Genomic DNA, 72,089 nt, shown 5'->3' on the forward strand with positions numbered 1-72,089 from the left:
TATTGTACAAATTGATCAACTTATACCAATTTTTCCCCTTTCTTTACAATTGATTAATTGATTGATTCTTTTTTTTTGCTAAAGCAAGAGTCAGACCTTATATTTCATTAATTAGTAAATAAAATACATAAAATACAACATTCCTCGGTAAGCTGTGGACCAAGGAGAAAACCAAACACTAATTGTTAATGGGCTAGAGGCAAAAGCCCCGATCCCTGCAACCAAACCTCAAAACTTTCCGGAAACCAGCAAACAAGAATCTAGAGTCAGACCCGAAGCGAAAAAATGTGCTATTCTGTAAAGATTTCATGTCCGCATAACTCACAACCCGCGAATATGTGGAACAGATAAGAAAGACGCTTCCCGCCAAGAACAATTTGCTTCCTGCCAAGAGTACTAAACACTAACTCCTCTCGCCATTTTCCTGACTAGCATCTTTAATGTCAACCGTCGAGCTTTCTCACCCCATCCTATGGCTATGGCCAATATCGTTGTGCTTAGAAGCACAACGTTTACCCATATGGACCCACCAACATGCTCGATCAATCCCATCCGTAGATCTGCAATGCAATATCCAACGGTTGAGCATCATATTGCACCAGTCTACATCACCGAGCAATAGCGTGCGATGAGGGCGGTATTCCATCCAACCCCACTGCCACGTGGGGCTCGCTAAATGGAATCGCTCCCAAATAGGAAAAACCACTTCCCTCTTGCAAGGCTTGCAATCACCGAAAAATCGCCCTGAATGCGGTATTACGAACAAAGAAGAAAAACCCTAGTTTTTGAGGCCGCTGAGAGTTCCCGGTTTTCGGCTTTTCGCTGCATCTACTTTACCTGAACCACTGTGAGATGCACCTCCCGCCATCCTGCCTGTCATCCAAAAAACCAAATCACCCGGGCTGCTACCTCTAGGATCCTCTATGAAAGTATTGACCCAAGTTGCGAAGGTTGACCATTGCTTGCAACCCTCTAAAGACTCGACTGTGAACAAACCGCTAATCATAAAGCTGCTGAGTCATATGAACCCCACCTCCATGGCTATGTTCCGAAACACCATCCTATCTTCATTTGCTTGGTTGTGACAATTTGCCTTTAATCTGTTCTGAGGTAGCTCTTGCCAATTCATAGCAACCCTATTTTCTGTGCAGATCACTCCTTGATTGGCTAGAAGATCCGCCAATTTATTGGCCATTCTTCGTACATGTTTAAAACTAACTGTTCAAAGGCACTCGAGGTGACTGTGAATCCGTTGAAAGACCTGGATAAGGCTCCAGTTTCTTGAGGATTTTTTCGGTTTGGTGCCCCAACTGATTCTCTTGACCGAGTTAATGGTTAACTCATAATTAGCTTCAACAATCACATTATGGCGATTATCTTGAACCGGGAAATCTAAACATTGCTCCATAGCCATTAATTCTGCCATATTGTTGGTGGCTCTTCCTAAATGGCAATAGAAGGGTTGCCTTTTGAAGCACCATCAATGTTGAATTTCAAAAAACCATTAGGGGGAGGATGCCATAAATCTAGCTCAGAATCCAAAATTAAAACCTTCCTATCAAGGCCCTGAGGAATACGTCCCTGCAACCCTAGATGACTGAGAATCATCAATTCTGTTACAGAAGGTGGATTCTTAGTGGGATTTCAGACTATAGTGCCCACTGTCTCCTTAAGCTATTTTAAGATCTGTTCAAAAAGGAAAAGGGATGGCTTCTTTTCATTCTTGAAGATTATATTGTTCCTTTCTTTCCAGACATTCCAAATAATGAAGCTTGGCTTAAGAGCCCTAGCTAAGCCAAGAACTTCATAATCTGAAAAGTTTCTTCTCCAGTTGTTTAGGGTGTTGATAATACTTCCTTTGTCCCTATCAGACTATTGGAAAATGGTGGCAAAAGAATCCCACAACCAGGAGGTAAAAATGCAATTGTTGAGAAGGTGTTTTTTGGCCCTTCTACTCAACGCGTAGCACCAACCACAAACGTGCAATGCCACCTCCTGAACGTGCAACACCACTTCAATATGACTTTTGACTACCTTCCCGATTTCCAAATTGAGCATGGAATAACTCATTGGAAACCGTGTCGAGTCTACTTTCCAAAACATCTTGAAGTTTTCAATTTGGAGCTCATTTGCCCTATCAAAAGCTCAATCTCCCAAGATTGGTCAAAATGTGCAGAATGAGGCTGCCAAAATGGAGAGTGTTGTTTCAGTCAACGTTTGGAGGCCTTCCTCAACTCAATATTTACCTCATGATAGCTCATTGAAAAGTTATCTTTGTATAGTTATCATTTGACTCATCAATCAAGTCTTTTGGACATTCCATATAGAGGAAAAAATTATTTTACCAAGGTAACTCCAGAAGTGCATCAACTCTCCTGATCCAAATCATGGTTTGGACATTTCTCCAAAACTATGAGACCTCTGTAAAAACTGAAGGTTTTTTTTTCTTCTTGGGTCTATTATGGACAAAAACTTCTCTCACGTTTTTCAATTTCATCTTTTCTTGCTCAGAAACATCATTTTAATAAAACCTATCCCGATGTGTGGAACAGGGGATTTGCATAAATGAAGGGAAATGAAGGGGATGAGGGGATTCTAAATTTTGGAGAAACTTTTGGAAAGTAGGGATGGATGTTAGGAAGTAGGGGAAAGTGTAATTTCAAGGATTGAGAGAGGGGAAGGGGTCCAAAAGGGCAAAACACAGGCCTAACCTAGAAAAGTGTCAAATTGTAGGAATAGGCTAGGGTTTGTGGGAAAATGACGAATTTGAGGGATATCAGTGATGGTAAGTGTTTTAGAAGGTATATTAAGGATAGAGGAAGGTGTATGAGCATCAGGATACATGTTTTGTTGATGATTTGTGTTGGGACTCACAATTGACCTATTTTTGACCTTATCTTTTGCCGTATTATTATCCTTTTGCAGTCATAAGTTGAAAGCTTTTATTTTATAATGACATATTAACCCCAAGGTATGAAGTAACCTCCCGCATATCTATGTTTAATTGTTTATTTCATATTCGTGAATATCTTTATACTTATCCTTGGAAACGCTGACTAAACTGTCAAATAATTGCCTTAAGTTTGCAGGAATTATAATGTATAGTTGCTGTAACACCAAAAACAGCAACTACGCAGTTGCTGTAACACCAGAAACAACAACTACGCAGTTGCTGCAACACCAGAAGCAGCAACTCCGTAGTTGCTACAGTCAGCAACAACAATTACCTAAAGCAAGCTATTTTGTAACAGCCATGAACAACAGATGGCAACTATTTAAAGAACCTTGACGTGGCATAATCAAGCGGAGGTCTAAAGTAAGAAGAACACAGTCAGCATGGCCCAAATCAGGAACAGCATGGGGAAATGGCAAAGGAATATGAAGATCCCGAGAAGATGGTGGAAGTCAGTTACCCGTTGTGTAACAGCTAGAGCTCAAGAAAGAATGTATTATTATACTGTTGCAACAGCGTCCTAAATTGCTTATTTTTTTTGACAAGATGGGTTAACTGAATATGCTGTAATACTTTATTGTAATAGATGTCTCCTCTATAAAGAGGAGACATCTACATGAAGAGGGGATTAGGGAGTGTCTATGGTCAGTCTGTGAGAAGAAAATCTTGAAGAACATCAGCAAGTCTGAACTACATTGTATTTAAATCTTTTTGGCAGATGAATATAAAACTGTTTTGAGCACTTAATCCAGTCTTCATTTTCCTGGGGAATCTTGTGAGAGGGACTGGGCCCACCTTCCTCACAAGATTCACCCATTTACTTTCCTGTCAAGTGTGTGAGTGTGCAATAGTTTCTTTCTGGTACTCTGCTTGGATTTGATAGCATTACCTCTGGTATTCTTTGTTTTGCTAAGTACTCTGTTTCATTAATCACTTGAGTTTGTTTCTCACCGGTGAATGAGAGTGCAGTGTGCATTAGTAAATCTGATTACAGGGGCAGGTGCTGAACGTCCCCATCTGGAGGATAGGGTCCTGATCCTCTGCCAACAGAGCATCCATCATTTCGCTTTCCAGATTTGTAGTTTTAATTAATTGCTTTTGCTTTAACAAGTACTGTAATGACATAGCGTAAGAATTACGTATACTATAGCTTTTCAATGCTTTTAGATTTTGAGTACATACAGTACGCGGTAGCCTTTGGAATAAAAAGACTTTCCCTGGTTGACAATTAATGTGGTACTTGAATGTTTAATTCATAAACAATTCAACTAGCCAACATTTTGGCGCCGTTGCCGGGGAAGGCAGCTAAAGAATTCTAAAAGCATTAATGATTTCTTTGTGAAAATAACAGGTGTATGAGAGGACGCAAGAAACCTAATTTTACAGGCGGCAAAGGAGGGTGGAAGACTTACATCGACGAATCATCTCTAAGGCTGAAGCGTCATAGAGGACGAGTTCCCGGAGACCCCAGATCCAATACTCCTCACAAACAGACCAACAGACGGAGGAAGTGATAGGACCTGAGAGGAAGCTGGAAGCACCAGAGTACACTGAGGAACCGGTAGAGGAACCTGAAGAAACAGAAGACACAGAAGATAAAGCGAGTGATTCAGGGAAAATACCGATGGAGGATAACAGAACAAAAGGGAGAGGGGAAAACTCGCTCTCTACCCTGGAATTCCCTATTGGGGAACTTCCGAGAGGAACAACCCCCATGAAAAATATTCCACTCTCGGCATTACCCAATTTCCATGGGTTGTCCTCCGAAGATCCGGACGAATTCCTCTTTGAATTCGACATACTGTGTAGAAGCTATGATTACATAAGTCCTAATCAGAAGCTGAAATTGTTTCCAGCAACACTAAAAGGGAACGCACTGAGGTGGTTTATAAGCTTAGGAGCTCAGGCAATCACCACCTGGGACCAGATGAAAGAGGGATTTCTGGCTAAGTATCAAGACTACTGCCGGACAAGAGAAAGAAAGGAAGAATTGTTTAAAATGGTCCAGAAAGAGGACGAGAATTTGGAAGATTTCGTGGAAAGATTACAGTATAATCTACAGCGGTCTGATCATCCTAATATGAGCAAAGATATTTTGAAGACCATACTGCTGAAAGGGGTAAGAGATGATTGCCTGGACATGCTGAACATGCTTGGAAAAGGGGACATTTCTAAAGAACCCTTTGATGAGATTATTAGGCTCTGTATGCGGTGTTCAAGGGGAGCGGCAGGCAGATCAAAAAGCTGAGATAATGTGTATTCAAGGGTTCAGAAGTCAGCCAGTGGAGGAGCAATAAGAGCTGAGATAGGTAACTTATTAGAAGAATTTAAGACTGAAATGCTGAGTTCCTTTGCTTCACAAATTGATGCTCTGCAGGTCAAGAAGAAACAGGCAGAAGCAGAAGCTGCTCTGGCAATTTTCTGTTCAAAATGCAGAGAAAAACATCCACTTAGAGAATGTCCACTGGATAGGATGCCTATATGCACAATCTGCGAGAAGGATCATGAAACATAGCAATGCCCCTCTCTGCCTGGAATCAAAGCAGCACTGCAGACAACTGAAGAAGAAGCCGAAGCAGTGTATCTAATGACACAGAGGAGGCAATGGCCACAAAGACAAGGTACGAGCTCTAATACAACATTCAATCGTTGGAATAATAATTCTCCTTTTTACCCACCCATGAATCAAATGAAATACCCACCCTTCAACACAATGAACTTTCCACTTATGCAGCAACCAAATATCCCTTTTCCTGACCCTACTATGTGGAATCCTTGGGCCCCCCAGCAACCATACTTCAATCAATGGAACACAAACTGGGCAGCCCAACAGATACCCTTTCCTCAACAACAACAATCTCTTTCCTTACCATCTAACAATCGTCCGAATAATCAGGCAATGAGACCACAGCTGCCTGTACAACCTAACACCAATCCAAATAATAATAAGGCCCTGCAAGTTATTGACATTCAAAATCAGCCTATTTCTCCCCTGCAATGTAATGATATTCCCCTTCGCTCAGGGAGAATAGTCGAACCTATTATAGATGATATCACGGACTCCGACAAAGAAGAGACTAGAAAAGAGAAACCAGCTAACCATAGTGCTGAAATAGTAGAATCAGCACCTAACAATAATGACCAAATGGTAGATCCACCATTCCCTGAAAGGCTGACTCTCACTAAAACACCTGAACAACCTACCTTCAATCTTTTAGGGGAGTTACAAAACTTGTATGTCAAAATCCCGTTATTGCAAGCACTAAGGGATGTTCCTATATATGCTAGAACTATTAGAGACATTTGTGTAAAGAAGCCTGGAAGGAAGGTTAAAGACCCCCTCACAGTTCATGTGATGGGGGAATTAACCGCCTTAATGACCGAAAAAGATTATCCTGTCAAGTATGGTGACCCTGGTCACCCTACAGTAACAGTCCAGGTCGGAAAAACCTTTATCTCTAAGGTCTTAGTAGACTTAGGAGCTGCAATAAATATCATGACACTCGAAACAGCTCAATTGCTCCAGCTAAAAAACTTTATTAGGGAAACTCCTACTATCTTAGAATTAGCTGACCGTTCTACGATCAAACCTGAAGGGGTCATTGAAGACCTTATAATCTCTGTAGAATCCTGGAACTACCCGGTTGACTTTGTGGTCTTACAAACTAAAACAAAGTTGGGCGGTCATCCGTTGATTCTAGGGAGACCTTGGTTGGCTATAACGGATGCTTTCATCAGCTGTAGATCGGGATCAATGACCATCTCCAATGGACAAGAGACTAAACAGCTGACCCTCTATCCTCATGCCACTCCCATGATTAACAGTGACAATTCCATATGGGTAGACTATGAGGATGAGGAAACCCAACCTATACTAACTATTGGGCAAGCTTTGACTTTTAAAGACTCCACCGAAGATGAACTAATTAGCAGTTTTATCTCTGAACCCTCTTCGGTTAATCCAGAAACATTTAATCACTTCGCTGCAATCCTAGAACCTGAATCCCAGCAGAATATGAAAGATGAAAACTTATGCCAGACAGCATTAGGCAACTCTTCCAAGAGCACAACAGTTGAAATTGAACCTGGTAAAACGCTGAATATAAATCCTGATTTGACTGAAGATGAAAAACAGAAATTAATAAAGTTACTCCAAGCAAACAAAGAGGCATTTGCATGGGACTACACAGACATGAAAGGGATCTCACCCGAATTATGTACTCACCATATATACATTAAGGAGGGATCCCGGCCAGTCTGTCAACCCCAGCGAAGAATGAATCCTAACCTTAGAGAAATTGTGAAGGAGGAACTCCAAAAACTTTTAAATGCAGGATTTATATATCCAATATCTGACAGTGAGTGGGTTTCTCCACTCGTAATTGTACCAAAGAAGAATGGGAAATGGCGAGTATGCGTGGACTATAGATCATTAAATAAAGCAACCCAGAAAGATCATTTCCCTTTACCTTTTATTGATCAAGTATTGGATAATTTAGCAGGTAAGAAATTCTTCTCATTCTTGGATGGGTTTAGTGGATACAACCAAATCAGGATTGCACCCCAGGATCAGGACAAAACCAAATTTACCAGCCCATGGGGAACCTTTGCCTATAGAGTACTTCCATTTGGGTTGTGTAATGCACCAGCGACATTTCAGAGAGCGGTGATAGGAATCTTTTCCGATATGCTAAATGATTCATTAGAAATATTCATGGACGACTTTACTCCTTATGGAGTGACCTTTGATGATGCTCTGCAAAACCTTGAGAAAGTACTTAAGCGGTGCATAGAAGCACACCTCGCTTTAAGCACTGAAAAGTGCCATATGATGATGAATCAGGGCATTGTATTAGGTCATTTCATTTCATTTTTAGGAATCCAAGTCGACCCAGCTAAGATTCAGGTGATTCAGAACCTTCCTATCCCTAAAACATAAACAGAAGTGAGAAGTTTTTTAGGACATGCCGGATATTACAGAAGATTTATTAAGGACTTTTCTAAAATAGCTTCTCCTTTGTTTGTGTTATTAATGAAAAATGTTGAATTCAAGTGGACTGATGACTGTGAGACTGCATTCAATAAACTTAAGCATCAGTTGTCCACAGCTCCTATTTTGAGAGGACCTGATTGGGCATTACCCTTTCATATTTCCTTTGATTCCTCTGATACGGCAATTGGAGTTGTCCTGGGTCAGGAGGAAAACAATCTCCCCTATGCTATCTATTTCATCAGCAAAAACATGACACCAGCTGAGTTAAATTATACAGTAACTGAGAAAGAATTTTTAGCAGTTATTTATGCTATTAATAAATTTCGGCATTACATTACTGGCTATACTACCTTTGTGCATACTGACCACTCGGCCATCAAGTATTTAATGAATAAATCAATTACTAATGCTCGAGTCACCAGGTGGTTATTACTGTTACAGGAATTTGATATCACAATTGTAGATAGGCCAGGAAAAGAAAATGTAGTTGCTGATTTTCTTTCTCGTTTAAAAACTGATGAAAATGTTCCAGTAGATGATTCTTTTCCTGATGAGTATCTATTTGCAGTATCTTCTCACTCACCTTGGTATGCAGACATTGACAATTACCTAGTTGCAGGAAAATTACCATCACACCTATCACACAGGGAAAGAAGGAAGATCATCCAGCAAAGTGCTAGGTACAACTGGATAAGTGGGTGTCTGTTCCACATAGGAATAGATCAAGAAATCAGGAGATGCGTTGGGGAAGATGAGATTTACGACATATTGAAAGCTTGTCACGATGGTCCTTGTGGAGGACATTTTGCAGACAAAAGAACAACTCACAAGGTACTTATAATGGGTTATTACTTGCCATCACTTTTTAAACATGCTAGAAAATATGTGAAGGCTTATGACAGCTGTCAAAGAATGGGCCAGCCCAACCATAGGGATGAAATGCCACTCAACCCCCAGGTAACTCTCGCACCCTTTGAGAAATGGGCATTAGACTTTGTAGGTCCCATTAATCCTCCATCTAATCAAAGAGTTTATATTTTAGTATGCACAGATTATATGACTAAATGGGTAGAGGCCAAAGCACTCATTAAAGCTAATGAAGAAGCAGTATTAACATTCTTATTTGAGGAAATCTTTGTTAGATTTGGACTACCCAGAGAATTAGTCACTGATGGAGGACCTCCTTTCAATTCTCATGGTTTCAAAGATACGCTCCAAAAATATCATATCAAGCATAAGATGACCACACCTTACCACCCCCAAGCAAATGGGCAGGTGGAAAGCACAAATAAGGTCATAGAAGCTATCTTAACAAAAACAATAAAGGAGAATAGAAGGGACTGGTTCCAACGCTTGCCCGAGGCTCTTTGGGCCTATAGAACTACTTGGAGAAACACAACAGGATTTTCACCCTATGAATTGGTTTTTGGAAAGAATGTTATTTTTCCTGTAGAGTTTGAAATTAAAACCTTAAGAACTTCCTTAGCTGTTAACCTTGATTTAACTGATGCACAGACAGCCAGGTTGCAGCAGTTGCAGGAATTGGACGAGAAAAGACTGGATGTCGTCCACCAAACAACTATGATACAGCAACAAAGGAGCAGATGGCATGACAGAACCATTAAACAAAAGCAGTTCCAGAAAGGTAACTGGGCTCTACTTTACGATTCACGATTCGAGAACTTTCAAGGGAAGTTGAGAACAAGATGGCTAGGGCCGTATGAAGTGGATACTGTTTTCCCAAACGGAACGGTTAGACTATTAACAATTGATGGAAGCAGAACACCACTGTTAGTGAATGGCTACCGACTTCGGTTATATCAGCGGCCGGTTTCCAAAGAGGACTTTAAAGCCACTTGCATGGCAATAAAACAATATTCTTTTCTGGGGGAACTTGTTGTCCCTCAAAGCACCTGAATTTCTATTATTTATGTAATTTTTAGGATTAGACATTTTTTATAGAAACTAATAAATCCTGCCAAGGATTGCGATATTATTTGGTATTTTGCAGATGTAGCATGGGGAAGTAGCTGAGAACAAATTACTGGGTGGATTCCGAATTCCTGTTGCTGTAACACCGATTCCCGTTGCTGCAACACCATTCCTGTTGCTGCAACACCATTTCTGTTGCTGCAACACCATTTCCCTGTTGCTGCAACACCATCTCCCGTTGCTGCAACACTACTCCGTTGCTGCAACACCATTCCCATTGTTGCAACACCACTTCCTGTTGCTACAACACCATTTCTGTTGCTGCAACACCATTTCCCTGTTGCTGCAACACCATCCCCTGTTGCTGCAACACCATTTCCCGTTGTCACAATATTATTTATGTTGTTGTAACACCAGTTCTATTACTTCAACACATTCCCCGTTTTCACAGAAGTTTTTCCCCTAATCCTTGTTGCCCCAACGGTAATTTTCCGTTGCTGCAACACCAGCCCCGGTGTCACGATATTGCTTCCCGATCACGAAATATCCTTTCCGCATGAAATATACCACCTTTCGTGATGATTACAGCACCCCACTGTCACTTCCCGTCATGATCATTACAAATCACCCATATTCCCGTGCTTTCAGATCCGCGGTGATGATTATAATTTGACAGCAGACAAGAAAAGACTTTTTGACGCAGCGATCAAAAAAGGTAAAGGACGAAGGTACGCACGTTTATGAATAAGCATTAAATAATAGATAAGTAGAAAAAGGTTGATAGGTCCATCAAATGATTACATTCCCAATCATACCATTTACACGTAGGAAGGGGGGGATTACCAAAGCAATTCCCATAATGATAAACCACGCCAACTACCGCCACCCTTAATGCTCCCGGTTGTATGTAAAAACTGCGGCATGTTACCATTTGTCATGTATACTCTGAGTTGAAATTGGTAGCTCGGTTCTGAATTCTGAAGATTTACCAAGACAACAGCCATGGGAGGAACCCTCATTACTCATGAACCAGGCACGACAGCAGTTCTGGAACTCTTTCCGGAAATTTACCAAATTTTCTTGCAAGCAGGATGGATAGAGTATTTCAGGAGACTTCCGGACTTTGACGAGCAGCAAGTCTTGGAATTCACATGCAATTTGACAGAAGAATTCTCTGTCGTCCAAGGAATTCAAGTTCCGGTTACGGAAGAAATCATAGCTGAAGTCACCGGACTCCCAGCTACTGGTACACGGTGGTTCAGCAGAAAGCATCTGATTCTGAATGCACAACAAGACTTCCTCCGACCAGGCGAGGAAGTAGAAACCAAGGGCAGAGGTGTAGCATTGCGGTCGCTACCTCAACCATGGCGGAATTCGTCAAACAGTATTTGACATGCGAAGGTCGTTACCAGGTAATCTACCAGCACGACTTCGTCCTGTTAAATCATTTAAGGAATGGTCAATTATTGAATATGCCATATTATTTGCTGGGTTGTCTTAAAAATATGGCACGATATGCTATGAAAGCGAAGCATCCAGTCCTCTCCCTAAAACACCATCGCTTAATCCAATTGCTGATTAACAGAGCTCTTGCTCTAAACATCCCTGCACCCCCCATTAATCCCCATCAGGAGGAAAGAATTCCACAGCCTGTGCAGGAAAGTCCTCATCAAGAAAAGGAAACTTATCGTCAAGCTGAGGACACACCTCAGCGAGACCTGGAGCCTTCTCAACAAACAGACGACAACCCTGAACAAACTCCTTTGGAAAACCCCCAGCAAACACTTCTGCATGTTACAGAGAATGAACAAGCAGCAGCAGAATTAACCACGTCTCCCAAAAGAACCAATTCTCCCACCCCCATACTCAGTATTTCTACTGATGATTCCGACGATAATATCCCAATTACGCAACTTAAACGAAAAATACAGCAGGCAAAGAAACCCCCAGTAAAAGGAAGAAGAACGAGGGTTTCAACCAAAGCACCCACCACCCCGACTACTATTCCGACCTTAAGATCCAGCAGGAAGAGAAAAATACCTCAATTCCCTGCCTCTCTACCAAAACGAAAATCGGCAGTAGTTGGATCCCCTAATTCCTCCAGCTCACCACCCATCGCTTTAAAACCCCGCACTCCAGCCACTCCTCGAAACCCCTCTCCCCCACCCACAGAGGATGAGATGCAAAGCGTTCATAGCTTCGTGACATCATATCTTAAGACAGCTGATACACAAGAACCAGCTGCCGACACCCAGAATGATAGTGACCAAGTGGCTGCAACACAAGAAGTAGCCACTACCCCAGGTGACACACAAGAACCACCTGTGAGGAATACTGATCAAATTGACGAAGCAGAACCGCTGCCTCCACTAGAACCGACTGTCTCACAGGATCAGCCTACTATACCCGCCCTGCAACAGGAAATTGAGTTTCTGAAATCTCAGATTCAGGACTACCAGGAGGAGATAATAAGGGTCAAGGAAGCATATCAGAAAGAATTCAGCCTGTATGTTTTAGCAAGGGTAGCGTCTGCAGCAGAGATAAGCAAAGAAAACGAATATGTGTGCACAAATTGTGGTGAGATATATGCTCAGGCAGGATATAAGGTAGTACAAGAACCAATAAAAGAAGCCTCTGATGCTGAAAATGAAACAAAGGAGTCTGCTGATGCTGAAGTAGAAATCCCACAATTCCCTGCTGAGATAGAGAGACCTGTTGATACACAAGAACCAACAGGATCTGCAGAGGAGGTGCAGACAGTAGAACCTGTTGTTACACAAGAACCAACAGGAGCTTCAGAGGAAGTGCAGACAGAAGAACCTGTTGCTACACAAGAACCAACAGGAGCTTCAGAGGAGGTGCAGACAGAAGAACCTGTTGCTACACAAAAACCAACAGGAGCTTTAGAGGAAGTGAAGACAGAGAAACCTGTTTTTACACAAGAACCAATAGGATCTTTAGAAGAAATGCAGTCAGTGAGACCTATTTCTACACAAGAACCAACAGGTCATCCAGAGAACATGCAGGACCTAGGTCAAGAACTTACTGACACACAAGAACCAGTGAGTTCACCTGAAACTGCACAAGATCAAGGACTTACTGATACACAAGAACCAGTGAGTTCATCTGAAACTGCACAAGACCAGGAGCTTACTGACACACAAGAACCAGTAAGTTCCTCAGAGACTGCACAGGAACAAACAGAGGAGCTTCCCGACACTATGCAGGAAGAAAAGAAGGAAGAAAACAAGGACTCACCCCGGCCTACCCAATCTGATATGCAAGAAGAAGATATACAAGAACCAGGAAATGAGGAGAGAAACACTGAAAGTGTTATGGAACAAGAGGAAGATATAGAAGAAAATGAGGATAAAGGTAAAGATTCACCTCGGCCTGCTCAGACTATTATGGAGGAGGAAGAAAAAGATACATATTCATCACGGCCTGCCCAGACTATTATAGAAGAAGAAATAATCCCAGGAGAAAATGAAGAGAAACTGGACCCACCTAGCCCTATTCAAGTTGCTAACGAGCTAGAAGAAGAAGAAAAAGGTACAGATTCACCACGTCCTGCCCAGATTAGTATGGAAGAAGAGCAAATAGTTTCAGAAGGAAAAAAAGAGGAATTGAATTCGCCTAGCAAGAAGCAAGGAGCAGATGAAGAGAAAGAGACAGATTCACCCTGGTCCACCAAAATCAATATGGAGCACAATGGATTAGTCCAACAGGAGGAAGAAACCCTGGATAGAGATGAAGAGAGAGATGCTGGATCATCCCAACCCATTTCAACAAAACAGACGATTCTGATTGATGCCTGTATGCAAACAGAGCTTCCCACTGTTAGTGATGCATGTATAGAAACAGAGAGCTTTCAGGAATTGAAACGTAGATGGTGGAAAGAATATCAGCAGTCTCAAGGCAAAGCATTCGAACAACAAAAAGGGATCTGGTTTGATCATGCTTATAGGAACTGGGAAGCACTGGAACAGTGTAGGTTCCAGTATAAAGAAATTAAGGAACTGAAACACATAATGTCCCAGATGTTTGAGTTATGTCAAAGGATGCTTGCCACAAGGAAACCCTCTTTTAACTATGCTACATTTTTAAGGGAAAGACTTGCATTCATTCAGTTGAAGGCTATCAAAGAAGGGAGGCCTCATCAAGTGGTCACAGCAGATCAGTTTATGCAGACCTTTGCAGAGGCACCCAAAGGCGACCAAAACCTGCTATGTGAATTGTATCTCCATAATGAGGCCGTGTCTGAAGAAACGAACATGAATATGATACCTGTAGTTGGTGACATACAATTAAGAGCCTTCATCTCCTTTTTGGCTAACCAACTTACCTGGCAAAATGCCTATGTCTCAGGCCTCCAAAATGAACAGAATCGCCTTCTGTGGATTCGATCTGAACCACAGAGCGCTGCCACTTTCATTTTACAACACTTAAAAATGATAAGCAATGATAAAATGAAGGATCATGTTATGAGACTGCAAACAGAGGTCCTAACAGACTGTCAGCAGTATGTAAAGACCAAAGCATCCTTGGCTCTTAAAGCAAATAAACTATTTTGGGATAACTGCCCCGCAGAAAGGAAGGAATATCACCCGTATAACCCAGCAAATCTGCAAGTAGCACTTTCAAGGGTACCTCGGTATGTTGAATGCGTGCAGCGTTGTGCTGAAAATTGGATGGGTTATAAATTTAAGTTTCCACTTTTATGGTTGTCTGGTGATCAGTATAAGGGCCAGTTTGGACTTTCTAACAGAGAAGAGGCAGCAGCATGGAAGCATATACGAACTGTTTGTGGTTTCAGAGACAAGTTTGATGTTACTCCCTACAGCTATTGTCTTAGTAATCTACATTGTTCGTCCCAGTTCTCCGACTCAGACTCAGAGTAGCCATTGCATGGGGACATGCAATCTCTTCAGTTGGGGGGGATGTTGGGACTCACAATTGACCTATTTTTGACCTTATCTTTTGCCGTATTATTATCCTTTTGCAGTCATAAGTTGAAAGCTTTTATTTTATAATGACATATTAACCCCAAGGTATGAAGTAACCTCCCGCATATCTATGTTTAATTGTTTATTTCATATTCGTGAATATCTTTATAAATATCCTTGGAAACGCTGACTAAACTGTCAAATAATTGCCCTAAGTTTGCAGGAATTATAATGTATAGTTGCTGTAACACCAAAAATAGCAACTACGCAGTTGTTGTAACACCAGAAACAGCAACTACGCAGTTGCTGCAACACCAGAAGCAGCAACTCCATAGTTGCTACAGTCAGCAACAGCGATTACCTAAAGCAAGCTATTTTGTAACAGCCATGAACAACAGATGGCAACTATTTAAAGAACCTTGACGTGGCATAATCAAGCGGAGGTCTAAAGTAAGAAGAACACAGTCAGCATGGCCCAAATCAGGAACAACATGGGGAAATGGCAAAGGAATATGAAGATCCCGAGAAGACGGTCGAAGTCAGTTACCCGTTGTGTAACAGCCAGAGCTCAAGAAAGAATGTATTATTATACTGTTGCAACAGCGTCCTAAATTGCTTATTTTTGACAAGATGGGTTAACTGAATAGGCTGTAATACTTTATTGTAATAGATGTCTCCTCTATAAAGAGGAGACATCTACATGAGGAGGGGATTAGGGAGTGTCTATGGTCAGTCTGTGAGAAGAAAATCTTGAAGAACATCAGCAAGTCTGAACTACATTGTATTTAAATATTTTTGGCAGATGAATATAAAACTGTTTTGAGCACTTAATCCAGTCTTCATTTTCCTGGGGAATCTTGTGAGAGGGACTGGGCCCACCTTCCTCACAAGATTCACCCATTTACTTTCCTGTCAAGTGTGTGAGTGTGCAATAGTTTCTTTCCGGTACTCTGTTTGGATTTGATAGCATTACCTCTGGTATTCTTTGTTTTGCTAAGTACTCTATTTCATTAATCACTTGAGTTTGTTTCTCACCGGTGAATGAGAGTGCAGTGTGCATTAGTAAATCTGATTACAGGGGCAGGTGCTGAACGTCCCCATCTGGAGGATAGGGTCCTGATCCTCTGCCAACAGAGCATCCATCATTTCGCTTTCCATATTTGTAGTTTTAATTAATTGCTTTTGCTTTAACAAGTACTGTAATGACATAGCGTAAGAATTACGTATACTACAGCTTTTCAATGCTTTTAGATTTTGAGTACATACAGTACGCGGTAGCCTTTGGAATAAAAAGACTTTCCCTGGTTGACAATTAATGTGGTACTTGAATGTTTAATTCATAAACAATTCAAATAGCCAACAATTTGACCATCCAAGAAAAATTACCTTCAAAACCCTAGGAGAGGGAAATGAACCTTACCTAAGCACAACTAAAGCACGAACAAGGTGTAAAATGACCCATTGGAACCTGAAATAATGATGAAAAATTTTTGAATGATGGTACACTCAGTCAAATGGTGACATGGACCAATACTTGGAAAAATTTTGAAGGAGTGAAAACAATCCTAGACCTAATACCTCGTGACCAAATTTTACTTGAAGAATCACTGAAATGAAAAAATTTCACTTGGACACCCTAAGACCACTTTGTAAGAGCATGTTTGATCGCTGGTGGAAGGCTGCAAAGACTGACACTAACATTGGCTCCACTGGGGATGGTAGCTCCTTGGAGGTGCCAAGAACACCGTAGACCAAGTAGCCTTATCCATTTGCCATGGAGTAAAAAAAATAAAAATAAAATCTCAATCTGAAATACATGACTAAATACTGATGACTCAAAGACACAACTAACTTTTATTCAACTAAAAATTGACTCGATACTAAAACACAACTGACAAAATGGAAAAGATGCTCAAAATGGATCTTATTCAATAAAACATACTCTAATTGTTCCATTCATCACCTGATCAAGTGAAATGAAACAACCAATGCAACCAAGTAAGCATTCTAGGTGTTGTTTGAATTCTCCACAAGTGCTTGTGTATGAGCAAGAAAAGAGAACTACTGAAATGCAAATCCCATGAAAACTTGTAAACAGATCCAAATTTTCCCAAATTGAATATATGGATTCTCTATCTGACTCCAAAGATACTGCATAAGGATCTTGAAATTCATGTGCACTGGGACTTAGCTCATCCAATGGGTTACTTTTCTTCTCCTCATACCATGAATGCAAAAGTTCATCTGAGTTTTGTGACGAGACTCCTACTGAAAATGACAAAGAAACCAGTTGTCGGATCAAGTTTGTATCAATACGTTTTTCAAGCTCACAGTTAGCTAATGGAGAAGGACTTTGACTACAGATATCATCCAACACATCAGCTATTTGATCATGAAAAACTTGAAAACACTGTTGCAACCCATTTTCTATTGGTTCCAATGAAATTGCATGATTTTCTACAAGCTGCTCATCCTTTATTAAAGATATACTATGAAAAATCCCTTCCAAAACTGAAACGATTCAAAACATAATGGCACAGAATCATCTTGAATCATTTGATCATATATTCCAACTTCCAAGTCTTCATCTGCAACCCGAAATTCAATGGCATTTGGGGGCTACATATCTAAATATGGGAAGTCTTGAACAAGGATTTCATTGCCCTCTAGATGGTCAAGATGAAAACTTATCGACAGTTGATTTCTGATTGCACGAATTTGTCTCTGATGAAATGAAACGAAGTAAAACAAAGAGGCAAATATCCTTCACTTACTTCAAAATTTGCTGCACTTTCCTCCTCACTTCCATAGTTGATATGCAACGGTCGATCACTGTATTCGAGCTGCTGAAAGCGAACTTCCTCATTCCACAAACCAACTGCTAATTTGTCTGCAAGACTAGCTTCTGTTTGGAGAACATAATCATCATGATACTGATCAAACTTAGTCAAATCATCAGTATAAAACACATCATCAAGCATACATGTCATATCAAAAGATATCTCTTCTACAAACTGATCTATAAAAAAATCATTATCAGATCTATGACAACTAGGATAAGAAAGGAAATGTTTTGGATCAACCACTTATTTTTCTTCAATCATCGAGCCATGGTATTGAACATCATACTCATTACTTGTGGTGATTTTTTGCATCATCTCTTCCACTGCACTTACCGAAATGTTGAGCTTTACCTCTAAAGATGTCGATTCCTTTGGATCTATGTTCTTTATCTTTTCTTCCTTAACTTTGCCCTTCTAATCAGCAGATTAGTCTCTACATCTACTGCATTGTTTTGCATCTCTTCAAGTGTTGCAAGGTTACTTTCCCTCAGCTGAAACTCCATTTCTGGTAAGGCATTCGGGTAGTGTAAGAGAGTGGATCCACGAGGAGGCCTTATATTAGCAGGCATCGAAAAATAGACTTGGTTAAACCTGGCAAAAAATTGTTGTACTGTCTCCCCTAGCTATCTTTTCAACTCGTTATACTCTTCTAGAATCAAGAAAGGGTTTTTTCTGACCACCCACTTGCCGAGGAAAACTTTGAAGAACTGCTGGAAATTTGAGATGCTCGCATTAGGCAGGGTTTTGAACCGACTCTAGACTTTGCCTTGCAAAGAAAGAGCAGAAAGCCTAATCCTAACATCCTCTTCATCAACTTCAAAAAGGTCAAGAAAAGACTCAAAATTCAATACATGTCTCTCAGCAGTGATGTTGTCACACTCACCATCAAATCTTGGTAGATATAGGTAATGATTTTTAGGGAAAGCAAGGGATATAGGAGGTAAAATCAAAGGCTTGTATCTATCCAGAATTTTACAAGGTATAAGAGTATATGCAAAAGTTGTAGAATTATTCTTGAACTCTTATGGCTCATCAGTTTGAAGATGGTCATCATAAGATTTGGAAGAAGGGTCTTGATCAAGATCAAAGGCATGCAAATATTTTGTATTTGCAATCTTCAAAGGGAAGGAATCACATGCAGGTATAGGATATTTTCTCAAATACAGTATACTTTGTAAAGCCTTCTTGAAATTCTTGGGGAAAGAGAAGAAATAATTTATAACAAAGAACGTAATGTCTTGGATGAAATTCCAACTTGAATACCTGATATTTCCATATTTTCCTTTCATGTTTCTGTTGGTCAGTTTCATCCTCCATTAGAGTCCTTAGATCTGATCTCGAAACTGATTTAGAGCCATCAGGTGAATGAATTCAGCCTTTTGGTTTCTAATCGTTGTCCACCATCAACAATCAGATCTGAACTTGACACATTTTGCTGAGGAACATAAAACTATGTTCCCCAGTATGGTCGCCACAATGGTATCACCTAGATTGAACCTCAGGCTGAAGGAAGGAAATGTCAGGCTAACCACAAACCATGCTTAGCCAAGTAGCTATCCCTACTAGGTGGGGAGAGGGCTCTCTCCATAAGGATCTCTGCCAAGATGACTGGATCAGGTAAAGGATATTACGCTAGGTATAGTAGCATGGAAGTTTTTATTGGATTTTGTAGGGGTTTTGCCGGATCAGGAGGAGCTGGACAATTTAGGTCTAGGAAACTAGATCAGAATTGCAGGGTATTCAATGGGGCAATGTAGGCATAGGATTTAGCACTCAAGAGATTGATGGGGTGAGATGTCTTAGACTGGTGAGAAGCTAAGAAGGGCATGTGAAAACCATGGATCCTTCTTAGACTGTAGAAAACATGAAATGGTGAATGGGTTCCCAAGGCAGAGCACTGATGCAATGAATTCCACCTATCAACTTTAAAACATTCAACTAGAAGCAACGAAATGTTTAATGAAGCATAAAAAACACATTAAAATATGATTACAAAAGAATAAAATATACTAAAACTCATACCACATGGATCCCATAAAAATAGCCGCAATTCTTATTAATCTCCTGCCAAACTGCTTACAAAAGGTGTACAATCAAGGTCTAAGCATCTAGCTAAGTCCAACCCTTTACAATGAGAAATAAGAAGGAGATATAGACATTTTTTCAACCTCCTCCCATCCTCAGGGGTCGAATCCCTAGGATGAGGAGCTAATCAAACTAATACTGAACAAGAAACATGAATATAGGCATCTCAACAACTTGCCTCTAAAAGTGAAAAACTGACTCATTTGAGCTCAAACTGACTTCCAAAGCAATGAATCTACCTTCTATTACTATTTAACTATCATAGTTACATGTCAATTCATCATTTAAAAAGTTGAAACAACCTCCATGAGAGAGAATCCAAGAACACAGTGAAAATTTTGAAAAATAGGCATCCTGAGCAAAATCTGCCCTACCCGCAGCGCCACTAGCCCAACACGCATCACCGCTTTTAGGTCCCTTTGGGAGGCCTTCCCAGCATCCAAATTGAGTTCATGATATCTCATTTGAAAGGTCTTCAAGTCTACGTTCTAAAACACCTAGAATATCTGCAGTTGAGGCTCATTTGACCCCTCAAAACTTGATTCTCCCAAGACTGCTTTTGTGTGTCCAGAAAGTGGCAGAAAGGTCATTTTTAGGGTGTTTTTTGACCTTTTGGTGGACTAGTTTTGCCCCAATAGCTTTGAAAATATCTAGGGTGCATGTCCTCATTGCTCTAAATCCAAAAATTCAAACCATTCTTCATTGGGTGCCCCTAGGAAAAGCGCAACGCTGGTGGCGCTACGTGTTTAGGCAGTTTTTCTGTGTGTAGAATTTCAAAAATTGGAAAATGACAAAAATTCCTCCAAACTTACCCATAATTAGTGAGAAGCACCATCATCAACTTTCCTGATGAGCCAAGGAAGCTTTAGGAAGAAACCTAAGCCTATCCTCCTCCTTTTTTCCTTTTAGAGCCTGACTTAGCCTAGCCTCCCCATAGTCTCTGTCTTCTTTATCCATGTTTGCAAGGCTTGAGGTTGTATGAAGGGAATGAGTGAGAGTGTTTTTAGGAGTGAGGAGATAGGAGATGACTGTCACATGGAATAAGTTGATCTTGCGGACAAGTTAGACCTTCCTAGAATCTAAAGAAGACCTAATGACAATCAAACCAATCACACACTATCTTTCTCTAAATATGCTTTTATAAACAAAGGCAAACAAGTGTTTTAGGCCTAGCTTGGGTCCAACGCAAGTTTGTGGAAGCCTCTCTATTTCGATCCAAATGAGCTCCCTTGTCGCGAATCTGCAAACAAAAACAAGCAAACAAATTAAATAGCACCTGAAAAGCCAATATCATAAAACATATTTAACATGAAAGTCAAGGAATTCATGAAACAAATGACATGAGACAATTTGTTGAGAAAAATGAGTTTGATTGTATTAATTCAAATCAAAGAAGAACTTTACAACCTGTGCCTTGACGCTGTACAAGCTCCTCCCAGGGTCCAGCAAGAAGTCTCCTCTACTTTGACAAGTTTCACTCTCTTCCCAATGAAGCCAAAAAGCTATGTGATCTCTCCTCTCAAGCTTAACTAGGAAGTATCGATTTCACGAGCATTTACCCTAAAAAATGTTCAGCTTCTAACCTCTCTAGAAACTAGCCCAATGCCTTAATTTATAGTGGAATGGAGGGAAGTTACTAGGTCCTCCTTCAAAGGGATAAAGCCCTCCTTCAAAGGGATAACTCCTCTCATCAAGGGATTAGCTCCTTCTCTTTTAGGATGCATGAACCACCTAAGAGCGGCCAATCCACGTCAAAATTCCTTCTAGAATCATCTAGAATTAACCCATAGTGAGTTTTTTAGAATAAACTTGCGCCTTTTTGACTTTCACAGGGGTCCGCACCCACACCTTTAGGGACAGAGCGGGCAGGTCCGCGGGTTTTGTAAATAAAAGGTGCGGGACCACAGGTAACAGTGAGAGAAAGTGTGGAACCAGAGATTCATTCATTTTTAATGTCTTTCTCTTATTTTCAAAGCTTCACTTGAGGAGCTGAGATCTAAGACTTGCTTAGGAGGACAGTACAAGTGATGATAGACCCATACTGACTGCAAATAATCATGGTGACGATATTTTTGTGTAACAGATTCCCCCTAAAGTGCAAAGTCTATAGTAGATGAGGATTTCATTTATCATTTAGGAAGAGTGAAGTACTTTATCATTTTGAGGATCATCTTGTGGAGAGCCCGGTTGGAACCTGTAAAAACATTCAATGCAAGATATATATATGAGATCATATCATCGCTGAGGTAGGCATTCCCATACACAGATCAAAACTGACTTAGAAAACTAACTACTGCTCTGATACAGGTATGATCTTGTAATATATCACAAGTATAGACTCATGTGGACACAGTATGGATGCAACCATCTGTTTATGAATAGTCCATTATATAATGAATACAAAATTCCTCGTAGCCTGGATTGTGGAAACTACATCCAGGGTCTTCATTTCTACTTCCCGAAACAGTACGATTTTATCCATGCGAATAAATGTGTTGATGTCAAACATGGTAGAAACCACTTGATTACCAGTCAATGATGTAAACTGTTAACAAGTGTGAGAGGAACCACCAGTGATGTCAATGGCTCTCAAAGTACCCAGTACAATCCATGAGATGTGAATAAATGTATTAATGTCGAACATGTCACGGAATCCTTTGATCGAAGGTCAATGATGCAACCTGTCGTCAAAGGCGAGAAACCTGCCATTGAGGCATGCAGATCCCAAGGTACTGACGATTTCTAGATCATCTTTCTAGATAATGAGCTGAAGTCGATAGAAAGCGATCCGTGGCAGGCAAGCCCACAACACGAAATCATAGATCAAGTTGAAGAAATTTAGTTGCAAGGAGTGACTCAGGGATGGTCAAGATGGATTACAGATATTTTGGAGATGAATGGCTTATTGGCAGTGACCTCTTGAACACATAACAACACAACAGATGGCTTGGTGACAATTGACCCAAAGTTAATACCTAGAAACCGGCTGAAGACTTTCAATGTGGTTTGATCAACTGTTAGGCAAAGGATTTCCCAACCCAGGTGAATAAAAGTGTTGTGTTCAAGAGTGGTTACAAAGTATGACAAACAGGCTCATTTTTCTCTCTTTTCCCCCACCATTTCTGGCAAGTACCTCTTTATTTTTGACAAGCTTGAGGAGGATAACATTTGCTTGATTATAAGTTCATCCTTCGGATGGGTCCAACTTAGTTTAAATTCGAACCCTAACAAGGAGTGGTTCATTCCTATTTGTAATTGAACAGGTCCTTTACTGTGAAATTTTAACGAGTCCAGTATATGAGAAACTCGGCGTTTTTCAATTTTAGAGAGTCTAAAAAACTTAAGAAGACTCCACGGTTGATCTTTTTCATAAATTTGTGTCTCCCAAACCCGAAAAAGTATAAAATAATACTTGAGAGAACCACTTGATCTTTACGACCAAGGAGTACTTTTCTAATTAGTGCCCCTAATACGAAAGAGTAAAAAGTGATCAACGACGCGTCGTTTTATAACCAATATCGAATTTGAAACGACAAAAATCCAGCAATCTTTTCATGTTTTTATGGTCAAAAAAGAGCTGTAAGTGGATTGTATTTTAGTTCCGTTTTAACGAGTTTAAAAGAAAAACTTGGCAATCTTTTCATGTTTCAGGAGTCAGAAAAAAGCTTAAAGGTGACTCTAAATGTTTTTTCGTCGAAAATGATAGATTTTGCCTGAATAATCCGTTATCCTGAACAAAAATGCAAACATTACTCATACCTGTTTGAAATGGATAAAAATGTTGCAAAAATACCTTTCCAAAGTGAAACATAAACAAATTTGCAATTTATTACCTCAAAAAACTTATAAAAATGGCTTTCGTCAATTCATTTTTACCGTTTGAATTTTGGGTGAGAAAATAGTGCTTTTGTTCAGAAAACTTCCCGTGAAGATTGCGGAAAATCCAACCGTCGGAATCGAACACCGTCTTCTCCAGGTAATCCACATCGTCCCACTCTTCATTTTTAACCGTTTCATTTTTTGTTTTAGGCTTTTATTTCATTTTTTGGAGGGTTTTTAGGCTTAAAAGCCGCGTGGGGGCTTGAAGGTGTAGCACTGCCAGCCTGCGGACCCTGACATTTTCTCAATGGGAAAAAAGTCAGGGGTCCGCACCTTCCATGTAGGCAAGGTGCAGACCCACGCATTGTGTCTAACCTAGAGGGTGCGGTCCCTGCCACAAGGGTTTTTAACCCAAAAATTCTCAAATTTGGCCCAAACAAATTAATTTCTAGCATTCTAATTTATCTTTTTAGTTGATGCAGAGAGTACATCATGCTAGATTGGCGTGAACGAGAGCATGAGGACGTGGATCTAGCCGCGTTGAATCACCAACCTTCGATCGATGCTTTGAAGGGGTGCGGCTTGTACAAATTCTGGGCCATACCTGGCATGAGGGCCCAGGTGGATTTCTTACAGTGGCTGGTTGACAGATGGAGCATACAGGACCAGTGCTTCTTCATTGGTGGCCACCAGCTCGAAATCGAGCCGGCAGATATATATTTCTTGACTGGTTTGCCTAAGAGAGGTGAAGACTTGACTCTATTTGGGGCTAGGCTAGGTGGCCAGTCTATCGATAGCCTCCGGCTAGAGTTCTGCAACAACGAGGCTAGAGACAAAGGGATAGACATAAAAACCATAACCCTTCTTGAACTCATGGTGATCGCGTTTACTGTCACCAGACTTTGCGGGAGTGCCGCATTACATGTTGCCACCGGATCCCAGATGTGGATGGCAGTTGACTGCTTTCGACGCACCATATTCAACTGGTGCGATGCCGTGTTGGCCAATGTGAAAGGCCAACTGACCAGAGCCAAGAACGGAGCTGGGCTTCCTCGAGAGCCAAAACTGATGCGATGGGTTGCAGTTATGGCCCCTCATTCGGATGAGGGGACAGAGGTTGTTCGATTCAAACCTGAGTATTTCTAGTGGTTGGAAAACTAGTTTTTTTCTATTCAGGACTTCCCTTACGCTGGGGTAGATTTTCATGGTGACCCAGACATGGCTCTTCCACCAGGAGAGAAATGGGATGACTCAGGTAAAATCATTTTCAACATTTTTCCTATTTTAATTTTTTATTATTTTTTTATCGCCCTAAAACTTATAATAAAAGTTTCAAATACAGATGTGGGTCCATAACGACCAACCACTCTCTGGCCTTACGAGAGGAAACAACCAGTTGCAGCCGTGCCGGCCCCACAGGACGAATCAGCAGAGGTTTTGGCCGAGTTGGAGAGTCATCTAGAGCACTTGACAGGAGATATTGTGGAGACCACCATAGATGACATTCCTCATCGACTTCAGTGCTATGTGATTGGGGTCCCGGGACCTTTTAGGAGGTTCCTTTGCAAGGTGGCCCATGTAGTGGTTTCTTATTGAGATCATCACCAGTGATAGGATGATCGCTTATTGTGGGCATATATGACATTTTTGTTTTTTGTACTTATCATTTTTGCTGATCATAAGGTGTTTTTCAACCTATGATCGAGGACTGACTTATCTTGTAAATCATGTTATGGAATGGTTATAAATTTACATGTATGATTATTGAAAATGTCTACTTAACATTCGAGAAGCAATTGCATCTGCTAATGTATTTAAAGATCTTGGAATATGCTGATATTCAATATAATCAAATTCACGTTCCAAGAGACGCACTCTCAAAAATAATCTCAATAACACTTGATTTCTAATGGCATACACTCTATTAAGCTGTAATACAACGAGTTCAGAATCTAACCTCACTATCAAACTCTGAATCCCAAATGAAATAGATTCAGATAATAACTCAATCACTGCACTATACTCGGCAATGTTGTTCATTTTTTGACCAAGGCTTACCCCTGATCCGGATTTAAGCAGGAACACAATAGATTACATAGATAACCATAAATACAGAGATGCGATAACCATAAAAACAGAGATGCAACAGAAATAATAATATGCGATAACCATAAAAACAAAGATGCCGCGGAAATAATACTTCATTTCATTAATGGAGAATCCTGAAATATGCTTACAAATAGAAATAACCCAGCTAGGGCGATGGTAGCTTATCTCTGAGAAGAGATGTGTTGGCTACATGCCTCTGAACTATTTTGAACTCTGTTACAATGAGGCTCGAGGGCCTATTTATTGTTGAGAAATAATGGAAAACCCTTCACATTCCAAAACCTAACCCTAGAAGATGAAACGCAAAATTGTGGGCCCCGTTTTCGGGTAAGTTGGTACATCAACTTCCCGGGGTCGCGAATTGGTCATACTATCTCCGTTTGACGTGTATGATAGCCCGTTGGAAAGATCTCTCCGAAAAACTGCTAAAAATAGTAAATTGTGCTATAATTAAGGAAACTGATAAAAACTGTAAGAAGCACTAGAGGGGATCCAAGTGGAATTAGCGGGTGGCCACCAATATCCACCTGGATCAACCCCATGCATAGATACCAACTCGTCAGAGGCCGAATAGATAACCCAAGCTGCAGAAGAAATGTTCCATGTATTACGACAAGCACCATCAGCGAAACCAATGTATGTTTGGAGAGGCATCGACATCTACAATATCAAGAGTAAAACCAAGATAAGCAGGAATAATGACGAAAAACACTCTCTAATATAAGCACACTGTTTAAACTAAAACACACCAGCTAGAAAGAAAAAACTATCCTAACTAAAAATCTCCATACCCATTCTTTAAGCATAATACCTCTTCAGGTAAAGACCATTTATGGGTTTACCTAAAGAGTCCCCGTCAAAGTCTACCAATTCATAGGCCCCTTTTGCTAGCTTTCGCTTGACAACATAGGGACCATGCCACATAGGAACGAATTTTCCAGTGCCTAATTTATCATTAGCTTCATCGTAAACTAAGACTAGATCTCCTTCTGAAAAATTTCGAGGGGTCACATTTCGATCATACTAAGATTTCATACGTTTTGTGTGAGTCTCGATCACCAATGCAGCATCACGTCGATTCTCATCTAATTGAGAAAAGTACAACAAACGCTTTTCCTCTTCGGAAGTGGCTGGAGGTAACTCGATGGCCATTTGCAATGATGGGATTTCGCATTCAATGGGTAACACAGCTTCCAGACCATAAACTAGTTGGAAAGGAGTGAACCCTGTTGATGTTTTTACTGAAGTTCGATACACCCAAAGCGCTGAAAATAGCATGTTATGCCAATTCGACCGATGAATCCTAATAATTCACTGGATCATGATGACTAAGACTTTGTTGATGGATTCAACTAGACCATTAGCTTGTAGATAATAGGGAGTTGAACTATCGTGACGCAAACCAAGCTGGCCTGTAAGTTCTGTTAGCATAACGTTTCGAAAATGACGCCCATGATCAGTGATAATCGCTTGTGGGACACCAAACCTAGCAATTATATAATTGAACATGAAAATTGCAGCTATCTTGCCATCTGCCTCAAATGTAGGCATCGCCTCGGCCCACTTGGTAAAATAATATACCGCAAGGATGATATACGCATGCCCCCCGGCCGAGTGAGGGTTACATGTAATAAAATCGATACCCCGTTTGGAAAAAGGACAAATGACAATTATAAGGTGGAGAGGAGCAGGTGAAGCACACATCTTTCGATCAAAAATTTGGAAGTTGTGGCATTTTCGGACCGCGGTAATACAATCTTTAAACAAGGATGGCCAGAAGTAGCCAGCGCGCAATATCTTTTGGGCTGTGGCATACCCAGAAATATGACCACCACACGCTCCAGAGTGACAATAATTTAGAACCCTTTCAGCTTCTTCGTGGGTTAAACAACGTCAAAAAACAGAGTCCGCCCCATGGCGATAAAGAGTATCCACAATAATCCTGAATTGTTGGGACTAGAATCATATTTTCCGACGTTTTGACCTTGAAATTTCTGGTCGAAAGGATTGGGTCTGGAGATAAATGATGATATCCCCATACCATGGATCTAAAGTGCTGATTAGAAACAAGGATTTGTCCGCAATGGGCTCCTCGGCCACAGTTTCCATATCAGTACGCGGGAAATCACACATTAACTCCGCAAAAACTAAAGATTTCTTAGACTTAGATTTCTCAAATTCCAAGTCGAACTCCTACGGGATAACAATCCAGTTAGAGTACTTGGCCCCTAGCAATTGCTTGGTAAAAATGTATATCATAGGGTTGCAATCCGAAATAACTGTAGTTTTACATAGTAAAATGTAGTGACGAAAACGTTGGACAGCTTGAACAGTTGCCAATGCCAATTTCTCCACATGTGAGTATTTTAGCTCAGTTTGATTTAAAGTTCGACTAAGGTAATATATCACATGTTCAATTCCGAATTCATCTTCCTAAACTAAGACCATTCCAATGGTGGAATGAGAGGCGGCGAGATACAAGAAGTAATCTTGGTTGTAGTTGGGAGGATGCAATAACGGTGCATGGGTCAACGCGTGTTTGAGTGCATCAAAATATTTCTGAGCTATCTCATCCCAATAGAATGGAGTATTCTGTTTCAACAACCAGGTAAAACCCTTTGTAACTTCGGCGTAGTTAGGAATGAATCGTCGTAAAAAGTTTGCTTTTCCTTGCAAACTTTGGAGTTAGTGAAGACTCGAAGGAGGGGGCAATTTGACAATGGCTTCAACTTTCGGGGGATCGACGCGAATGCTGGCTTTCAAAACAATAAGCCATAGCAATCGACCCATTTCTATACAGAAGACACACTTTTGTGGATTCAACCGAATCCGATAATGCCTACACCTCATAAAGATTTCTTGTAAATGGGCGAGGTGATCTGGTCGACGTAATGAATGAGCAGGCAAGTCATCGAGATAGGGTTGCACAATGTGCTTGATGTCATGAAACACATAAGACATGGCCCTTTGAAAAGTTGCTCTGGCATTCTTGAGCCCAAAAGGTAATTTGCAATAAGCAAATGTCCCCCATGGACAAATGAAAGCCGTTTTTGGTTGATCGGCAGGTAGAATACTGATTTGATTGTATCCAGAAAAACCATCCATGAAGGAGAATATTTCGCTGTCGGCACAATCATCAATGATTTGATCGATATAGGGAGTTGGGTAATTGTCCTTTGGACTGGCTCGATTAATGTCCCTATAATCGATACATATTCTTATTGTCCCTTATTTTAGTTAACCGAAAAAATATTCGATACCCAATCCGTTAACGAAATCGGATAAATAAAACCTGCTTTGAGTAATTTTTCAACTTCTGCTTTAATTGCAGCAGCTTTTCTTGGGTGAATCTGACGCAAACGTTGCCGGACGGGTTTAGCGTCTGGGTAAGTCTTTATTTCATGAACAAAAATCGCAGGATCAATTCCTGGCATTTCCTCATAGGACCAGGCAAACACGTCGCAGAATTCCTGAAATAGGGCCTTATATATTTGAAATTCGTCATCTGTGCATGAGGCACCTATATGAATGTTTTCAACAATTCGAGGTTTAACCGAAATGTCAATAGGAATAGTTCGAGAGATGTTTCCCAAATTTAACTCTGAATCAGGATGTTTCATTGGATTCTAATGTTCATTGACATATTTAGTCGTAAAAATTAATGAAAAATCATTTTCAAAACAATCATTCTCGGGTAAAAATGAAGATCTATGATGGAGATCTTCCCATGGTAAATCATCTACACATAGGATTTGACGAATTTTCTCATCAGAGTGAACAAGTTCAGAAAACGTGATTGAATCCAAGATTGATGTGAAAAGTGATTCTTCACGGACCACATTCATTAAGTCAATTTCGATTGAAGATGGATCGGTAAACGATTGCATGGTCTCATACGCAATTTCATATGGAATCAAAGGCATGACATCACCAAATGAGTCTATCTCAAATTCAGAAGGAACGATCCAAGGATCATCATAAACAATGGTGTCTAACGTAATCATATGAATGGTTGCAAATGAAGACGATGCGTTGATCGAAGGAAAAGGAAAAGTTCCCAGTAAACCGGCATCTTTAACTAGTCCTACTCCAACATCTTTATATGGGATAGTCGTTTTACCGACATGCTGAATACTTTCAGAAGAGGCTGGGTCGGATGAAAAGTAAGCCAACTGGTCTATTGTTACAATCTTTCCATTATGAGGAAACTTTATAAGCCGAAAGACCGATGAAACGACAACTGTCATTGTGTAAGACCAACTTCGACCCAAGAGAAGGTTGTAATCTAGAGGGGCATCAACCACCTCCACATCTAGATTAACGGTTTTTCCTTCAACCCCTATAGGCAAATCCTATAGAATGCCAAAAGGATGAAACCCACGGCCATCAAGGGCCTTAAGAATCGTCGGGGATTGATTTAGCGAAGGAGAACCAAGCGATCTCCAAAACTGTATCGACATAATACACGTTGAGGCTCCCTCATCAATTATTGTCCGATGAATAGGTCAATTTTTGACTATCACTGGAATCTAGAAATCCATTTGATGAGGTAAGCATGTTGTACTATTTTCTAGATCGAAAATTATTAGGTTCGAGTCCTGAACGTCAACAGCTCCTATAGCCGACAAAAGTAATTCACGCTGTGCTGGACATGATTGCAGCACTTCCAAAGCTAATATTGCTGAGGGTGAAACAGCTAAATCCTCAAAAATGTTATAGTTCTGAGCCGCTCTCGCATGTGGATTGAAAGCTGACTTTCGAAGTATACCCTTGGCGAGCGGTTTGATTACCAAGTCTAGATTAGGTTTCTTGGTCTGTAGTGGATTGGAACCGGGAGCTGAGGTTGATGGATTAGAATGAGAAGATTCTGCTTCTTTACCATCAACAGGACTTTTACTACTATAATCATGCGATCGACTCGCAATCCTAAAATGGGACAACATCAGTATGGGTTCTTCATTGGCACTCGAGGAAGAACCTATCATCTTACTGTCTTGACTTGGAAAAGGATCCTTCAAAACAGTAGGCATTTGGTAACCTTTGACAATCTTCGCAACCTCTACACGATGAGGGCAGTCTCTTGTAAAATGTTCATCGTCACAAATGAGACAAGGATAACGAGGTTTGCATTTTTCATCATTGGATTCTGATTTTTCAGGTTTCTCCTTTGAATTTTTGTCTGTTTTATTCTTCTTCTTCCCTTTCTTCTTCCCACCGGATTTTGATTTTGCTGTAGATGACTCTACAACGTGAATATCGGCGGAAATCTCCACTGAAGAATCTCCTATCTTGGAATCAGGCATGGTTATGATAGGAGAAGAATTCTTGGAAGACTTCTTCTTACTCTTAGTGTTAACCGTACCAATCATACCATCGGCGACATGAGATCCCAAAGGAGCTGCAGCGATTTGATTTTGCTTGGGAAGATCGGGGATTTTCTCGTGTAACATACATAACTGAGTGTAGACCAAGTGAAGGTACTATGCTTGAGAAATTACTTGCTCCTCAGTAACAACTCCGGCTTTAGCTACATCTTCAGTGATCTTTGGCAACAAAGACTTTACAAACCACTCAGCCAAAATCTGATCCAGAATAAAAACCTTCACTAAGCGCTGCCGACGTCTCCATTCATGAATATGATCTGAAATGTAAGTGGATGTCGATTGCTTTAATGAAGTTAACAATTCCGTGCCATTGTCATATCTGACCGGCAACTGAAAATGAGTTAAAAACGAGGTAGCTAACTGACTAAAATTATAAAAAGTTCCTCGCGGTAACTCAATGTACCACTTGGCCGCAAGACCAATTAGAGTGCGCTAGAAAAGTCTTAGACAGATTGAATCATCTGAAATGGAGTTAGACACACACCAGAGGTGATAAGTCATCACATGGTTCGATGGGTCCTCTCCTGATTTTCCTTCAAACTTAGGAATATCACTAGGCAAATTATTCGGCATTGGCGGCCAAAACGGAAGATAATTAATGGGATCGTTCATTAGGCACGACAAGTCAGGCAAGTCCAAAGCTGCGATAAATGGTAATTGACGATTACGGTCCCTAAAACTCTGGGTCATGAGACCAGTCCCAGGAGGAGGATATCCAGGATAACTAGGAATAGGAATTGCATTTCGGATATTGTATCCTCCCGGAAAACCAGGATTAACCAGACCGTACTGGGGTTGCTGAGGTTGTTGATATCTGTACCCAGGGTATGGTTGATACTGATAGACTGGCTGCTGTACAGCAGGACCGAATTGGTACTATCCCTAGTACGGTTGATAAGTAAATTTTGGTTGACTTGTGACAACCGTACTTGAACCAGGTTGTCCTACAGGCATCTGAACCGAAGTTTGAATCGTGGGTCCAGACGGTGGTAAATATGTCTGAGGAGTAGATACAGGAACAATAGAAACTGGAGTTGTCGATACTCTGGAAGTAGGTGGGGTAGATTGAATAGATGTTACGGCAGTTCCAGTAGTTGTTTGAGGCGGAGTACGAGGCGTACTAGGCCCAGGCTGAGAAACTACCGAAGGTATAGAAGTTTGAATATTAGACTAGATAGATTTCTGGGGTGTACCAGAAACTAAGGGTTGTCCAGTTTGGGATGACAACTGTACATTTGGTTGTAACATCCGTTGAGTTTGTAATGGATTCCACACTAAATTCATTCCAGGGTACGGACCCATAACATGTTGAGAATATTGAGGACCATAACCAGGTTGAGGGTAGGATTGATAATTCAAAGGTACACTTCCCGTTCCTTGAACATATGATTGACCGGAGGGTGGTTGGAAACCTTGGTTTGAGTACTAATCTTGGGGTTGACACCCTAGAGGCACGTACTGATACTGGGGTTGACCTTGAGGTATAAATTGATACTGGGGTTGACTTTGAGGTATAAATTATTATTGGGGTTGACCTTGGGGTACATATTGAGTCTGGGGTTGACCCTGAGGAATGTACTATCCCATAGGTATGTACTGTCCTTGAGGTTGCCCCCCAGATGCAAATTGGGTACCTTGAGGCTGCCCCCCAGGCGGTAACTGGCCACCTTGAGGTTGAGGATTGGGAATAGAACCTGACATCATGATAATATCTTCTACGCTCAACGGCTTAGTACCATTGCTTCCAGTTAATAACCCTTGTTCAATGGGTTGAGGAGATGCTCCCGAAAAAGTAGTAGAAAGCGATTGATACCCAGAGGGAACTGAAGGACCGTTGTACAAAAAGGATTCGCGTGATTGAGTAAACATGGACGACTGTATTGACATATTTAACGGAGGATAATAACCTCTAGGTGTTGGGTGATAAGAAACACGAGGTGGTGAAAAACTTAACCCTGGGTTTTCTAAGAAATTAGTCAAAGAAAGATACCAAGAACTGCTCCTAGGTGGCCTGTAAAAAATTGATTCACACTCCCTTAGCTCAATAACAGGTTGATTTTCAGGGATAGGGATGCCTACTTCTTCTTCTGGAGTAGCAAGTTCTTCGATAGCTATAAGTCCAGAAGGAAGATCTTGGGTGATTACTCTTTCTACCCTAGGTGAACCAGGACCACTAGAAGCTGGAGAAGCAAACCCCGATGTCGGAGTAGCAGCAAATTCACTTTCAGGTTCAGATATTTCAGGTTCCTCACCTATATCACTAGTAGATGAAAAGCTACCAGAAACTTCGGAAACAGACACTGATTGTGGATTATAATCTGCTACTAAAGCTTGAAAATCAGGATGTACCACCAAAGAAGACTCTCCTTCTTCAGGTGACCCAACTCTACTGTCTCTAGGAGTTACGAGGACTTTCATCCCTTCAGTATGGTTTGGTGAAAAGTCAGGAGGTTGGCCCCGAATTCTACGAGACTTCCTCGGTAATTCAGCCACGGTTAAAAAATTTTAACTACTTCACACGCAAACAAAGTAAAATCTCAATGAAAACCACCTAAAGCCTCTAAAGAACCAAACAAATTTGAATCACACACCTAAAGAATCTAAGAGATCAAACACACACGAACAGTAACTTTCCGTACTGAAAACACTAGTTGGTGATGAAATCCAACGTCGCAGAGTCCAATACAGAAATGGTGGTTGGAACAGTTACCCCGGCAGCCTGCTTAATGAATAGACTGGCACAAGTTCCTTCACTTAACCGTCTCGAGTGAAGAGAACCCCCTAGAAAATCCAAGTCAGTCTAGCCAACGTCTACTCCAGGTACAGTGGGATCTTCCCACCACTGTCACCTTAGGAAGAATACTAAAGAATATGGCCACTAAGGTTACCAACTGAAACAAATATACCTGGAGGAATAGTCTACGGTCCGATACGCACGCAAGGGCATAGTAGGAAGCTCAATCCCTTTGAAGGCTCCTTGACATAATCCAAGGTTTACCAGCAAGTGACCCCAGGCTCCTCGACAATGGTTAATCCGAGGTTTACCGTTTTTAATACGTGAATATCTGGCGTCATTCCCAATGAGGAAGGATTGATTCCCACACTGGTTCAGACACAATCTCGTGCTTATCCTTTAAGAGGAGCTTTCCCAGAGCATAAAAGTGACAATTGGATTTCTTCCCTACCACAAGATACAACTACTTGTTTTTTTTTACTGTCTTGGAGAGATAATTACTCTCCTACTCCAAGACACTAGCCTAAGCTAAGTTGGTGTATCAGAGCCCTAGAAATAAAAATGTTACTAGATGAATTTTACTTTAAGCGTTATTTTTATTGATTTTTGTTTAAGTCAAAAGGTGCGGAGATGAAACTCGTGGTATGAAGACTCGACTCAAAATCACTAAAAATGCACCTAAGATGATTTAAACAATCTTTCCCCTTCGATGAATTTCTAGCTAAGGAAGAGTTTGAGAATGCAAATACTTTGTAAACACAAATCTTTCTTAACAAACAAATTAAAAGAAGAGCTTTTGTCCTTTCCAATGCACTCAAAATGAGACAACTATTTATTTTCACAAAAAATTTCCCTTTTCGTTTCAAAGCACTCAATCACTACAAAAAACAAACTTTTTCCAAAAGAGATTTTTTTTATTTTTATAAAACACTCAAAACTATGGAAATGATTAACTTTGAGATCTATAAATTATAAAAACCTATTTGAAGTCAATACAAGATGTATTTTTTAAGGATGTTTTACTTAGCTAGATGTAAACTAAGGACCAATTCATGCAGAATCACAAATCAGTCAAAAACAACCAATGTTGTTTTCGTTTTTAAAAATGAAAATCCAAACATTTAAACATAAGCTTTTCGAAGTTTTGTAAAGAGAAAACACAAAGCGAATTCCTCAACAAGGGTAGATTTCATTAATGGTCAGACTCATAAGAAGACTGGTAGAAACCAGGGTGATCTGAGGTCCCTACAACTTCTAAGCTCAGAGCTACTACAAGACCAAGATGAAAAACAAACCCAACAAGAAAAACTCCTACGAAGTTCACCTAAAACCCTAACACCAATGAAATAAACCTAAGGAAAGCTTCTGATAGGTTATATGCGGGTCTGGCCAGTGGATAATAACTCCTAAACAAAAACTAAGTTGACTAACAGAGGAAATCTTAGGTTTTTCAAAATTTTGACACGGTCCACAGGCCTACAGTTAACACAGGTGTGGTACCGCTCTGTGCTAAAAGAAAAAGTGCGGATAAGTACGCACTGTGTCAAAAGGCTAGGGTGCAGTCCTCTCCCAAAGCTATGAAAAACGAAAAATAACCCTGGATCTACAATTTCTACCCATTTCCACACACAACAAGCCAAAAACAGAAACAAAAACATAGTTTCTCAGGTCAAAGTAAAAGCAAGGAAAAATCAAGTCCCTAGTATGGTCGCCATTTTGTGACATGGAATAAGTCGATCTTGCAGACAAGATAGACCTTCCTAGAATCTAAAGAAGACCTAATGACAAGCAAACCAATCACACACTATCTTTCTCTAAATATGCTTTTATAAACAAAGGCAAACAAGTGTTTTAGGCCTACCTTGGGTCCAACGCAAGTTTGTCGAAGCTTCGCTCTGTCGATCCAAATGAGCTCCCTTGTCGCGAATCTGCAAACACAAACAAGAAAACAAATTAAATAGCACCTGAAAAGCCAATATCATAAAACATATTTAACATGAAAGTCAAGGAATTCATGAAACAAATGACATGAGACAATTTGTTGAGAAAAATGAGTTTGATTGTATTAATTCAAATCAAAGAAGAACTTTACAACCTGTGCTTTGACGCTATACAAGCTCCTCCTAGGGTCTAGTAAGAAGTCTCCTCTACTTTGAAAAGTTTCACTCTCTTCCCAATGAAGCCAATAAGGTATGTGATCTCTCCTCTCAATCTTAACTAGGAAGTCTTGATTTCACCAGCATTTACCCTAAAAAATGTTCAGCTTCTAACCTCTCCAGTAACTAGCCCAATGCTTGAATTTATATTGCAATGGAGGGCAGTTACTAGGTCCTCCTTCAAAGGGATAAAGCCCTCCTTCAAAGGGATAGCTCCTCTCATCAAGAGATTAGCTCCTTCTCTTTTGGGATGCATGAAACACCTAAGAGCGGCCAATCCACATCAAAATTCCTTCTAGAATAATCTAGAATTAACGCAAAGTGAGTTTTTTAGAATAAACTTGTGCCTTTTTGACTTTCACAGTGGTTCGCACCCAGACCTTTAGGGACAGAAGGTGCGAGACCGCAGGTAACAGTGAGAGAAAGTGCGGAACCAGAGTTTTATTGATTTTCAATGTCTTTTTCTCAATTTCAAAGCTTGACTTGAAGAGTTGAGGTTTGAGACTTGCTTAGGAGGACATTACAAGTGATGATAGACCCATACTGACTGCAAATAATCATGGTGATGATATTTTTGTGTAACAATGACCTTATGGGCTAGAAAATGAATGAGGGAGTAGGAATGATAAAAATGAGAGGGAGGGCTTGTTTTGTTTGAGAAATAACCCTTGGGGGAAGAGGGATAAAGGGATAGGGATGTTATGGAATAAGGATAAAGGGGTAAAGGCATAAACGGATAGGGAAATAGGGATAAAGTGGTGGGAAACAGTTTAGAGTTGTAGTGATTGGTGATAGGAGGAACAATGGGGGTTTAGGGTTTTAGGCATGAGTAGGGGAAAATTTAGGGTTTAGGCATAACTAAGGGAAATGATGCTTAAAAGTTTGAAATGCAAACCAAAACTGTAGCGAGGGAGGTTAAATCACTTGCAATGAAGGTAATAGAGAGAAATTTTGAAGTTTCTGTAAGTTTTGAGGCCTTTCTGGCCCTTCTGCTCAACACACAGCACCAACCACAGACGCACAGCGCCACCTTCTGAACGCGCAACACCACCTCTTGAATGCGTAGCACCACTTCAAGATGATTTTTGACTTCCTTCTCTATGTCCCAATTGAGAATGGGATAGTTTGTTAGAAAGCGTGTCGCGTCTACTTTCCCAAACATCTTGAATTTTTCAATTTGGAGCTCATTTTCCCTGTCCAAAGATCAATCTCCCAAGACTGGTCAAAATGTGCAGAATGAGGCTACCAAAATGCATAGTGTTGTTTCAGTCAACTTTTGGAGGTCTAACTCAACTCAAAACTGAGCTCATGATACCTCATTGGAAAGGTCTCCGTGTCTAGTTATCATTTGACTCATCAGGCAAGTCTTTTGGACATTCCATCTAGGATAAAAATTGATTTTACTAAGTTCACTCTAGAAGTGCATCAACTCTCCTAAGGCAAATGATGTTTTGGACATTTCTCCAAAACTATAAGACCTCTGTAAAATCTGAAGGAGTTTTTTCGTCTTGGGTCTATAATGGGAAAACACCTCACTCACGTTTTTCAAATTCATCTTTTCTTGCTTAGAAACATCATTTGAATAAAACTTATCTCGATGTGTGGAACAGGGGATTTGCAGAAATGAAGAGAAATGAAGGGGATGAGGGGCATCTAAATTCTTGAGAAACTTTTGGGAAGTAGGGAGGGATGTTAGGAATAAGAGGAAAGTGTAATTTCAAGGATTGAGTGAGGAGAAGGGGTCCAAAAGGGAAAAACATAGGCCTAACCTCGAAAAGTGTCAAACTGTAGCAATAGGCTAGGGTTTGTGGGAAAATGATGAATTTGAGGGATATCAATGATGGGAAGTGTTTAAGAAGGTATATTAAGGATAAGGGAAGATGTATGAGCATCAGGATACAAGTTTTGTTGATGATTTGACCATCCAAGAAAAATTACCTTGAAAACCCTAGGAGAGGGAAATGAACGTTACCTAAGCACAACAGAAGCATGAATAAGGTGTAAAATGACCCATTGGAACCTGAAATAATGATGACAGCTCTTTGAATGATCGTACACTCAGTCAAATGGTTACATGGACCAATACTTGGAAAACTTTGGAAGGAGTGAAAACAATCCTAGACCTAATACCTAGTGACCAAATTTTACTTGAAGACTCACTGAAATGAAAAAAATTGACTTTGACACCCTAAGACCACTTTGTAGGAGAATGCTTGATCGTTGGTGGAAGGCTGAAAAGATTGACACTAACAAGAACTACAGCTGATATCTTGTAGAGTTGATACCCCAAAGTAACAATGAAACTACAGGGTTGAGACTCATAAACAACATAATATTTCTACATATAAGGTTTTCCTATAATAACATCACAAACATAGGTAGGGAAACATCACACGGTACCTCATCTTTGAAGGGGTTGATGTTGTAGGATAAGAGGCATTGCTATCTAACATAGATTTCTTATCTATGGCTGAAACCAATGGTGTATGGTTGGGGATGTGGAACTATCAGAAACTTCAATCTCTTGATGATATTTGTAGAGATAAGGTATTTTTGGATCCCACCATCAACAATGAAATGTAGTGGGCTACCCTTAAGCCACATCTGTGAATGGAGGAGGCACTCCCCCTCCTTAGTCTCCCCAGAATTTTTTGGTTGGATAATTGTGATCATGATGGTAGCACTATGTTCTACATCAATGATCAAATTTCCTTTATTCTATTTTGAATCAAAATATGAGCCAAATTCTTTTTTTTCTCTTTAAACTTAACCAACAATGGTTGTATCAAACATAATTCATCAATGTTGTGTTAGGTTATTTTATGGAACTCATATCACTTTCTAGTGTCCTCTTCGAATTCCCATTACACTTATTTTCCTATGACTTTTTATGGTTATAATTAGTTTTGATATCCTCACTTTGTCACTTGTTCTATGAGTTAGGACCTCATTTTCCAATATTTTTTTGCAATAGATTTGCAAGCCCAAACTCCTGCTTATTCCTTTTCCTCAATTTTTGCTCTAGTTTGAATGTTAGGTCCCTATAACACTAGTTATTCCCCCATTAATATTGTCATTGTAGCTCTTATTGTTATTATTGTGCCCCAATTGTCCCCATATTCTTATTATTGTGCCTCATAGAAGCTGACTATTGTTATTTTCGTGCCCTTATATTATTATTGTTATGTCGGCTTTTATTGTATTATAACCCCTTAGACTCCTATATATAGAAAGGAGGTTTTTTCATTTGTATCATTGAAGAATTGTTCAATTGTGTAATGTAAAGGAGGTTTCCCCCTCAAAGAGGTTGCTTTTGAAGTCATTGATCTATCTTTTCTTCTATTTTCTGAGCTGTTTACATAACATTTGGAACAAGAGCTTTGGATTCTAGGGTTTCGCTACTCCAAACACGCCATCGTGGAATTTTCGCTATAACTTGTTTTCTACGAAGTTTCAAAAGATAAAATTAAAACCCATTTGATATGAAATCCCGATGAACCTTGGGTCTGAATTTCCAATATTTAAACCCTAGAGAAAGAAGAAATGAATCTGATCATATCTTGTAATGCATTGGCTAGAATTACACTCCTCAAACTATCAAGATAGAAGGACATATCAAGAAGAAAAAGGTAATAGTGTTGATTGATTTGGGCAGTACCCATAATTTTATTCATTGTAAGATAGCTAAGGAATTGAATTTCTTCCTATATCCAACACCAGAGTATCAAGTGATGTTTACAAGTGGAGGAGCCATAAATTGCTCTAGAATGTGCCATAATATCAAGCTATCCATGGGATAATATGTAATGAATAGCCCAATGCTTTCCATTCCAATGGGTGGTGTTGATGTTGTACTAGGAGTCTAATGGCTACAATCCTTGGGTACAGATTAGTTAACATTCCCCCCTTAATCTGAAGGGACACCTAACATGCCAAGTAACATTCAGAAGGTTTCAAACTTTTCACATCCTAGTTCCTTAGTAAATATGTCTGCAATTTGCTCTAAAGTAGGAGAATTTGTCAGATAAATAAGTTTGGCCTCTACATAATGTCGAATCAAGTGGTATTTGGTATTAATATGCTTGCTTTGATCATGGAACTACTTAATTTCAGAAGAGTTGTCAATAAGTAGTGGAGTTTTTGCTGCGAAACGTACATTTTAGTTATAAAAATAAAAGAGGTTACATTCATCAGAGTTCAAAAATATCTGAAACATCTATGCACTGAGAAGGACTAAAGCATCAAGATAACAATTTTGGATGGAAGGCTTCCATCCTTTGCATGTGTAGCCACCATAACATGTCCAAAATTGATAAGTCAAAAAAGATTGCAGACTAAGGATAGGCTAGGAGAAGCCTCTAAGATAAATCCATTAGGAGATATATCATGTGCAGCAACAAAACAAGGATCAGAAAATGACACAAAGGATCCTTCATGAGATGGAAAAGGAGCCAAATCAGATTGCCCTACCCTGCAAGAAGCTTTTAAAAAATATCTGTCCAAACGTGGGAGAGACTCCACATTTGGAAAATAGGTTAATGTGGTTGTTCTATTGCCTGAAAATGTGATCAAAGGTGATTGAAGTAAAATAGTCCTTCACGAAAGAGATTAGAATAAGGAGGGCACTAAAAGGGAAATATGCCCCAAGGTCCAATCAATAACCACCTTTGAGTCACCAGCAATGTGAATCTCATCTAAGGTGAGCCAAGAGGCACAACCTAAAATGCCCCAAAGGGCCAAGAACTCGGCTCTAATGTTAGTGCCTCTGCCCCCAAACCAATAGAAATGAAAAGCTGGAGAGGGGTTGAGGAGAATCATGGCACCCCCTCTGCCCATTGATGGAAACATTCCTATGTTATATATCAGGGATTAGTTCTTACACACTCTAAACTTTCTAAAATTTTGATGGCTAGTTCCAATAATTGAATGTCAGAGTAATGGTTATTAAATTTCAATGGCTGTAATTGTTGAAGTGTAAATTAGTGTGTAAAATATTATTGGAAATTATGACGAATAGCTTTAGAAATTTAGTAATTGAATGTCAAATCGAAGGTTATTGAAGTTGAATGGTCGTCATTGTTGAAGTTTAAATTTTATTATTGGAAACTTTAAGAAGAAAACTGTGTAAGAAGTTTGGCTTGTCTAACTTTTCAGGTGACACCTTACTCATCATGAGATAGTAGAAAGTTTGATGATTATCACACAAGTTTTGAGATCCTTAAATAGATGAGAAAACAATGTAAGAAACACAATTAATAAGTCAATGGTTAAATTAGGAAGAAATTGTAAATAAAATTAGAATAGTTCATAAATTTTCTGAAAAGTCAAAAATCAAGTTACAATTTTTAATAAAAAAAGAGTATGGGACAATTAATAGGTAATACTAAAGAGAAATTGTAAATAAAGTTAAAATATATTAAAAATTAGCAGTTAGAGGTCATATATTTCCTCGATATAATCCACAAGCTTAATTGGGAGGAATGCAGAAAGAAGAGAATTTTGGGTGGGTGGAAAGCATTATATGCTCTTCAAAACAGATGTAAGTCTACTGTACAATTAATAGGTCAACGGTAACACTAAGGAGAAATTGTAAATAAAATTAAAATATATTAAAAATTAGTAGTTAGAGGTCATATATTTCCTCGATATAATCCACAAGCTTTATTGGGAGGACTTCAGAAAGAAGAGAATTTTGGAAGGGTGGAAAGCATTATATGCTCTTCAAAACAGATGTAGAGAGGGAGAGTTATGGGATTGGAAAATGATCAAAGTGTTTTTTGGGGTCCTAGTTTGTCAAGTGATATTATATGAGTGTGAAGTGTGGGCTAGCAACATCCTTGTCTTAAAATGGAAGCAAATTGAGAAAATCCAAAAACGCTTGATGATGAGCAAGTTCAAAATAAAAAGTTCAGTTCCTTATGAGATAATGTTGAGTGAAACAGGAGTAGATCCAATTGAAGTAATTGCCCTGGTGCATCTCATAAGGTATTTAAAAAGAATTGAGAAAATGGAAGTAGGTAGATGTCCTAAAGTTATTTACCGTTAATATCTCGAAAAACATTCATAAATTTATATATATATTTATATATTTATATATATATATATATATATATATTTCCAGTCCTACCCACTCCATTCATGTCACAAACTTTTTGTAAGATCTGGCATGGTCCATAAAATATAATTCTCATAGTGACAGTTAAGCGGTTATTACTCTGTAAACTTAGGCGACAGATCTACTCACCAAATGAAGCTTCGAGCCATAGGAGCAGCATTTAGGTGTTATATAATATACATGGGAGTGTCGGTTTGCTATTTGGTGCTCATGAAAACCTTATGTTCAGCCACGCCAACCCATCAAATCACGCGTTTCGCATGGAACAACAACTTCCGTTTTGTTCACGAAAATGGTATGCTCTCTGGCCACAGTTGCAGGTTTCACAAGGAGTCACGACTGTGTGGACAGACAGCGGTTTTTGAAACAGTTTGTGTTGGTCCATAGGTTGCCACTGTTAGTAAAATTTAATGGGGGGTCGATAGCTACGAGAATCTTAAATCTCTTCCAAGCCATCTCTTTAATTCTAATTTTTTATGAGATAGATTGGTAAATTATTTCTTATAAATAGCGGTAGCTCATTTTTTAAAGCATAGTATTAATTTATTTGTTATAAAATAGTAGTGCTTTATCTCTCGTGTTTGATAGGTTTATTCACAAAAGGTTTACTAAGAAGTTGAAACTACTTTTTAAAATAAATATGATAGCTTAAAATGTGATGTATTCAAACTTTGAATGGGGAACTTATTTTTGGATTTAAAAAAAACTTATTTTGAGATTTATCAATTTGGTTAAGTTAATTAATCTTGAGCTTTATGAGTTTGGTTAAAGTGACTAATCTTGTCTAATAGAATGAATATATCTAAGAAAATTTTATTTTAAACATTCTTACTGCAATATATGGTTTTTGAGTTTTTGAGTTGTTGATTTGCATCACACATGATCATTTAAAGATATTTAAGTAATCATATTTAAGAAAAATTTATTTTAAACATCTTTACTACACTATATGGCTTTTGAGTTGTTGATTTGCATCACACATATTAGTTTAAAGATATTTAAGTAATCATATCTAAAAAAATCCTATTTTAAACATCCTTACTACAATATATGGCTTTTGAGTTGTTGATTTGCATCACACATGTTTGTTTAAAGATGTTTAGGCATGCATCATCTCCTTGCATCACATTTTCTATCATATTGCATTTCTAAATATAATGGGCAAGAGGGGATTGGAACAAGTCACATAATTTTTGCATTGTATTTGGTGTTGTATTTTACCCAAGTTGTGCTAATAGATAAGTTTGTATTAACATTGTTGTTAATTAGGTCATTGTTGGAAGCTCTAATATTAAATGTTGGGAGTTTGACAATATTGACAAGGGAGGGGAGGTGAATCAATATTGTACAGATGGATAAAATTATATCAAATTTGGTCATTTTTCTTTACAATTAACTAATTGGTTCACTCATTAGCAACACCATACATAAATAGTAGATCTAAACACAAATATGATCAATGCATATAAGCAACAATACACATGAACAAATAACCATGAGCACAACACATCAAAACATTATCACAGATGAGAACATAGCATATAAGGTCAAACCTTTTCTGGGAGAAAAACCGCCATTTGATACTACTTTGTTCTTCTCTTTATGATTGAAAGTATTTCTTTTACATATGCACTAGCCACCAACAGTGTGCAAGCTCCAATTTTCTATTCATGCAAGCAAACACTTGCTCCAGGCCACTACTCGACGAAATACACCACTTCTTGTACTTTGTAGGGCACCACTTGTTAGAAGCGACTAGTCCCTCAACTATGCAAGCCACTACCCACTAGATGCCCCAACACCCTATAATTTTTCCAGCCAACACTCCCAAATTATCAAGCTACAACCTAAAGGAAGCCACCACTCGAATGAAAATCCACTACTTGCCAACAAGCCACAACTCACCCACTGAAGGCCCCAACCTTTAAGCTCAACTGGACTAATTTTCATACATTTTCAAACTAGGATCCACTACTCAACTCAATAAATAGTAGGCCACTTTTCATCCCATTTTCATATTGGGCCCACTAATGACTCTAACCTCATCAACTAAATACAAGCACCTCTGTAATATAACTCTCTACTTTTACATTCAATCCACCATCACTTACACTTTGTCCCAAACCTTAACAACATCAACTCTTACTCATACACAATCTAAGCTGAGACATGCTCAACTCCCACGAAAAATACATCAGCCATGTCATACATGGTTGTACATACAATACAAGAAAACAAACTAAAGCACAATCACCAACAATATAACTTTCTCACTCACAAACTAAGTCCTCATGACATGACAATATAGAAACTACAAAAACAACATCATCATGCTCAAGCTCTAACCATGCACATCACTGATCTAAATACAAGGAAACAACATCTATATAACAATAATCCTTACAATAACAATGTTATCCATAAAAAATAGTAGCTATGCCAATGTGAGAGCCACATTCTACTACATGTATATCTGATCACTGTGAGCCCACCAACACCAACACTTTTTCTCATTGATATGCATTGCCACTAACATTCACAATCAAACACTCACCAAATCCATGCACATTCTTCTCACCAAATCACTCTTCTACAGGTGTGCAAATCACAACTATAGGTATGTTAATCTCTGTCATTTTACCTCTACTAGAACATTAGCACACACCATGTAAATGATAATCTAAACTCTACACTATGCTTCAATCATCACACTAGTCTCACTATCTGCATTAGATCATCGTTCAACACTCAGTCCATAAAAACCCTCTCTACAAAATCTCTTTGTCATACACACTGGTAAGAAGAAAAATGCACTATGTCTAATCTTCCAACACACACCAACTATGAAAACTTAACACTTTGTGTAGCACTTTCATATTTTATTATGAGCCTAGCATCCTCCAGATCAACCAAATCAAGATGACCAATGAATTCCATAACCACTAGGACCATATCAACGATGCATTAACCTCACAGACTAGATAAAACCACTGCACCTTCAAAAGTGGTTCAAGGTATGACTTTGATTTCGGTTTTATATGTTGACAATCTATTCTTGAAAAGTAATGAGCCTCTTATGATCAAAGTGAGAGGAAGCTGGCCTATAAAACTCAAAATAATGAATCATGTCCTAAAGTTGGGAAAAGAAAATCTATATCATGAAGCTATTGAAGAATTTTTTGGAAAGTGGAAATGAAAATCGTTGGACACTCCGATTGAATTTCAATCCACCATCACATACACTTTGTCCCAAACCTTAACAACATCAACTCTTACTCATACACAATCTAAGCTAAGACATGCTCAACTCCCACGAAAAATACATCAGCCATGTCATACATGGTTGTACATACAATACAAGAAAACAAACTAAAGCACAATCACCAACAATATAACTTTCTCACTCACAAACTAAGTCCTCATGACATGACAATATAGAAACTACAACAACAACATCATCATGCTCAAGCTCAAACCATGCACATCAGTGATCTAAATACAAGGCAACAACATCTATATAACAATAATCCTTACAATAACAATGTTATCCATAAAAAATAGTAGTTATGCCAATGTCAGAGCCACATTCTACTACATGTATAGATGACTATGAGCCCACCAACACCAACTCTTTTTCTCATTGATATGCATTGCCCCTAACATTCACAATCAAACACTCACCAAATCCATGCACATTCTTCTCACCAAATCACTCTTCTACAGGTGTGCAAATCACAACTATAGGTATGTTAATCTCTGTCATTTTACCTCTACTAGAACATTAGCACACACCATGTAAATGATAATCTAAACTATGCACTATGCTTCAATCATCACACTAGTCTCACTATCTGCATTAGATCATTGTTCAACACTCAGTCCATAAAAACCCTCTCTACAAAATCTCTTTCTCATACACACTGGTAAGAGGAAAAATGCACTATGTCTAATCTTCCAACACACACCAACTATGAAAACTTAACACTTTGTGTAGCACTTTCATATTTTATTATGAGCCTAGCATCCTCCAGATCAACCAAATCAAGATGACCAATGAATTCCATAACCACTAGGACCATATCAACGATGCATTAACCTCACAGACTAGATAAAACCACTGCACCTTCAAAAGTGGTTCAAGGTATGACTTTGATTTTGGTTTTATATGTTGACAATCTATTCTTGAAAAGTAATGAGCCTCTTATGATCAAAGTGAGAGGAAGCTGGCCTATAAAACTCAAAATAATGAATCATGTCCTAAAGTTGGGAAAAGAAAATCTATATCATGAAGCTATTGAAGAATTTTTTGGAAAGTGGAAATGAAAATCGTTGGACACTCCGATTGAATTTCAAGAAGTTCTGAATAGATATTGTTGAACTTGACTTGGCAACTAATAATTGATTGAAGCATTAATGCTCCATTCGAACGCTCGTCTGTATACATATATGCTATGCATAGAACCTAAGTGAATTCATGATTGAGCTACTTCATACACATTGTGTTGCCATCGAGTACCCTTCAAGATATTTTTGTTCTGATAAAGTCTTCCTCTGATATACGACTGCATGGATGTAATAATGATGTTTGGGATTATTATTGATGAGTGCATCTAGGTGTGTCTTAGTATGATATCTGCCATGATATCTTGGATGAGAGGTCTATATCATGACTGTGGTTGCGTACGATGTTGCTAGCATGGCTAGCTATGAGGTAGGATGAAGAAGATCTATGAAGAGTTGTTTGAGCAAGTTATAGATATGACATGGATACATTGTGATTACAAAGAGTGGGAATCGATTGGAATCTAATCCCACATATAGCTAGCACTAGGACACCTTCATTAAGATAATGTTGTTGTACGACGCAAGCTTAGGATTGTGGTTGGAACCTCCTTGAGAGGGAGGATGACTATGGTATCCTTTTTGTGATATATATATCTATATATATATATATATATATATATATATATATATATATATATATATATATATATATATATATATATATATATATATATATTTGTTGTAATATGAAATTTGATTTTGATGACTTGTATGAACGAGAGACAAATTCTATTGTGACATGATGATTACTAGATATGAGCATGATGATATGCTGCTAATCTATAGAGAGCATCATTGATTGAGGACATTGAGCCAACTCTTCCCCTTTGTTTGATCTCTCAGGGTGTAGAATTGAGATGGAGAAATCCTAGGGTTGAGGGATATTTGGAAAATAGGGTATCACCCCTATTTGTTACACATGGGGTTGGAGATGTTGCTCCGCTATCTTGGTCTTTACAGAGTATAACCCAGTTGGCATCATACTCACAAGCTGGGATTTTTGAGATTGTCCTTCCCCATCTGGCCAATAGGTTGAGGAGGCTTAGGGGATGCTATCCTTACCTTTTGGTAAGTCGATTATCTAACCCAAGCTTGGATTATGATGCAAGTGTTCAACCACACGACCCTTGAGGGTCATTGATGGGAAGATCGGTAGGCAATAAGATGGGCTGAGATGTGCTCACCTATATCACCTATTGCTCAATATCGTAGATGTTTAGCTCCCCCGTTAGATTCTAGGTTGAGATATGCTCCTCGATGTGATTTTGAGATGTGCTTTTTGATGTAGATGCAAACCGTAGATTTGGCTCCTCATTAATGTTTCTTGGGTGGTAGCATTGAGCTCCATGCTGACAGTGATTTTAGGTGGTAGCAATGGATCCGAAATGGATAGAGGGTGATAGCTTAGACTCCTCTTCAATGTCAAACTATTCTTATGTTAGATTCGAGAATGTTCAAAATATGAGCAAAGAAAATAAAGAGGAAAGTAAAAATAAGAAAGAGATTAACCAAGATGAACAATGACGATACGTGACGATGATATACTTGAGATTGGATATGATTTGATGACAAGATACATATGACATGATACAAATGGAATTCTCACTAGTTGAGACAGAGTGTTAAAATATGCAACTACGGTCAAATTCCACTTTGGATAGCTCATTTTGTGGAGATGACAATTGTATTAAATTCCTCTTTTCTAGAGGACCAAAATCGATATAACAGTCATCTAATTTGGATTTAAGAGAAATTTTATTTTTGAATTATAAGCCCACATGTGCATATTTGATCACGTTAGCCCTAAAGCAAAGTGGAAACCCTTGGAAGGCTATAAATACAAGTGACCTCTACCTCATTTGGACATTATCGTGAGACACTCTTCTATTTCTCTTTCTTGATTTTGGCTCACACAAGTCCGAGGCACGTCCACAGAGGAATGGGTTCGCTTGAAGATGAAATTGTAGGGTCTGAAGCTCGCATCTCTATTTGAGGGTTTTGGGCCTCACTCGCAGGACTGACATAGGAATAACTTCACCATAGTCACTCGTTGAATAGCTCATCCATGCGACCAAAGCGTCTCAGTCGCATGCACAAATCACCCTCCATGGAACTGGCATCTAGGGTTTTAGAATCACAATCGCAAGCTCTCTAAAGGTTTAATTCGACCACAATCACTATCTTACAAGCTCAAGGGAGTGACTGAACCTCTCCAGTTGCATGCATGATTCCTCCTCCATGCGACTGACAACTAAATGTTTGTTTTTCAGTTATCCAAAGTTTTCGCTCATTGAGCGTAGTGTTTTTACTCTCTTTTGCTGAACCATTGAATGAGAATATAGTAAGAAGAAGAATTTGAAAGGGTTTTCACCATAGTAGGTTTTTCCTTGGTCTCCGACCAATCCCGGTGTCTCTATGTGTGAATGATTTTCTTCTATTGTTGCTTTATGTTCCACTACATTGATGATGATGATACCGTTCTTTCTATATAGTTGCATATGCTACTAAACAATGATGTGAATCTGAATAATTCTATGTTGTTATGGGGTGAATTTAATGTGTAAATAAAGAAATTCAATTATCAAAGCAAAGAACAATATACATTAGGGGAATTTTGAGGTCTAAAATGGGCCTCCTAAGGAAATTATAAAATAATAGTGGAAAAAATAAAATAAGGTTAGATTACATCATCAAATTTTAGAGGGATAAAAGAAAAAACTAATTTTTCAACTCATATTTTCAATTATCTCCCTATGGTTTTACTCAAATTTCAAGAGGAAACACTCATTGGATGCAAAATTTGATTCCTCATCCAAGGAGTACCCATGTTGCATACTTTCAATGGACCCTACCACGCGAAAAATGAGAAATACATGAAAAATGGGATTGCAATCACGCTTTTTCATGTATTTCTCATTTTCCGTATAATAGGGTCCATCTAAAGTATGAAACATGGGTAATCTTTGAATGAGGAATTAAATTTTACATCCAACTTGTACTCCTGCTCAAATCAAAATTTGAGTAAAATCTTATGAAGATAAGTTGAAAATATGGGTTGAAAAATTAGATTTATTATTTTTTAATTTTTTAATCTTTTTACTTTTTTACTCCAAAAATGGGGAATCATCCCCCATGGTTGACATCATCATATTGAATTCTATTGGTTCTTATAATGTTTATTTGGTTGTACATTTTTCTTAGGAGACCCATTTTCGACCTAAAAATTTCCGTAATGACCCTAAGAAAAATTAAAACTTATTAAGAATGGAACTTGGAGGTTAGTGGATCCTCATGTTGGCATCAAACCTATTGGTGACAAATGGATGTATAAGATCAAGTATAAGGTAGATGGTTCACTTAAAATACTATGCTTAGAAGGAAGGTGTTAACTACACAAAAACATTTTCTCCTACAACAAAATGGGGCACAATTAGAACTCTGTTTTCTCTTGCAGCTCAAAATAGATGGAAGATACACCATATGGATGTAAAAAAAAAAACTTTTTTGAATGGTGATTTGAAGGAGGATGTTAAAATGTTTCAGCCATAAGGTTTTTCTGTCAAAGGAGAAGAACAAAAGGTATGTAAGGTGGTGAAGGCTTTGTATGTATTGAAATAGACATCTTGCGCATGGTATGAAAAATTAACTGAACACCTTCTCAAGTTGAATTATAAGTTATTTGATCTAGCTGGAAATTCAGTTGTATATTTGGTTGTCTATGTAGATGATTTGATGATCACAAGAAATAATGATGACTATATAGCATATGTTAAAAGAGAATTATTGGAAGTTTTCAACATGACAGATTTGGGTTTATTACATTATTATTTAGGGATTGAAGCTGATCAGAAACCCAAATATATTTTTATTTCTCAGAAGAACCATATTTCACAACTATTGAACATATTTGGGATGTAGGAATGTAACCCCATTGCTACTCCAATGGATAAAAATTTGAATCTTACTTCCACTAAAGGAAATACATTTGAAGATCCAACAAAGTATAGAAAATTTGTTGGAAGTTTGAATTTTTTAACTACTACTCGACCTGACATAGATTTTTCTATAGGGATACTTTCTAGGTTCATGCATTAGCAATGTGAAGGTCATTGGAATGCAAAAAAGTGAGTGGTCAAGTGTTTGAAAGGCAATCAAATGAACATAGGGCATCAAATATTCCAAAGTTGCAAATTTCCATCTCACTAGCTATGCAAATTGTGATTTTGACGGAGATAAGGAGAATGAGGTCTCTACTTCTGGTTATTTGATGAATATTGGATCAACAACTATCCGTTGGAGATAACACAAGTAATATGTTCCTGTTGATTATACCACTGGAGTCAAATATGTTGCATCAAATCAAGCTAAAAAATAAATCATTTGGATTTGCAAAGTACTTGAAGACTTGCAGAAGAAACAAAAGGCTTCAACTCCATGGCAGAATAAACTCCGTAATGAAAACGAAATTGCATTGATTGTGAATACATTCATTTATACAAACATAGGGTAGGTAAGAGACAATTATGTCTTGGTAACTTATTAGCTCAAAGTAAAAACTAACAACTAATTACTATTTTACAAACATAATCCCAAAGGTTTAATTGACATTCCCCCCTTAATCCGAAGGAACATTTGACATGCCAAGTAACATTTAGAACTTTTCAAACTTTTCACATCCCAGTTCCTTAGTAAATATGTTTGCGATATGCTCTAAAGTAGGGCAATGTGTCAAATAAATAACTTTGGCCTCTACATAATGTCGAATCAAGTGGTATTTGGTATTAATATGTTTGCTTCGATCATGAAACTTGGGATTTGCCCTATGTAAGATTTAATAATAAAATAAAAGAGGTTACATTCACCAGAGTTCAAAAATATCAGAAATGTCTATGCACCAAAAGGAATAAAGCATTAAGATAATGATTTTGGATAGGAGGTTTCCATATTTTGCATGTGTAGCCACCATAATATGTCCAAAATTGATAAATAGAAAAAGTTTGCATACTAAGGAGAGGATAGGAGAAGCCTCTAAGATGAATGCATTAGGAACCATATCATCTACAAAAAAAAAGAAAAGACTAAACAATGACACAAAGTATGCTTCATGAGATGGAAATGGAGCCAAATTGGAGCGCCCTACCCTGCAAGAAGCTTTAAAAGTATCTATCTAGATGTGGTAGAGACTCCACATTTGGAAATTAGGCTAGCCTGACTATTCTATTCCTAGAAAATGTGATCAAAGGTGATTCAAGTAAAACAATCCTTCACGTAATAGATCTTCTCCATCCAGTGGACTAAGAAGGGCACCAAAATGGAAATATTCCACAAGGCCCAATCAATAACCACCTTTGAGTCACCAACAATGTGAATCTAATCCAAGGTGAGCTAAGAGGAACAATCTAAAATGCTCCAAATGGCCAAGAACTCCGCTCTCATGTTAGTGCTTCTTCCCCGAAACCAATAGAAATGAAAAGTTAGAGAGGGGTTGAGGAGAATCATGGCACCCCCTCTTCCCATTGATGGCAACATTCCTATGTTATATCTTAGGTCTTATGTCTTACATGCTCTAAAATTTCTAAAATTATGATGACTAGTTCCCATAATTGAATGTTAGAATAATGATTATTAAATTTCAATGGCCGTAATTGTTGAAGTAAGTGTAAATTAATGTGTAGAATATTATTGTAAATTATGAAAAATAGCTTTATAAATTCAGTGATTGAATATCAAATTTAAGGTTATTGAATTTGAATGGTCGTCATTGTTGAGGTTTAAATTTTGTTATTGGAAACTTTATGAATAAAACTCTATAATAAATTTGGCTTGTCTAGCTTTTCAGGTAACACCTTACTCATCATGAGAGACTAGAAAGTCTAATGATTATCACACAAGTTTTGAGAGCCTTAAATAGATGAGGACACAAAGTAGCCAACACAATTAATAGGCCAATGGTTAAATTAGGAATAAATTGTAAATAAAATTACAATAGTTCAGAAATATTATGAAAAGTCAAAAATAAAATTACAAATTTTAATAGAAAAAGAATATGGAACAATTAATAGGTCAATGATAACACTAAGGAGAAATTGTAAATAAAATTAAAATATATTAAAAACTAGTAATTAGAGGTCATATATTTCCTCGATATAATCCACAAGCTTAATTGGGAGGATTGCAAAAGAAGAACAATTTAGGAGGGTGGAAAGCATTATATGCTGTAAGAGACATATTTATGGGATTGGAAAACTATCAAAGTGCTCTTTGGGCTCCTAGTTTTTCTAGTGATATTATATGGGTTAAATTGTGGGCTAGCAATATCCTTGTCTCAAAATGGAAGCAAATTGAGAAAATCCAAAAATGCTTGATCATGGGCAAATTAAAAATAAAAAGTTTGGTTCCTTATGAGAAAATGTTGAGTGAAAAATGAGTAGATCCCATCGAACAAATTTCTATGGTGCCTCTCATAAGGTACTTAAAAAGATTTGAGCAAATGAGAGTAGGTAGATGGCCTAAAGTTATTTACAATGAAGGCATGAGTGAAAGAAACAAATCATGTATGAGATAAAACAATAAAAGGATGCAAAAATGGAATATTTACCTCAATTCCTGTCCCACAAAAAACAAGAAGTTAAAGAATTTTGTTATGGACAAGCTCCGTAAGCGTATATGGGGAAAAATGTTGAGGAGAAAGAAGAAGTACTATTTCTAGAAATTCAACCCCACGAGTGATCTCCAACAAAAAGAGTACATTGGATCTAGCATTCGATGGAGAGAAAAGATTATTATTTGTCAATTAGGAACTAACTCACATCAACTTCAATGCAAAATCTGTCGGTAGAAAAGACCTAAAGAATATTGGGAAGAATGGGTGTGTTCTTTTTGCAGTTATGGGGTAGTGGAATTAGAAAAACATTTCATTTTGGAATGTGATGCTCTTAGAGCATCAGAGGCAGTTACAACAATATGTTAAGATCGATTCCTTAGCATTGTCTTTTCAGTGAGGGGACTGTTAGAAGGTTGAGTCATCTCATCATTAATTTGAGTAAGAAAATGATTGAATTACAAAAAGAGAAAAGTAGGGAGGCTAGTGATGCCATAGTTTTTTTTAGTCTCTTGGACGTTAAAATTTCATTCATTCATTCATTCTATAGTTCATCACCTCACCTGAAATCTAGTAAAAAAAAACTTCTAGTCATCCTCAAGTGAAAACCCAAAGTTCATGGAAATAATTTAATCACCAAATACCAGGCAACTATTTTTATATTTACCATTTAGTTTAGTATTTGTGATATTCATTAACTAGAGGTTTATCTTGTGAATTTGTGGATTGATCCATTAATACACATTAAATCAAATTCTCAAAGATCGAACTCCAGCACAATATGCTAATAAAAGAACCTAATTGCGATAGCTATAGTGGAGGAAAGTTCATGATAGTGCCCACTAAATAATTTATTGTTGTGGTCAGCGAAACAAACATAAGTTCGTCAATGTAATTAACAAAATGAGTTAGAGAAAGTTTAGATGATAAAGCTGATAATTAACCTAGTAAATGTGATGATGTAAAACATTATCTTTTATTCAATTTTTTAAATGTTTAAAAATTAAGAAATTATTTTTTATTCTAAAAACTCTTTTTTCTATTACTATTTTGATTGGTAAAAGTTTAAATTTATTAATATAGTTAATTATTCTTAATTTATATTATGAAATATTTAATTTAAATTTATTATTATAATTAATTATTCTTAATTTTTATGGTCAAAGATTTCAATTCCTTATTAACTTTATATTTTTGTTTTTTCTACGAAATATATACACCTCACATACTTACTTGTGAGATTACTGTATTTATATTTAGAAAATAGATAAAATTTCCACCCACAAAATTATTTATAGTGATGCAACAAACTCATGAGCTTACATGTCGCTGATTGAGAAAAAATATGACTCTCTTTTTCTTTCATTATATAAATCCTACTATCTAAGCATCATTCCCACAATCAAACTAATTGCATCCCTTCTCTGATCACAATCAAACTAATTTCATCCCTTCTCTGATCCCAATAAAATTGTGATCCATAATGATTTTCATTTATGTTTGAATTATAGTAGAATTAAATTTTTAATAGGTAATTTCATTGTTTATATTGTATTTTTTTAACATTAATATAGTTTGAATGGATTTAATGGATAAACATATGTATTTCCTTTTGAAAATTCATATGTTCAAAGTGATAGCGATAATATATATATATACAAACTTATATATGTCTTTAGAGATTTTAAAGGTTAAATGGTCAAAAGTGAGTAACTTATTTGGTAAATAGGAGAATCTCATACAACAATTTCAGGTACATGAAACTTCTAGCAAATTATATTGTTACACATTTAAATTTAATATATTTACTATTTGTATATAAAACTTCCACCATGATTATGTTGTCTTTTTTTTTCCTCGTAAAAAATTGTAATTTTATTTATAGAAGTAAGAAAAATACATTTTGTAAATGCACAAACTAAGTGTGTATCCACAAGACTAAAAATAGTATATTATGGGACTCCTTTTGCAATTCAATACTTTTTTTACTCAAATTAATGATGAGCAGACCCAACCTTCTAATAGTCCACCCTTGAAAAGATAAATCCAAGGAATTAATGCTAACATACTCCCATCACTATCCCGAAAGGATCACATTTTAAAATGAAATTCTTTTCTGATTCCACTGCCCCGGAAGTGCAAAAAGCACACACTCATTCTTCCCAAGCTTCTTTAGCTCTCTTCCACCCTCCAGTTTCACATCAAAGTTTATGTGAGTTAGTTCTTAATTGAGAAATAAGAATCTTTTCTCTCTATAAAATGATAGCTCCAAATAAATGCACAAACTAAATATGTATTCAAGTAAGATCTGTCGAGATTAGTATCATTTGACCCCATGTTTGAAATAGAAAAACTCTGCAAACAAAAACCTGGAGCTCAAACAACCAAGGCCAAACAAACAAACAAGGTAAAGTAGATGGGAAGACGACATCATTCAAAAACAATCACCAAAAAACAACATGGAAAATAGTTGAACAATAAATGCCTCTGAAGAAAACCCTTAGGTACTGTGCACAACAACATAAAAGACATTGACGATGGAAAACAGACAAAGTCAGCACCAAGCCAACGAGAGAAACCCTCAGCAAAGATGCATCCAAGAATGAGAGCCAGGGACAGGGATCATTGATGGTAAAATGCCACCAAAACACCCCCAAAATGAGTCACACAAGCACCTCAACGAGAGCTCGATACTGACAACAAAGGCGAAGGCAACTGGAAAATTCATCAAGATCATGGTAGATGGGAAGGGAAACACGAAACATAGGGCAACGATGACTAGGGTTCCTAGTTGTTAATTCCCCTCCCCCCTCAATTCCCCCTTCACCATAGTTACCAAATTCGGGCGAATTGACCCAAAAAATCCAAATATTTGTGGGTTCCGTTCGATTTGTCTGCTAGTTCGTATGAGTTTAGCTTCCTCTCGCTATCATTCTGAACCCAATCACTACCCCTCAGTTTCGTCAATCTTGGAAATAACGATTTAGTGGCCAAATATTCCTCTTGGTCCACCAAATAAGGATTGAATCAAAAGAATCTTGATAGGATTGGATTTACTGCTTTTTGCAATTCTTCCAAACCAACTACCAACCAGGGGTTAAGGATCAGTTAGGAAGGAGGTATCTTACCCTATGAACAATATTTATCCTCTCCTTTCTTTTGAGGATGTCCCACCCAAAAAGAAAGTGATCTATATGGTAAAAAACAAAATTTTGTATATTACAGTCAACAAAGTAAATTTATATTTAAAAACATTTAAAAATATGTAAAACACATAGAAAAAAATAAAAATTTCTATATTACAGAATTTGAAATAAGGTAAATTCTATATTTAAAAAAAATATAACTGAACAATTACTGTTATGGAATTCAAATAGAGGTTCTTTTCTACAATTTATAATAAAAAATTATTTTGTTAATATTATTCTTCATTATTGTTGAATAAATTTGGTTTTGATAAAGATTAGTTAAATGAAGTTGAAATTTTAAATTTGTTTAGAAAATCTGATAACTTTAGTATAAAATTGTTATATAATTATCTAAACTCTAAATTGTTAATATATTTCATTGTATTTAGAACTTGATTTATTAGTTGATAATTTAGCTTTCATCTATTAATCTCAGGGCTATTTGAAACTTTGAACTAATGGATGCATTCTGTTTTCAGAAGTGAGGATGTTTTTTACATTTTCAAAGTTTATATGAATTTGTTTAATGATAGAGACATAAATTTACTAGTATGTGAGGATCACTTAAGCCTATTTTTAATATTTAGTATTCCATCTTTTATTTAGGATTTAGTTTGAGTTTTCATTCCTAGATTTTACTTTACATGTTTTAGTTTGCCCCTAATTTGTTTTCTATCATCCTAAATAGGAGGGGTTGTAACGCCTTAGACAAGAGAGGTCATTGTTAGAGATAATTAAACATGACTATTCTTGTGAGAAAAGATTTTAATAACTTTTCTTTAATAATTTGAATATAAGTATTGCTCCTTTCAATTTTTAAAATTTTAAAAAAATATCTCTATGATGCATACTCTCAAATATTTTTTGTATTGAATTTTAGATGGTCAATATATATATATATATATATATATATATATATATATATATTGTTGGTAAGTATGCCCTTCACCACACTAGTGTTGTCATTGTTGATATTTCTGAAATAATTAAAAGAAACTTCAGTATGAAACACCAACAATATAATTGTCCAAGACACTCTTGTAGATTATTAATCTTTTCTTTCTATTACAAAAGCTCTAGAATTCTCTTCCTACTTGTTAATTCAACTGATTTATAATGTGAGAGTTATATGATAACCCAGCCTTGTTTGTACCTCTTCACCTCCTTTTCAGCTGTCTCAACTAATGCCATCTCCTATTGCATGTTTCCATTTTCCAATAAACTCTTGCACACTACCAATGCCTCTATCTCCCAGTGCCTGTTCCCATTTGCCAAGAATACTGGTGCACCTTATGTAGAGTTTAATTTAATTCTTTCTGGTCATACCCACTCCAATCATGTTAAAATTTTTCGTAAGAACATATCAACTCTGGCTTTTGGAGGCATCACTTATACGCTAGTATAAAAATACACAAGCAATATGAAAGTAAATCTTATCACTAAATCTGATGTATGGAGTTTTAGTGTACTCTGACTTATGGAGTTTTAGTGCTTGGAATTGATTTTCAATTAATCCCAGCCATATATATACTTCTTTGCATGCTTCTTAATCAAAATAATGACAATTAAGCGGTTATTAAAGGCATTAAGACCCTATAAACTTATGCTACAGATCCACTTGCTAAATGAAACTTTGAATCATAGGAGAACCATTCAAGTGTTATATAATATACATCAGAGTGTCGATTTGTTATTTGGTTCTCATGAAAATGTTATGTTCAGCCATGCCAACAAATGAAATCACGCGTTTCGCATGGAACAACAACTTCCATTGTGTTCACGAAAATGGTATGTTCTCTGGCCATAGTTGCAGGCTTCTGTTATGTTTTCTAGCCACAACTTGGGTTGGTCCATAGGTTTCCACTATTAGAAAATGTTATCAGGGTCGATATCAATTCATATATATGTATATAATTTTGATATATTCAAACTTTGATGAAAACTTTGATATATTCAAAGTTTGAATGGGGTATTGTTTTTGGATTGTTACAAAAATAATTTTTAGCTCTATGAATTTGGTTAAGCTAATGAATCTAGTCTAATAGAATGAATCTTATCTAATAAAATCTTATTTTAAACATCACTCCTATAATATATGAATTTTGATTTTTTGATTTGCATCACGTAAGTACATTTAAAGTTGTCTAAGTGACATTATCAGGCATGCATAATTTTCTTGTATTACATTTTCGATAATACTACATTTTTAAATATAATGGGTAGAAAGGGATTAGAACCAGTCACATCATTTTTTCATCACAATGTATTATATTTGGTGTTGTATTTTATTAAAGTTGTGCCAATAGATAAGTTTGCATTAACATTGTTGTTAATTATGTCATTGTTGGAAGTTTATGGTACCAAATGTTGGGGACTTGACAATACTGAGAAGGGAGGGGTGAATCAGTATTGTACAAATTGATCAACTTATACCAATTTTTCCCCTTTCTTTACAATTGATTAATTGATTGATTCTTTTTTTTTGCTAAAGCAAGATTCAGACCTTATATTTCATTAATTAGTAAATAAAATACATAAAATACAACATTCCTCAGTAAGTTGTGGACCAAGGAGAAAACCGAACACTAATTGTTAATGGGCCAAAGGCAAAAGCCCCGATCCCTACAACCAAACCTCAAAACTTTCCGGAAACCAGCAAGCAAGAATCTAGAGTCAGACCCGAAGCGAAACAATGTGCTATTCTGTAAAGATTTCATGTCCGCATAACTCACAACCCGCGAATCTGTGGAAGGGATAAGAAAGACCCTTCCCGCCAAGAACAATTTGCTTCCTGCCAAGAGTACTAAACACTAACTCCTGTCGCCATTTTCCTGACTAGCATCTTTAATCTCAACCGTCGAACTTTCTCACCCCATCCTACGGCTATGGCCAATATCGTTGTGCTTAGAAGCACAACATTTACCCATATGGACCCACCAACATGCTCAATCAATCCCATCCGTAGATCTGCAATGCAAGATCCAACGGTTGAGCATCATATTGCACCAGTCTACATCACCGAACAATAGCGTGCGATGAGGGCGGTATTCCATCCAACCCCACTGCCACATGGGGCTCGCTAAATGGAATCGCTCCCAAATAGGAAAAACCACTTCCCTCTTGCAAGGCTTGCAATCACCGGAAAATCGCCCTGAATGCGGTGGTGGGCTCGAGTATTGTAGCAATAATGCTACAACTCCTAGAGCTTCCTATCTCTAATTTTATCAACCCGGTAGTTCGTACAAACTTGGAAGCGACGGTGCTGTATGCACAAGTACTAGCTCTTGTCGCAGCTGTCACTTGGTCAGCTGGCACAAGTCCACTAGGGCTCAAGCCAACTTCTATATGCTCTTAGAAGAAGCTTGCTAAATGATGGACGAAGGCTATCTTAATGGAAATTAATCTATTTTGCAAAAATGAACTGAAAGCCAACCAAAACATGGAAACCCTAGTAAACCCTAATCTGACTAGCTTAACCTCTAGGATGAAATGGGTGGAGTGCAAGTGTCTGGAAATGATGCCATTACTTCTAATGATGTGAAATGCATGAACTTAAACTACTTTGATTGAAAAGAACATGTTTTTGGATTTTTGCTTAATTGGTTGGAGTGATGATGATTTTGTTTCTTATTAGGGTTTGGTTGTGCAGAGGTGGTGCGAAAGGAAGGAAAGCTTGGGAAAGGTCAGGGGGCTAGGAGAGGTCCTAGGGGATCCTTAGCATCAGTCTACAGAAGTCTACAACGTTTGGAGGCTCGGAAACCAAGTTTGCAGGCTCCTACAGGATGTCTGCAGGGGATCCTACAGGAAACTCAGGGATTCTACAGGAAGTCTGCTAACTTCTACAGGATGTGCTGTAAGTGGAAGTTTTGGGTGATGGTGAAGGGATGGAATGGTTTGGGTGGATAGATGAGGTGGAGATGGAACTTGTGATGGCTCAGGTGCAGAGGAACAAGATGGAGAGAGAGTGCACGGAGTTGGTTGGTGGATAGAAGGATGGGATCAACAAAAGGTCAAAAGGACGAAGCTACGTGGGCAATGAAAGAGTTGGAAGGTGAACGAGCTGAACAGAGGCCGAGTAGGTGGCTTGAGGAGAGGTCAAGAAGAAGAAGAAGGAAGTGGAATGATATGGAGCAGTGTAAATGAAACAAATGACTTATGTCTTGCACCAAAAACGAGAATTCATTAACCTATGATACCTGTGCCATTAAACCTATGAACAACAATGTAAAACTGAGAAAAGAAGCCGTGCATGGAATGAAAAATGTAGAAGTATGGCTCAATATCAAAAGTGCATGGATGGATCTTCAATGACTATGTTGCAGCTTGCATGGAAGTAAAAGACTGCATTTCTTTTTGGTGGTTGGTATGGACTGCACCCCAATCCCTAAACAGAGATGGCAGTGATATTTAACAACCTTTTCTTGGAGCTCCTGTGTATTACAAACCTCCTATCCGAATCTAAACAATTGAAAGCAAAGTAACCTTAAGCTAATCCTACTCAATCACACAAAAACTAAATCAGCAGACTGTAAATTCGAATTGCATGTCAAAGTAAAGAAACAAAGTGCTGGAACGAAAGGCAAATAACACTACAAAACAGAGGAGGTCTATTGCTCTCAGGTTGGGCCCTAACCTGAGAGCTATAGCTCCCTTAAAAACTCAGAATTAGATACAAATCTGCTTGCCTTTATTCATAATCAAAAGTCTAATGTCATGCCAAAACTGGCTTACAAAAACCGAGCTGTAACTCGTGCTCAGAGATTACAATAATAATTCCAAAAGTTCAAAAAGCCTCTAACAAAGGCTACAGCCTCCATATTTATACAAAATGAGGATCAAGCTGGCTGCCTCCATTCGTGGAGCTTGGCTGTCCAACTGAGAGTCAAACTGCTTTAAAACTGTTGATCCTGTAGAACGTGTTGGCTGCCTTTGAGCTCGGTGGGGAGAGCTGTTAGAGCTCGGAGTTAAGGTGAAAAGCACGAGGGAAGTCATTTAAAGCTATAGACAACCTCCCTATAAACATTCAATGCCACCTTTGTTGTCTCCTTGTCTCCTTTTGCATGGTCTTTTGCTCTCTTTAATGCCAAGAACCTGAAATCATTATGTATTAGTCACATAGATATAATGCCTGCCCTTCTTCCTACAAACAACACGAATATACTAAGAAATGAATGCATAAGTGGTAAAATGTGAATGGTTGAGAAAGGTAAGTAGGCCAATATGAGCCCAAATTGTACCAAAAATTGGGGTTCATCATCACCCCCAAGCTAAACTATTTGCTCATCCTTGAGCAACTTAGTCCAAATCTTCATCCTTCATTGCTTTCACTGCTTCCCTTGCATCCCAAGGCTCTGTGGTAGTGTCCTCTTTGTGGATATGAAACCCTGCTTTCCTATTCACCTCTTCCCATTGTTGACTATCATCCTCCTCTGTATTGCCTTCAGTCATCCCTAGCAGTAGTGGTGGGCTGAGTTTAAGGCCAATCCAGCTGGCCTGGAGGCTTTGCATGGATTTCTTGTAAAGGTCAACCCTTGCCAAAGCTTCCCTCATCTGAATGGGGGTATGGTACTCTCGGATTTTCAAGTTGTGTGCCAAGGTATTCCATTTGCGTGTACATTCTTAGGCAGCACTTTCTCCTAACAACCTTTCCATGTCTTCGAAGTGAGCTATTGCTTGGGCCTGTTGGTCCATAAATCTCAAGGAAGCTGTGGGATCAGTAGCCAACTGTTGGTGGGCTGAGATGAGTGCCACCGGATCCTCTGGTTCTGCTCGAATGAACAGTGGCTCGCTCACTTCTCGGTTCATGACCGATTTTGCTTCAGCTGCTCTTTGATCCTCATGGTTTAACCATGAAGCGAACGCCATCAATTGTATATCACCCAAGGCAATATTGGGATCCCAGGAGACTTCATTAGGCAAAGCCAAGTTGTGGAGGTAAAACTCTGCAAAAAAGATGGTGGGCTCCAGTACTGTAGCAATAATGCTACAACTCCTGGAGCTTCCTATCTCTAATTTTATCAACCCGGTAGTTCGTACAAACTTGGAAGTGACGGTGCTGTATGCGCAAGTACTAGCTCTTGTCGCAACTGTCACTTGGTCAACTGGCACAAGTCCGCTAGGGCTCAAGCTAACTTCTATATGCTCTCAGAAGAAGCTTGCTAAATGATGGACGAAGGCTATCTTAAAGAAAATTAATCTATTTTGCAAAAATGAACTGAAAGCCAACCAAAAAATGGAAACCCTAGTAAACCCTAATCTGATAGCTTAACCTCTAGGATGCAATGGGTGGAGTGAAAGTGTCTGGAAATGATGCCATTACTTCTAATGATGTGAAATGCATGAACTTAAACTACTTTGATTGAAAAGAACATGTTTTTGGATTTTTGCTTAATTGGTTGGAGTGATGATGATTTTGTTTCCTATTAGGGTTTGGTTGTGCAGAGGTGGTGCGAAAGGAAGGAAAGCTTGGGAAAGGTCAGGGGAATAGGAGAGGTCCCAGGGGATCCTTAGCATTAGTCTACAGAAGTCTACAACGTTTGGAGGCTCGGCAACCAAGTTTGCAGGCTCCTACAGGATGCCTGCAGGGGATCCTACAGGAAACTCAGGGATTCTACAGGAAGTCTGCTAACTTCTACAGGATGTGTTGTAAGTGGAAGTTTTGGGTGATGGTGAAGGGATGGAATGGTTTGAGTGGATAGGTGAGGTGGAGATGGAACTTGTGATGGCTCAGGGGCAGAGGAACAAGATGGAGAGAGAGTGCACGGAGTTGGTTGGTGGATAGAAGGATGGGATCAACAAAACGTCAAAAGGACGAAGCTACGTGGGCCATGAAAGAGTTGGAAGGTGAACGAGCTGAACAGAGGCCGAGTAGGTGGCTTGAGGAGAGGTCAAGAAGAAGAAGAAGGAAGTGGAATGATATGGAGTAGTGTAAATGAAACAAATGACTTATGTCTTGCACAAAAATGAGAATTCATTAACCTATGATACCTGTGCCATTAAACCTATGAACAGCAATGTAAAACCGAGAAAAGAAGCCGTGCATGGAATGAAAAATGTAGAAGTATTGCTCAATATCAAAAGTGCATGGATGGATCTTCAATGACTATGTTGCAGCTTGCATGGAAATAAAAGACTGCGTTTCTTTTTGGTGGTTGGTATGGACTGCACCCCAATCCCTAAACAGAGATGGCAGTGATCTCTAACAACCTTTTCTTGGAGCTCCTATGTATTACAAACCTCCTATCCGAATCTAAACAACTGAAAGCAAAGTAACCTTAAGCTAATCCTACTCAATCACAGAAAAACTAAATCAACAGACTGTAAATTCGAATTGCATGTCAAAGTAAAGAAACAAAGTGCTAGAACGAAAGGCAAATAACACTACAAAACAGAGGAGGTATATTGCTCTCAGGTTGGGCCCTAACCTGAGAGCTATAGCTCCCTTAAAAACTGAGAATTAGATCCAAATCTGCTTGCCTTTATTCATAATCAAAATTCTAATGTCATGCCAAAACTGGCTTACAAAAACCGAGCTGTAACTCGTGCTCAGAGATTACAATAGTAATTCCAAAAGTTCAAAAAGCCTCTAACAAAGGCTACGGCCTCCATATTTATAAAAAATGAGGATCAAGTTGGCTGCCTCCATTCGTGGAGCTTGGCTGTCCAACTGAGAGTCAAACTGCTGTAAAACTGCTGATCTTGTAGAACGTGTTGGCTGCCTTTGAGCTCGGTGGGGAGAGCTGTTAGAGCTCGGAGTTAAGGTGAAAAGCATGAGGGAAGTCATTTAAAGCTGTAGACAACCTCCCTATGAACATGCAATGTCACCTTTTCTGTCTCCTTTTGCGTGGTCTTTTTCTCTCTTTAAAGCCAAGAACCTGAAATCATCATGTATTAGTCACATAGATATAATGCCCGCCCTTCTTCCTACAAACAACACGAATATACTAAGAAATGAATGCATAAGTGGTAAAATGTGAATGGTTAAGCAAGGTAAGTAGGCCAATATGAGCCCAAATTGTACCAAAAATTGGGGCTCATCATCACCCCCCAGCTAAACTATTTTCTCATCCTTGAGCAACTTAGTACAAATCTTCATCCTTCATTGCTTTCACTGCTTCCCTTGCATCCCAAGGCTCTGTGGTAGTGTCCTCTTTGTGGATATGAAACCCTGCTTTCCTGTTCACCTCTTCCCATTGTTCACTGTCATCCTCCTCTGTATTGCCTTCAGTCAACCCTAGCAGTAGTGGTGGGCTGAGTTTAAGGCCAATCCAGCTGGCCTGGAGGCTTTGCATGGATTTCTTGTAAAGGTCAACCCTTGCCAAAGCTTCCCTCATCCGAATGGGGGTATGGTACTCTCGGATTTTCAAGTTGTGTGCCAAGGTATTCCATGTGCGTGTACATGCTTGGGCAACACTTTCTCCTAACAACCTTTCCATGTCTTCGAAGTGAGCTATTGATTGGGCCTGTTGGTCCATAAATCTCAAGGAATTTATGGGATCAGTAGCCAACTATTGGTGGGCTGAGATGAGTGCCACCGGATCCTCTAGTTCTGCTCGAATGAACAGTGGCTCGCTCACTTCTCGGTTCATCACCGATTTTGCTTCAGCTGCTCTTTGATCCTCATGGTTTAACCATGAAGTGAACGCCATCAATTGCATATCACCCAAGGCAATATTGGGATCCCAGGAGACTTCATTAGGCAAAGCCAAGTTGTGGAGGTAAAACTCTGCTAATTTGGCTTTGTCTTCTGACGAACTGGTACTGCACAATTCAGAAAATTGTTGTGGGTTTTGGATGTGAGAAATACCTCTTTGTGCGAAGGTGTTTATTTCGAACTGCAGCCATTGATATTTTAAATACAATCCATAGGATTTTGCAGGTTGTCTGCACTGTATTTCCTCCATGGCCCAACTGGCCATGGAGGCTAATTGTGCTTCCTTTTGTTGCAGCTGTTCTTTTAGAGCTTGCACTTCAATTTTTGTTTGTTGTTCTGCATCCTGTAGAAGTGTCATTGGCTCTTCAAGACCGGTGGTCAGCTCATTTTTGCCTTGTTGTTCTTTGGTGATGTCTTTGGAGGATGTTCCTGCCCCTGCCCTTAGTTCCTGTAGCTGCAATCTCAGCTTCTGATTTTCTTCCTGTAGAAGCACACGTTGGTAATTAGCCACATGTTTAGCCATGGTGAATTCACTCTTGACCTCCTTGAGTTGCTCTTGTAAAGGACCTATGTCTGCCACACTCTTTGATTTGGCGATCTGCATCCATGTGTGGGAACAGACTCTTTCCTCGTCTAGTGCAAAAAATAGAGGCACAGTAAATTTCTGCGGTATGATTTTTCCCGCCTCTAAAAAGGTGTAGTATGAACTCAAATTAGGCGAAGGGCTAGGTTCTGGTATATGTTCTCTTTCTATCTCTTCAGTTGGTTCTACCTCACCCTCCCTTGGTGGTGATGAGGGTCCTTCTCCTTCCCTCTTTTCCGTTTCCTGTAGCTGGGCCAGAGTGTCCTGTAGAACATTCTCAGCTTCCTGTAGCCGAGCTTTTTCAGTCAACAGGTCTAACCTTTCTTGCCATGTATTTTTCTTTGGACTCCCCTTTTCGTAGGTGACTATTATCCTTGAGGGGGACTTTTCTTTGGGAGAAGCAGGGGTATCTTCAATGACAATTGGGCTGCTGGACGGAGGCTGTGGCTTGCCTGTCTTTATCCTAACACTCCTTCGAGCTTTAAAGTACAGAGGGGTCTCCCTCTTCCTCTTTTCTTTTGGCTTAGGTGGCGTGCTGAGGCTAGCTAATATAGCTGTTGCCTACCATGCCAGAATATCCACCTTCTTCTCTTTGGGTTTCACCTTTTCGGGGCTTCCTGTAGAAGCCCCTGTTTTGGTAATTTTCGGGCTTCCTGTAGAAGACACTTTTGCCAATTTCGGGCTTCCTGTAGGAGCCCCTTTCTCTGTTTTTGGGCTTCCTGTAGAAGCCTGTTTCTGCTTTCCTGTAGACACGGGTGTCACCACCTTTTCTTGCTTAGCCGCATGGGTTTTGCTTTTTGCTTTGGTTGCAGGTGCTAATGAGGTACTTGGGCTGACGTGGACTACCTCAGCTTTGTCCATTCTGCTCTTCAACCTCTTTTCTCTTGCTCACAAGATGGGTGTGCCACCTTTTTCTTTGTCATCCTTTTCCTCATGCTTCTTCTTCTGTTCTTTCTTCTGCACTATGGTCGGGGTCTTCTGGCCTCTTTCTCTCTTTCGCTCGGCCACTGCTTCTTGTTCCTCACTACTGGAGGAACCCGTTTCTTCAATCAACATTTTAATGTCTCCATCTCTAGTCAAATTCCGGAATGATTCCCATGAGAGGGGAACCTTATATGAATGCAGTGCATTCTCCACAAAAAGCTTGATCAGCCCATGGTGGGCTATTTGATCTAGTATGCCCTCTTTTAGCTTTGTGGCACACTCCATTAGAGACTGCAACAGGAAATAAGGGATGCTCAGTTTTTGTTCTACAGTAAGATCAATCCAGTGCCTCAATTCAACGAGCAACCGAAAGTGATATGCATACACGATGCTAAAACGACCTTCACAAGTTATATATTTCATGATTTGCAAACTGACTTCATTCCAGGGTGGCAGCAAGCTGGTTCTTCGCACCCCATTTTTGTCCTCTGAGAATTCCTCCTCAGGTGGAAAGAATTCCTTCTTGGCTTGCTGGCTCAACTTTCTTTCTTCCTTATCCCATGGCAAACCCATTGGAAGTTCAGTGATCCGACTGATATATTGCGGGGTGAGCTTGAGGCTTAGACCTCTGAAATTCACTGTGGCCAGTGTCTTGGATTTCGGCTTCAGAGCCTGCAAAAATTATTCGGCCACTTCATCATCGTAACCCTACAGCTTATCACAAAAAGATATCCATTGTGCTCGTGTGAAGAGCTCTACCACCCACTGGTTTTCCCTTAATTTGGCTGAATCAGTGGGTTCTCGTCTAATAAACCCACTCGACATGATAACACAGTTTTGTTAACCAGAGGTGGTGATTGTGGAAGAGGTTTTGGTTTACTGAGACAAAGCGTAGGATATTATGCACATAACCCACAAACTTATCCCTGAGGAACTTTAACACAATTTAATTACTCGACATCCTGTAGAATGATAGTATAGGCACAGCAGACAACAATTTCACCGTTTTTTCTATGACCGGACTGTGGACGACAATCTTGCCACCTTTAATAACCAGTTGCATGAAGCGTTCAGGGTTACCTCTTTAAGTGGCCACCTTTTTACGTGAGGCACCCGCTTCCCTGTAGAAGACTGCGTTCCTGTAGGATGACAGTGTTCCTGTAGAATGCAGCGTTCCTGTAGAATGACAGCGATCCTGTAGAATGCAGTGCGCAGATCTCGGGAGAGACTGCAGTCGGTCTGTGCCTTCAGCGTGCTTCTCAATCGCTCTGATAGCCAAAAGCTCGACGTATCACACTGCAGAAGGATCAGGATAGCCGCTCGAGTTCAAACCGGTGGGTGATAAATGCATGAATGCAATCGAGCCGATTAGATTTCAAATTCGGTGGAATCCGTGGCGCGGGGGGTGAGCTATCCCCACCGGACCGTTGGGTGACGTCACCCCATCATTCGACTGTGCGTTCACTTGCTGCCACATCAATTCCCGCGGATCTGCCGCCGCCTCTCCTGTTGAACTCGTTTCCTCGACGGGATTTCTCTCACGTGCATGCTGCCTATTCTCTTTGTCATGGCCGCCACCCACACATCCAACTAGACCATTAACTGGCCGACGTGGCTGGCCAAATGGCGACACAGTCGCTCAACCAATTCACCTTTACACCTAAGAAATCAATCAAAGTATCATTCATGCAGTCTGATGGAAGGAAGGGTCGAGACACTTACCTACGTAGTTGTACACAATGTCTCGACTCTTTGGACGCTGATGAGTCGATTTACCTGCCTGCTAGCGGACTTACACAGGCCCAGAGGTCCATGTTCATGAGCTGCCGTCGATGGATGGGATGCTTCAGTTGCATGCGCCCACGTTTCCCTTCAGATGGCCTATGCGGTGAATGGTATCCACTCTAGTAGGTTTAACTGTTACAGGACTCCCGCGGGATGTCTTGGAACAGTTCTTCCTCCTTGGGTGCATGTTGCACGACGATGGATGGCCTCACGATCATGCTCTCGGGGCCTCGAGCTGATTGTGATGAATATGGTGTCAGATCTCTAGCGCTTTTTCCATTTACAGGTTGCTTTTTTCCTCGAGACTCATCGATCTGCTTTGCTGGTGCAGGTACTTGGTTGCATGTCGACAAGGACGGTGGAGCAAGATAACAACAATGTGCATGGTTGACAACCGTGGCATGCATGCGTCCAAACCGATCCTTAGCTGTTAGATCGCCTCATGAAATGAATTCTGGCCCGTTCTGAGCTTCTACAGGAAGCTTCCTGTAGAAATACAGCGTTTCCTGTAGAAAGGATGCGTTCCTGTAGAGAGTCTACACCTTCATGTAGAAGATCTGCATCTTCCTCTATAAACTCTATATTTTCCTGTAGAAAATCTGCGTCTTCCTGTAGAAGACTCAAGCTGGAATAAAATTGCACATACCTTGGAGAAAATGAGGATTCTTGGAGGAGGTGCTGGTGAGGTGTCCTTGCTGCATGATGAGGACCCTTGGCTTTGAGTTGAGAGGCTTCCTCTCCTCCATAGAACACCTGCATGCAATTTTACATAATGAATCTCCTGACCTTGTTTTTCTTTTTCTTTTTTGTTTTTCTTTTTTTTTGAAAGATAACAGGGGCGCCTCATTGAGGTTTTCACCCTTGCCATCTGCCTTGAGCGCCACAAAGAGGTTTTCACTCAAGGATCTTTTCCCAATTTTCTTTCTTTTTTTTTCCTTTTTTTTTTTTTTTGAAAAGACAATAGGGGCGCCTCAGTGAAGTTTTCACCCCTACCACCTGCCTTGGGCGCCTCAGAAAGGTTTTCACCCAAGGATCTTTATTATTATTTTTCTCCTTTTTTTTTTTCTTTCTTTTAGATTCTTCAGGGTATGCCCAAAGCAGAGGCAGAACACTTCTCTATGACCAACACTGCCTTCTCCATAGTTTTGATGAACTCTTGTCTTGAGGGAGGCTTCCTGTAGATCTTCAATCGATGCCCATTGACAAGCATGGGGATAGCTTCCTCATCAATGGTCCTAATAAGCACAGATCCATTGTCATGACATTTTTCCACTGAATATGGCCCTAGCCATCTGGTTCTCAGCTTCCCTTTGAAATCTTTGTATCTGGAGTCATACAACAAAGCCCAATCTCCCGGCTGAAATTGCTTGTCATGGAGATGTTGGTCATGCCACACCTTTCTCTGAAGTTGAACCACTTCTGAGTGAAGGAGGGCCTGCATTCGGTGCCCATCTAGGCCATTCAGCTGCAATAGCCTTTCTCGTTGTGCATGGCTGAGATCTAGGTCCAGCTGAGCTGCCATCCTCAAAGTGTTGTACTCAAACTCGATGGACATCAAAGCTTTCTTCCCATAGACCAGCTCATACGGTGTGAAGCCGGTGGTGGTCTTCCAAGTGGTGTTGTAAGCCCATGTGGCTTCAACCAGGCGATCTGCCCAGTCCTTTCTGCTGCTGCTCACCACCTTAGTCAAGATCCCTTCTAATGCTCTATTGGTGACTTCCACCTGCCCATTTGCTTGAGGGTGATAAGGGGTGGAAGTCCTATTCTTGATCTTGTGATGACCTAGTAGATCTTCAACTAGGTTGGAGGTGAACTGGCTCCCTTGATCGGTGACCAACTCTCTTGGATAGCCAAACTTATAGAAGATGTTTTCTCTTAGGAACTCGGCCACCTTTTCTTCTGTTGCTGCTTTGATTGCTTTAGTCTCTACCCACTTTGTCAAATAGTCAGTACACACAATGATGTAAGACCTTTGCCTCGAAGGAGGGTTGATTGGGCCCACAAAGTCCATGCCCCACTTCTCAAATGGCTCAAGAGTCACTTGAGGTTGGAGAGGAATCTCATCCCTTTGGGTCGGTTTCCCCATTCTTTGGCATTGGTCACACTGGCTGACATATTTTCTGACATCTTGATGAAGTGTGGGCCAATAGTAGCCTGCCTGCAGGATCTTGAAGGCAGTTCTCTTTGCTGCAAAATGTCCTCCACAAGGCCCATCATGACAAGCAAGGAGGATATCAAAGACTTCCTCCTCCCTTATACAATGCCTTAAGATCTGATCGAGGCCAAGCTTGAACAGATTGCCCCCGATCCAAGTAAATGAGGCACCTTTTCTGATGATTCTGCTCTTCTCTCTGGAAGATAGGTGCGGGGGGAACTGTGCTGAAACAAGGTAGTTTGCTATATCAGCAAACCATGGAGAGAGTATTGAAATAGCAAACAGATGTTCATCGGGCATCTGGTCATCCACCGTTCCATCCTCATCTGCAGACAAATCCAATCTAGATAAAAAATCAGCAACAACATTTTCTCTACCTGGTTTGTCAACAATGGTCAAATCAAACTGCTGCAATAAAAGTAACCATCAAATAATACGAGCATTCACATTTGGTTTATTCATTAAATATCTAATTGCAGCATGGTCTGTATGTACAAAGGTTTGATAGCCAGTAATATAATGTCGGAACTTGTTCAGTGCATGGACCACAGCCAAGAATTCTTTCTCGGTTACAGTGTAATTCAGCTCAGCTTTGGACAAGTTTTTGCTCAACATGTCCTAAAGCTGCACCTATGGCTTTGTTCGAGGCATCAGTGTGGATGTGGAAAGGTAGGGTCCAGTTTGGACCTCTCAGGATTGGGGCTGACAACAACTTTTCCTTTAATTCATTTAAAGCCCTCTGACAATCGTCAGTCCATTTAAACTCCACATCTTTTGCCAACAGGCCAAACAATGGCGAGGCTAGCTTGCTGAAATCTTTAATGAATCTCCGGTAGTATCCTGCTAATCCCAAGAAACTCTGGACATCCCTTACCTTTTGAGGAGGTGGAACCCTCCTGATGAGAGCAATTTTGTTAGGATCCACCTGCAACCCTTGGCAAGAGATGGTATGGCCTAGCACGGTCCCTTCAGTCATTAGGAATTCACATTTTTCAAGACTAAGGGACAAGTTCATTTCAATGCATTTGGTTAGGACTTTTCCCAGATTGGACAATTCTTCCTGGAAGTTGGCCCCATAAGGAGTAAAGTCATCCATATAGATTTCCACTGCATCATGGACCAGCTCCGAGAAGATGCTCAAGACAGCTCTCTGGAAGGTAGCAGGAGCATTGCATAGCCCAAAGGGAAGAACTCGATAGGCAAAGTTACCCCAAGGACAAGTGAAGGTGGTCTTATCTTGGTCCTCCGGGCTGATTTGGATTTGGTTGTACCCGCTAAACCCATCCAGGAAAGAGAAGAACTTCTTTCCTGCCAGTCCATCCAACACTTGATCTATGAAAGGTAGAGGGAAATGGTCTTTCTTGGTAGCTTTGTTCAGTTCTCGGTAGTCCACACAGATTCTCCATTTCCCATTTTTCTTGGGAACCAACACAAGAGAGGACACCCATTCACTATCTGAGATGGGGTAGATGAATCTTGCATCCAACAGTTTTTGCAATTCTTCTTTGACAATGTCCTTAAGAGCTGGATTCATTCTCCTCTGGGTTTGCCTAACCGGTTTACAATCCTCTTTGATGTATATATGATGGGTACAGACCGAAGGATGGACTCCTTTCATTTCCTTATAGCTCTAAGCAAAAGCATCTAGGTGGTTGGCCAACAGACTACACAGCTCCTTTTCCTGGGAAGGAGATAGGGAGGAGCTGATCTTCAATGCTTTCTCAGGGCCGAACTCCATATTCTTTAATCTGGGAGTAACAGGGTTGGTTGTACAAAGATCCACTAAG

Source organism: Pinus tabuliformis, chromosome 6, assembly GCF_031772625.1.
Source record: "Pinus tabuliformis cultivar Carrire ecotype Pingquan chromosome 6, CPIR1, whole genome shotgun sequence".
In the NCBI taxonomy this organism is placed as follows: Eukaryota; Viridiplantae; Streptophyta; class Pinopsida; order Pinales; family Pinaceae; genus Pinus; species Pinus tabuliformis.